General features: G+C 36.2%; 5 protein-coding genes and 1 pseudogene across 5 annotated transcripts; 3 read left to right on the forward strand and 3 right to left on the reverse strand.

Annotated features, from left to right (window-relative positions):
• Positions 1–1,838: 1,838 nt before the first annotated feature.
• Positions 1,839–2,307, forward strand: LOC139881033 (SKP1-like protein 1B; annotated as a pseudogene).
• A 6,092-nt stretch (positions 2,308–8,399) lies between these two features.
• Positions 8,400–12,132, forward strand: LOC139881032 (actin-related protein 2/3 complex subunit 4-like). The gene is made up of 8 exons (XM_071865569.1): positions 8,400–8,528; positions 10,113–10,178; positions 10,481–10,533; positions 10,629–10,656; positions 11,085–11,159; positions 11,368–11,472; positions 11,878–11,967; positions 12,043–12,132. The coding sequence occupies exons 1-8, from the start codon at positions 8,400–8,402 to the stop codon at positions 12,130–12,132; spliced, it is 636 nt and encodes a 211-aa protein (XP_071721670.1).
• Positions 12,133–13,014: 882 nt separating this feature from the next.
• On the forward strand, positions 13,015–25,587 carry LOC139881035 (protein NO VEIN-like). Its single transcript, XM_071865572.1, is given in 21 exon segments — positions 13,015–13,542; positions 14,181–14,518; positions 14,566–14,748; positions 14,904–15,654; positions 16,512–16,631; positions 16,722–16,890; positions 17,292–18,898; positions 18,900–19,031; positions 19,695–19,907; positions 20,350–20,721; positions 20,723–22,633; positions 22,913–22,975; positions 22,977–23,026; positions 23,124–23,526; positions 23,617–23,934; positions 24,143–24,400; positions 24,549–24,587; positions 24,589–24,978; positions 25,043–25,390; positions 25,392–25,499; positions 25,501–25,587. Coding segments are annotated over 21 exon segments (8,388 nt in total).
• A 478-nt stretch (positions 25,588–26,065) lies between these two features.
• On the reverse strand, positions 26,066–27,145 carry LOC139881039 (alkaline ceramidase-like). The gene is made up of 2 exons (XM_071865575.1): positions 26,895–27,145; positions 26,066–26,579 (listed from the first exon to the last, which is right to left on the reverse strand). Exons 1-2 carry the CDS (start codon positions 27,143–27,145, stop codon positions 26,066–26,068), a joined length of 765 nt encoding a protein of 254 aa, XP_071721676.1.
• A 3,011-nt stretch (positions 27,146–30,156) lies between these two features.
• LOC139881034 (methionine--tRNA ligase, cytoplasmic-like) lies at positions 30,157–36,063 on the reverse strand. Its single transcript, XM_071865570.1, has 17 exons — positions 35,949–36,063; positions 35,644–35,788; positions 34,958–35,111; positions 34,596–34,751; positions 33,809–34,039; positions 33,514–33,657; positions 33,035–33,125; positions 32,821–32,927; positions 32,611–32,725; positions 32,156–32,274; positions 31,995–32,060; positions 31,753–31,881; positions 31,521–31,661; positions 31,296–31,419; positions 30,712–30,965; positions 30,542–30,637; positions 30,157–30,387 (listed from the first exon to the last, which is right to left on the reverse strand). Exons 1-17 carry the CDS (start codon positions 36,061–36,063, stop codon positions 30,157–30,159), a joined length of 2,418 nt encoding a protein of 805 aa, XP_071721671.1.
• Positions 36,064–45,913: 9,850 nt separating this feature from the next.
• LOC139881030 (probable sucrose-phosphate synthase 3) lies at positions 45,914–50,332 on the reverse strand. Its single transcript, XM_071865568.1, is given in 12 exon segments — positions 45,914–46,190; positions 46,315–46,442; positions 46,543–47,484; positions 47,564–47,680; positions 47,763–47,939; positions 48,040–48,171; positions 48,298–48,432; positions 48,694–49,386; positions 49,491–49,554; positions 49,714–49,946; positions 50,041–50,080; positions 50,082–50,332. Coding segments are annotated over 12 exon segments (3,189 nt in total).
• Between the last annotated feature and the right edge of the window lie 21,757 nt (positions 50,333–72,089).

Consider the following 72,089-nt stretch of genomic DNA (forward strand, 5'->3'; position numbering starts at 1 on the left):
AATTGCCTTTTGTGTGAGCAAGTTTGGTCCCTCCATTGGAGGCGAACTGGAAAACATATCGTTGTAGCATTCATCCTAATCGTGTTTCGATTTTTCCAGAAAGTATATCAAGTAAAATCTTATTTTATTTTTTAAATGTAGTAAAAAGTTAATAAACATGTATAAATTTGACTGGACAACAAAATGTACAGTTAGAATAACTATTTATGTTCTTATGTAATCCGTATACAAATAGGACGTTTTTAGAGATCTCTTTTATCTTTAAACCATTTTTTCCATTTTTATTCTTTTATTAATTTTATACACATACAATTAATATTTTAATAGAGAAAGAGAAAAAATAAAATTTTACACGCATATACAATTAATATTTTAATAGAAAAATAGAAATGTTAAAATTATAAAATAATGATAATATATGTATTGAAATTAATAATATTAGTACGCGTATAAAATATGAAAGTGTTATCTATTCAAATACAGAAATAGTATTGTCTATAAGATTATTATCAAAATATATATATATATATTGTCTATAAAATTGTGTATAAGATATCACGTAAGACGAAACTTCCCAAATAATTACCGTGGTAATTAAGCTAAAGATACTTTGATTTAAACTTCCCAAGTAATAACCAGCGGTAAACATAAAATAGGGATAGTATATTAACCAGATTAAAAACGATTTACTGTAATCTTGCGCGGCAAGGAAAGTACAAATACACAATACAATTCGAAAAGGGAAAAATTTTCCAAAACCTTTCAGCAATAGGTTTAGGGTTTGGGGTGTATAAATTGTTGTAGAAAGTTTGGGTTTGACCCAACTTTGACCAAATATTTAGAAGGGACCCACTAGCTAGAAAGTTTCGGAGATAGTCCGAACTTGTTCGTCTTCGTGAGGAGATGAAGTTCGTATATTCATAAGCCATATTTGGTGGTGATATGAATATGAAATAGCTAGCCAAAGTTGTTATGTTGAAACCAAGTGGAATGTGAAGATTCACAAACCCACATTGATCATGTAATAAAAGCACAAGCTATTTATATAGTATAATGTGTTAGAGGAGTGTAACTTGACTTGTCACTCTACTGGTTGGGCCTTAGTTTGGGCTTGGGTCGTGGACAAAATTATTTTCGATTTTGGTCCATTGTTTGGTCCGATTCAATTGATTTGGTTCGATTGAGTCAATTGAATAATTCCCATGATTGTGCTGTTAGATATAACAGTTGGATATGTATATATATATATATGTATATACATTGGTCAGAATCTCTCTAAAGTTTTCCAGAACTTGTTTTTTGAGTTTTTTCCAAAACAAATCACATGAGAGCTCCTGAACCAACTGGAAAATGGTTTTCTCTTCTTTTCTTGTCGTGTCAAGTCTAAGAGAGAGTTTAACGATGTTCCGTTCCGCCCTTACCTTCTCCACTAGCGCCCGGTGCTCGAAGGTAAACCCCACGCCGTTGTATCCTGGGAGACGGTTGCAGTAGCGTTGTGCGTCAGAGAGAACGTGGCAAATACGTCTTAAGGACAGCGATTCAAAATCGTGCCTCGGTTTCGTATCTCTATCCTTATTTACTTTGCAATTTTCATGTGTTGTTGTTTATATGAATTGCCATATGAATGAAATCCAGTAGTTTTATATTATTCAATATTCGTTTGCAATTGTTGTTTAATTTCGCACATATACATGAAATAATCTCAAGATAAATAAGAATCGACTCTACAGCCTCTCATCACACCACACTAAGTTCTCTATACTTCTAATCTCTCTTCTTCGATTCTCATATATAAATTGTTTTTGTTTTTAATCGCTCTACAAAGATATTCAATAATCATGTCAACTGACAAGAAGATTATTCTCAAGAGCTCCGATGGCGAGGTCGATGAGGTCATCGCCCTACAATCACAAACAGTTAAGTAGATGATCGAAGATGATTGCACGGAGAACGGGATCCCACTCCCTAACGTGACTGCCACGATCCTATCCAAGGTCATCCAGTTCTTGAAGAAGCATGTCGAAACCCCTAAGGAGGAAGAGAACGACGGCGACAAGGCCGCCGATCAACTCAAGGAGTGGGACAGGGACTTCCTGAAAGTCGATCAGTCGATTCTTTTCGATCTCATCCTGGCCGCTAACTATCTCGACATCAAAAGCTTGTTGGATGTGACTTGCCAGGCAGTTGCGGACATGATTAAGGTGAAAAACACCGGAAGAGATCCGCAAGACATTCAACATAAAAAACGATTTTACAAAGGAGGAGGAGGAAGAGGTTCGCAGGGAGAACCAATGGGCCTTCGAGTGAACGAAGAAACCAAGTGCTATCATAATTTTTCCCTTTTAAATTTTTATCAATTTTTTTTTTTATGTTGATCTACACGCAGTTTTTCTATTGTTGTTTTAATTAGTTTTTTATTTAGCTTTGCATTACTAATAAAACAATTATTTTGATTCTGTGAGGGTTTTTTTTCTTTAAAAAAAAATTAGTACTTGCATTGTCGTGGTTTATAGTGGAATATTGGCCTTCAATCTTGTTTGCCTTCAATTGGGATAGAAATCGTTGAACAAAGCGCCGATTGCGGAGTTAGGATCCGAACTTTTTGAAGGGTTCAAATATAACTTTTAAATTGGTTTAATTAAAAAATAATTATATAAAATATAAAAAAAATTAAAATTAAATAGATTCGTTGAACTTGTTAGATTGTACGTGACTCTACCACTAACTTTAGAATTTTGTAAGCGTTTTCCAACTCAGAGAATCGGTAGAATGTACGACAAGGAAGAATTGCCTCAATTGAGAAATCAGGGACGTAAGAATGCATTTGACTTGCATGCTTTACTTTAGGCAGAGAATATGCGGTGATTTTCTAATTTTGACATGTTAAAATTATTTTTCAATCTCATCATCATCGACTAATTAAATTTTAATTATCCACAATCACTAGTTGACCTTAAAACAACACCACCATTTCCATCACCATGACCTACCACCTTCACAACCACTGCCACCGCTGACCACCACCTCCGGCAACAATCCCACCACTTACCACCACCATCGTTAATTTAAAAAATTATGGTCTGTTTCTAAAAATAGAAAATGAGCTATCAGAAAATATTGTAAATACGAATAAAGCACTAGGGTATATATTTGCCGTATGATCGAATAAAACATGTATAAATTGTTAGTATAGTTTATAATTGAATAAAGATATGTATAAATTATCAAAAATAAACCGTAGTTTATGAATGAAGCACTTAGAAAGTTTAAATATTCAAAAGAATTAGGGTGTGCATTATATACTTTAAATCGAAAAACCAAATCAAACCGAATAGTTTGGTTTGATTTAGTTTGATTTTAAAGAAAAAAATTAGTATTTCGGTTTGGACCAAACCGAACCATTTTAATAATAGTTTAATTTGACTTTAAATTTTTTAGTTTGGTTCAAATTAATCGATTAAAACCGGAATAGACAATTAAAATTTCTAACCCATTAATTAATCTATATCATTTTTATTATTCTAAAACAATAAAAGATCATTATGTTGTGTATCCAAATTTTTTTATTATGCTTATTAATTTTATCTTTTTATTGAAAAGATTGAATAATTATTTATTTCGTAAGTTATTTATTTAGATGTTATGTTAGTTTCACTTCACATTATATAAATGTATGGATGTTAACTCCGCATTAATAGTTTATTTTGTTAATTTTATTTTATTAATAGAGAAAATTAGATTTTATATTTTAAAATTTAGTTTGAACCGAATCAAACCGAATTAAACCGTTTTATATTAATTTAGTTTGGAAAAGAAAAATAGTTCAACTTGGTTTGAAAAATCTCAAACCGTTTTGAATATAATTCTATTTGGTTTGATACTCAAACCGAACAGAACCAGAATGTCGAGAAACTGTCGTGAGTATCAAAATTAGACTTGTGCTGTAAGAAATCAAAATTAAAGAAGATTTGGACCGTGGTAATTCTGTCGTGAGTTTCACATGGATTGATGTGTTAATTTATGGACACAATTGAATTAAACAATCTACACTACGGCTGAAGAATAAGTTAGCACGATCAACATTGATAAAAGTCTCTTGTGCTAATCTAGTTGTTGAGTGCTTTACAAGAAAAATCTCAGATAACTTAACTCATCTAAGAACGCAATATTCTTATCAATCTTTAAACAACGGACGAATATTCTCCAAACAGAAAAGGATGGTTGGATTATGCTGATCGGCCTAAGTTGTTCACCTATAAATAGTTTTTCCTCTCATTTGCAATTAAACTGCTTTTTAATAGAGAGAACTCCTATTAAAAAGCTCACGAGAAAATCTCTTCACTTTGTTGCATAACCAAACTAATTCTCAATCGATTGATTATGATAGATAATCAATCGTTGTGAGCAACTACTTCCGAGCTGAAGAGTTGAGTGAAAAGAAGGTGTAAAATTGACTGTATCAATTATAGAGATATATTAGGGAAGATATTCAGAAAGCATCGTTAAAGTTAAGGGGGAGCTTTGCACTGAGAAGATAATTTGGTCTGAGACGGACGTTGTTGACACAATCTTGGATAGAGTATTGTATCCGCTTTTGCATATCACCGAACAGTTTTTCTGAGACTGTGGAGTTTAGAACGACTAAGAGTTGCTTATTTTGGCAAAATGACCTAACTGTGATATGAGAAACTATGTTGATGAACATGTTGTATCGAGACAGGTATCCACAATGTTACTGGATACACGACACGATACTGATTTTAGTACAGTACATAAGTATATGTAGGGGTGGACAAATTTTGCCGAACCGATCGGTTCCGACCGACATTATCGGTTTCGGTTCCGTTTCGGTTATAGATCGGTTCGGTGTCGGTTGCTGATATTTTATGAAATAACCGACCGACCATTTTCGGTTCGAAACTGATCAGTTCGGTTGAAAAACCGAAACCGACACAAATAATTAATTATACGTTTTAAGTATTTGTTCTCTATTGTATTTGTTTTAGATTAGATCTGAGACGAGAGACAACAGAAAATTTCTAGATCTGAGACAATCAACACAAGATTACTCAAACTCTCATCGTCTCTCCACTAAAAATCTCGATGATCTTCTCTGTTTCGGTGTTTCCTACCAGGAAACAATTCTCAAATCTCAATCTCAAAGAGAGGTGACGACATAGAACCTTATTCAGAATGAAGGTGAAAGATTGAAGCTGGAAGACGCCAGCTCTGCTTGTGAAGATATCGTAGCAATTGATGGTGACCTGTTGTCATCCACGTCGATGACCACGCAACGCAACCCATCGATTTGATTGTGAAGATGACACCGATAGATGAGTTTAGTCATAAACTGTTCTTTACTTTGCTAGTGTCGGTTCATTAACCAAAGCCAATTCCTTGAATAGATTATTCTAGAATAGACTTAACTCGATTCAAATAAATTATGTTGACGAGTTATTTTTGTTATTAAAAAAAAAAAAACACATCGACAGTCTCTCTCCCTCCATCTTCTTTCATCTTCCATCTCATCTCTCCCGCTTATGACTTATCTTCTTCGATATGCTCTGATGATTTCGCTGACCGATTCAATCTGAATCGACCATACCATATCAGAGTTTGCGGTCATATGGATTGCGTCAACTCGAGTACGTGTTACAGTTCATTACAAGGTTCCGATTCTACGTATATATGTTATAGATGCACGTTATATAATTAATCGTAAAATTTGAATTTAAAATAAATTAAAAATAATTTATTAAATTAAATTATTTAATATATATATGTAAAAATATATGTTTAATTTATAGTAGTAGATAAAATAGAAGAATATACGTTTTTTTTTTTAATTATTAAATTTATATTTATTTTAAGATAAAAAAAATATATTTAGATTTATACCACGTGAGTATCTTTAAATAAAATTGAATTTTAATTTCAAGTATTGTTAAAAAAAGTATCAATTTTTTTATGAAGATTCCTTCCAGAAATATCGGAAAATTTCTAGTAATGATATTTGCTACGACTCCTTAGATGAGTAATTGTGCTTCATTTAGTATAGTGATATACTATAGATCATTAAAACTAGCAAATTAAACTAGTTGAGCAGATTGCTGAAAGACAGAGTTGTGAATTGAATTCATGTCGTTTGTATGGATATGTCAGTTGATTTGAGAGTAAATCATAACAAGTCTTCACCGCCAACGATGAAGTCGGGCCAAGAATGAACCAACAATCAATTCAAATCATGACCGTGGCAATCAGAATGAGCATAGTCGTCGATCCAAAGATGGTGGGATGATAAATGGGAAATGGTCTGTTTTTAATCTGGCACAACTTCTGTTTTGTTACGGGTTTAGCAAGAGTTGGCTAGCAACTAAATGATGGGCGTTTATTTGGTAAATCGGATATTAGCTGTGGATTGAGTGTTTGGGTAGTGTAGTACACGTTAGATGACATGTCGTCTGACATGTATTATGTTCTGATTGGCTTGTTTTGCCACATAGTTTTCATGTCGGAATAAACTAACTTCTTAGACCATTTTCAATGCATGAATCTTTTAATTTAGCCAAATAAACAATAATTAGATAAGAAGTGAAAAATAAGGGACTTTAAATTTTGTATTTCAATGCTAGTCTCTAAGAAATAAAATATAAGAATGTCTCCGTTGCTAAATGTAAAAATTGGATTTTGATTTTGGACCGTAATACATGACATGATATGAAAAATTCAAATATTTTTTTCTTCCAATTTTTTTTATAAGCTTTCTCTTTCCACAATTCAAATGTCATTTTATAATATTTTATCATTAAATATGTAGGGATACATAATTTATAAATTAATCAAATTTTTTTATAATTTTAATTTATAAATATTTAATTTAAATTGAAATTTAAAGGTTGGATTTATAGAATAAAGTAAATCAATTTTTATTTTTTTTCAATTTATGTATTATTTATATGGCACAAATTAAGTTTTAAAGTTGGGTTTTCTAATCCGGATGCTTTAATATTCTGACATTGAAATTTAAAGCTAACAATTAAATGAAAAGTAATAAGGAAATGAAAGAAAATGAGTGTTGTGTCATATTTAGAGACGGTCTCTTATTTTTTAGACTCAAATGTACAATCAGCAAAATTGGAGACTAAACATATTTCTCCAATACTTGATCAGACTCTTATATTTTACAACTAGATTTTGGAGGTGCTCTTCGAGATTTATTTATGGGAGTATATTATCTATCGTTCTCTCTTACACATTGACGACATAAATAAAAAAAAAATAACATTACCATAAAATAATATACATGTCAGATGACATGTCGACTGACATTTGTTAGACAATCTTCGATGCAAGCCTTTTAAATCTATGTGGACATTAAATTAGAGATCAAAATATCTTTGGAGTAAAATATAGAAGGTCTCTTATTTTAGCTGATATACATTGAGCATCTTAATGTGAGACAACACAATTTTTTTATTTCTCTCTCCTATACCTTTGAATTTATTGCGACTTTTTTCTTGTCTTTTGTGTGCTTTATCGATTTGGATAGAATTTAGGTGAAGAGTTATAGGTGTGTTAGGCATATTTGTCTTTTCTTTTAAATAATTTACACATGGAAAATTTATCCAACTCAACACTTAACCTTAAAAATATAATTAACTTTCCATTAAATTTACCATCATATTAAGTTAATAATTAAATAATTAAAAATGCAAAATTAGTTGGGTCCACATCTCTTTCCTTCTCCTCCGGCTCTAATTTGGAGCATCTGCAGCGGAAAATTCAAATGATTTTTAGGTTCGAATTTAAACCCAATTTGCGGTGGAAAATAAATTAAGATTCTAATTTGGAAGGAAAAAATCCAAAATTTTCACACTCAAATTCTTTTTTTAAAATTTTATTTTTTCTAATCTAAATTATATTTTAACTAAAAAATAAGATCATAATATCTATTTATCAATAAATTAATTTAAGTATTTTTAATTTATAAAAAAATAATTAATTTATGATTTGAGTTGGGATATACGATGGAAAAAATTGATCCCAAATTTTTATATATCCAAATTTTTTATCTTTTTAACTATGCATCTCCTATATGGTAAAACTTGACTATTAAAGTTGGTCTTGCCACTAAAGATGCTCGTATCTCCTCCTTTCCTTTCGCTCTCTTTATCTCTCCCCCTGATTTAACTAAATGGTTGCTATTAAAAATAGAAAACAACTGTTCATTAAAATTCGAAGTATGTGAACTCTAAGCGATCGGAGTTTGCGATAGAGATGATGACTTGGGTTTCGAGGTGAGAGGCGGAAAGTTGGGTGGTGGGAGTGGTGACGACTGGTTGGGCGATGGAATCTGAGTTGGGTAATCCGGGTTTAGATGTCAGGACGAAAACATAGCGATGGATGGTGGCTGGAGAGGCGACGATTTGGTCGAAATCATGATTTTTGGTGGTGGTTATGAGGGTGGCAGATTGGGAAGGGGAAACATCTCTCTCTCTCTCCCATTCTCATGTTTAGTGTTTCATCTCGTATGTTATGTTCATAACAATATTGCAAATTCCTAGTGTTTGTAATTTGATCGTGGTTTCTTCAAAATCGTTGATTTTTGTTTGATGTTGGATTTCTCATAAAAGAGATCAATCACGGCGGTGACGGTTTCATGGTATCACCAAGCTGTCGCTAATTAAATCGAAACATGTACTTAGGTTGACGACGTTGGTCGGAAAAAAGAATTCGACATAAGAGATGGTGGAGGGTCATAGTGACGAAATTAGGATCTGAATTTATCGAATTAAATTTTAAATATAATGGTTGAATTTATAAATATATGAGATTAAATTATTTTAAAATAAATTTAAATTAATTTTGAAATATATTTAAATTAATTTTAAAATGAATATATAGTAAATTTTTTAAATTATAATGAATTCAATGAAAGTGAACTCATTGTACAAAAGAAAAGATAGCTCCGTCGATACATTTGTGGGGTGACAAATGGGTTGAGAGTTGAGACCGTGCGAGGCGTTAAAGAGTTTGACTGATGTTAATGTTTTATTTAACTGCCATTAATTTGTTTGTGAATGTAAACTCTTATGTGGTAATTAATTTTCGAAATGTAATTTGTTTTAATTAAAAAAACAAACATGTAAACTCTTATTCTATGGATTTTGGTGTCAGAAAAATATAAATAAAAAGTTAAATACACGATATTTGTATTGGAGAAAAACATAAGTCTATTATTTTTTCCTTCCTTGACTTGGCTGACTGAAGAGAGTCTTGCATCGCGGATGTTCTTATTCTCTAATTGGCTTGTTATGACACATAGGACCATGTCGAAGAAAACTGAGGTGAAGGACTAAAATTCATCTTAAATAGTAAACGTTGAGGTTTTCGTTTCTCAATCAAACAGATAGGAGTTTTTGAGACGAAAAACTGAAACTTTAGGGACCGTAAATATAGTTTGGTTTGGCCAATGACAAATGCGTCGGCCCTTTCACGTTACGTCGTGTTTTCCATTTTGTTGCCCACTTCCTCCTCTGCGTCAGCCACCACTGACGACGGTTCATACTCCGTCCAAACTACTCTATCGTCGCCATTGTGCCTCTACACGTACGGAGGTCTCTCTCTCGATCTCGATTCAGTGTAGTTTTGTGTTTCTGCTTTTAAATCGCTTGTTTGAGCAGTTGTGAATTTCCCAGTATTTTGTTGTTCACGTTAATGAGGTGTGCAATTAGTTTTTGGTAATTGGATTTCTGTTGCCTTCGATTTCTCATTCAACAATCAACTGTGTTATCTTCTCTCTCGCTCAGGCTGCATTGTGGATCCTTTAAGCTCTAAGCTTCGGTGGAAAGAAGAAACAAGAGAATAAATCATAATTACGACTCACTCAAAGTAAATTAGCAAATGGTGAGTCTTTGGACGGTAGCAAAATGCATCCTTTGTGTTTCATATTTGCTAGTATGTTTAATTTTTCATTTTCCTTTACTCTTTTTTGGCAAATTGAAACCTACTGTTTCTGATCAATTGAAGGGCTGTTACATGCTTTTGTAGATGTATGACTTGAATCTGATAATCGGTTTAATCTGTCTCGAAATGTTATTAAAAACTTTCAGGCAAGCACATTGCGGTTGTATTTGACTTGTATAAGGAACACACTTGACGCTGCTATGTGTCTGCAGGTAACATCTCAGTTTTCACTTTCATAATCCAGAGAATTTACTTGCTTAAATGAAATACCTCAGAGTTTAGTATCATGGCTAAGTTAAATCAAGTTATGCATCCTTCGTACTTAAATGTTTGTTCAGACCTTTCGATAGCTTGGTGTTTTTTCTCCTTAAATTACCACACGATGGTTTTCTTTGCATTAGGACACATGGTATTTAGGAATCCTTTATTTCTTCTTCTTTCTTGTCATTGGATCTTTCATTTTAGTGAAGCTGCTCCTGATTGATTTTAACTCTTGTGTATTTGCTGGTTGCAGAACTTTCCTTGTCAAGAAGTCGAAAGACACAATAAGCCAGAAGTCGAACTAAAGTATGCTTGATTTTAGGTCGTCCTGGAATCTGGATTGTGTATTCTGTTAAATAGCTGTGTATTGTAAGTTGTAACTTCTCATTTGTATTTTGCAGGACCAGCCCTGAACTTTTGCTGAATCCTGTAAGACTTTATCTTTCACCCTAAATAAAACAATAGCTCTAATAGGTCATTGTAATTGATAATGTGGTATATATGGCATCTATTAGCATCATAAAATTTTCCTTTGTTTAGCTGCATAAAGTCTTGGTTATGAATTAAGCTGAAAATTCATAAGCTTTGAGCTCTTTGGGCTCGGTGGAATGTTGGAGAGTTTAACGTACATGTCAGCCCAAGATACTCCTTTTCCTATAAGTTCTCATTATTATCTTATAAACCTGCGTTTCTGGGGGATCGATATGGGTTATGCTACCCGTGAATTTTTAATTGATTGCTTATAGCATTAGTGTTATTTAAGTTATTACTGTAGGCATGTGCCACAAGTAGCTCATTAGTTTGTACATTTCCATTCTATTGCAATTTGGATCTTATAATTGTATATTGAATTGCAGGTTTTGATATGTCGAAATGAGGCTGAGAAATGCTTGATAGAGACATCTATCAATTCATTACGCATAAGCCTCAAGGTGAATTTAAAATTTACCCCTGTACCGTGATACTGTTTACAAACAAATTGCTGCTAGTCATCCAAGCAAGAACTTGCAAACTATGTTATACTGTTGTCCGAAATGAATAGTTGAAAGTGGTAGTTGCATATCATAATATACTAGGCTTGTTTCCCTTTGAAGTTACAGTCATTTTGTCCTTACCAGCTTCTTCTTTGTGTTATTGTAGGTTAAGCAGGCGGATGAACTTGAAAACATACTAACCAAAAAATTTCTTAGATTTTTGTCAATGAGAGCAGAAGCCTTTCAAGTTTTGAGGAGGAAGCCAGTGCAGGTAAGCCTTGTATGACGTACCACCTAAACCGAAATGAGATGTTACATGCTGAAAACCTGAAGTGATTGCAAATTTACTTTTCACTAAGAATTGCCATTTTCATGATCAAATATATGTCTGGGGTTGTACTCTAATACATAATGATATGCTTTCAAGGTATAATGTTGGCACAAAGAAGCTTATGACTCGTAATGTTTGGCACAAGAAAGCTATGGCCAAATTTCAGCTGGTTTTTTTTTTTCTCACATTAGGTCTCTTGACTGGCACAAATGCACATTGTTTTGTTCTGGCCTGTTTTTTTTTTTTTTTTTTTTAAAATAAATCATCCACTTTGTTGACTTTAATTTATAAATGTACTTCTTTGTTGACATTCTCCTTTTCATTATTTTTTTTCTTCTTTTGCAGGGTTATGACATAAGCTTTCTTATTACCAACTACCATTGTGAGGATATGCAAAAACACAAACTCATTGATTTTATCGTCCAATTCATGGAGGTAACCTAGTATGTTATGTGGTACATAATTTCTGTAATTTTTAGGCTTTGTTAACCCATTACCCTCAAACTGCAGGACATTGATAAAGAGATCAGCGAATTAAAAATGTCGGTTAACACTCGTGGGAGGCTGGTGGCAACGGAGTTTCTGAAGCAATTCATTTAGTGTAAAACTATGAATTTTGTTTACAACAGCTTCACTGTTAGTGAACTCTCGATAGAAATTTGTTTAATATTAAATGTGTGATTGATTTTGGCAAGTACAATGGTAATGTATAAGGGTTAAATGATAATACAATGAAAGTAGTCTGAATCGAATCCGTCGTCGACATTCTGTTTTCTCATTCAGTGTCCAAGGAGAGTAATTTGTTCTTCATGTTTTGTTTAAGCCACTTCTAAATGGCTACTTTCTCATCCTACTCATCACTTGTGTATCAGCTTCGATCTAAATGAACAATTTAAATCATCATATCTAAAGAAAAGAAAAGAAAAGCCATTGAAATCCAAAGATATGGCTATTAGTAGTAATCTATGTAGCACCGGGACTCCTTGAATGTTAAAGTTCCCATCCGGGGGATGTCCCAGCAAAACACGATCGGGACTTCCCAACGCAATTTCAAAAAACGCGAGACATCCCGAATAATATTCTATCTATCCAATTTTCTTATAAGAAAATAGGAACGGACTAAAAAGTTCTTTAAAGAAAAACTTTATCTTTCCATCATTCGGATAATTTTAGCCCAGTTCCAATTTAATCGCCGTCCCGTTCCCGACATAATTTTTTCATTTTGGCATTTCTGATCCCGATCCTGTCCTGAATCGGAACGTGTCCCATCCTTGTGCTACTTAGGTAGGCAGTAAGTAACTACTAACTACAATATCAACAAATTCAAATGGCCCGTTAAGTGATTTTAAGCCCAAAATGTAATCGAACCAAAACTAAAGTACAAAAACCGCCAAAAAGAAAAAAGAAAAAAATCCACCGTGCGGCTATACCTATAAATTCACTTTAATCTCAACTCTCAGCTTTTCACCATAATCGCCTCCGATGAACAGACGCAACCATAATAATAACAAGAACCACCGCCCTACCGGCAGCGGAGGCCGTGGTGGTGGCCACCATAGACCGCCCCAACAAGAATCGCACCACCATCCTAACTATGCATACAACCAGAATCCCAACTTTCAATTTCAAAACCAACTCCTACAGAACATAGCGGCTCTAGCTTCCTCTAACAATTTTCAATTCCAAAACCCTAACTTCCAGTTTCAGAACCCAAACTTTTCTCTACAACAACAACATTATTATACGGGGCATATTGCCAATCATCAGCAGCTACCGGCAAAGGAAACTCAGGTTTTTTCTTCCTCTAAAAGACCAGCATTATCACTCCAGAGAGTTGAGGATTCTGTCGCAAAGGCGAAACATACACTTATTGCAGCAGGGGAGCATGTCTCTGCTTGGAAGGTTGCGCAGAGTACCCTTCTAGACCTCAAAATGGATTCTTGGAGCTCATTGGGTTTTGCAATGCAGGAAGTTCCATCTCTTGGCAGACTCATCATCACTGAAGCTAGGGTACGTTAACACAGCTCAACTCATTATTCATAGTTCTTTACAATGTGTAATGTCCGACGTAGAATTGATAATTATATGTAGACATAGTGTGACTGACTATTATGGTTCCGGGGATGCTTATGAAATGATGAATCTGAGATTACTAGGATGTTTTTGTATTTTGTTGTTATGATTATGCTATTGAGTTTATATATATATATATTTTATTCATAATGAGATACTGAATTGAGAGTTCTGTTTTCATTAGCTCGAGTTGTTTAAGTATACATGGCCTAACATGTCCCAACACTAATCCTACTTTCAGTGCCAATTGGCCTTTAAAACTAGGTTTGCAGTACGACAATTGCTGAAAATATTAACATTAGATTCGGAAATTAAATGGAAAGCGAGAGTCGATAACCATCACTTTTATCTGAAGGTGTAGTACTTGATGAAGTTTCTCTCTCCTTTATGTGAATATGTAGCTGAACTTCTAGTTGGTTAGGAAATATTGTCTTGGCAGTTAGAAGTTTTCCTTTTTTGTGGGTATTGTTTATGATAATAAGGAAATGGAAGTTAAATCATTGTTTGTTTTTATTTTACTTGGGCACTTCTGATCCATAGTCCTTTTCTTTTCTTTTTTCTGTTTGCCTTCGTAGATAAATGCATTTATACACTGTTTTATTGCGGTCCAAAGCATCACATCATTGTTTGATTTGGAAGAGGCCATTCGCAAAAATGAGGGTGCTAAGCACTATCACGAGCTGGAATTGGGACCTTTCTTACGACACCCACTTGTCTTGCACTATTTTCCACTGAATTCAGACGACACTGATGTGATTAAAATAACCTCCGAGGAGATCATTACTTACCTTTGTGAGTTCATGGATACACGGGAAAAGAGAGAAATTAAAACAGATGAGTTTCTGGATTTCATTGCTAAAAAGAAATGTGTCATGGGCAAGGAAAAGCTTGGCATTCGCATTCAAACTTTGGGGTATGTGATGTCTTTTTTTCTTGAACTTTCTAGTTTTGGCTACATAGGAAGTTGAATGGACTGTTATTTAACTGCATTACTTCGGGTGGGGTTCGTTTAGAAGCGCTTCTTGGGGGGGCCAGCTTGCTCTTTGATTTCCTTAATTGCCACGTTGATAAAGGCGTTCTCTTTTCTGAGTGGCAAAAGATCGGCCTGAATTTTAGAATTGCTTCCTCAACATGCATCATTAGGTTGTTTATAGTTTTTTCCCCTTAGGAGTTGAAACTTGAAACAATTTCAGTTTTTCTTTTTTTTTACATGTTTACTAAAACTATCATATCTCTGTTCAGATTTCAACTTCGTTGACTATATGTTGCTAATTAAATATGTTTGTGCTTTGGTGTAGGATGCATATTTCTTTTATCTCAGAAGCAAGGAGAATGCATGATTCCCCATTAAAGAAATATTTGAAGAAGTCAACTGGAAGTGGCAAACGACAGAGGCGACCTCTTTTTAATTCAGACAAACAGTCGCAAGATGAACGCTTCAATACCATACGTGAGCGTTTCAAAACATTTTCTTCTGAACACCCTGATTTTCGTGGTAAGCACATAAGGTTTGCCTCCTCAAGCTCAGAGGATGAAGACAGCCAGGAGGAATCTCCAGTTCAAAATATAAATGGTTCTGGCCGAGTGAGTAGCTGTCGTTATCCATCAACAGGGGAGGAGATGGCGAGGCATGGGATGAAAGGTGAAATGGATACCCACCTTTCTCCAATTGAGTCCTCTGTTCAAAATGTCAGCAGTACCAATTGGGTGAGTAGCTGTCCTTACCCATCTGTGAGAGAGGAGATCTCAAGGCTTGGGTTGAAAGATGAAATGGACGGCCAAGTTTCTTCTGTTTCTGGGCATCAAAACGTGAAGTCAGCATCTTTGAAAAAGAAAAGAAAGTATCAAAATATCTCCAACTCTGGCTCCGAACCCACTAAAATCCTTAAAAAAGAGTGTGTGGAGCAAGATGTCTGTTCCCTTGAGAATGGCAGTGACATGAAGAAAGATAGAATTTTTAATGAAGCTGATGTTTCACTTTCTGATAGTTCTATGAAGATGTTTATTGCGACTTGGAAGGAGACATGCATTCAGCACAATGTCACTGAGGTAAGTTTTTACTTTTTGGCAAAAAGCAATCCCTTTATTGTCTATACCGAACAGTTGCGACTTCTCTCTTTGTATTCTCATTTTTGTAAAGCAAACATTTCCTTTGTTGACTGCATTGAACTGCGTTACCTTCCCATTCTGTTTTCACATTTATATTTCTGTTAAAGATTTCTTTCTGATGAGTTCTTCATTTCTATGATTTTGATTTTTGTCTTCATGTTCCATTTGCCTTTTCTTAACAATTGTACGACATTTGTATGCCTATGGGAGGTTTTTCTGATGCGTTAGTATTTTATTGAAGGAGAGAGCTTTTGTTGATGCATAAACATATCATTGAAGGAGAGCCGCGTGATAAAAATTTCACAACTATTTGACATAATATGGAATTGTAAATTAGCTTTTGGCTCTAATTATTAGTCGAAAATGCGCCCATGTGCATATTTTTTCCATTCACCTGGCAGGCTGCATTTTAGCAGTAAACCATGGTTCTAGCATGTTGTACTGCTACATTTCAAAACTGAATCAGTTGTTATCAACTTTTTTACTTTCGGTTCTGCACCAAATAGACCATAAAACAACTTTCTGGTTATATAGTAAAACACTCGTTCTTGTTGTCCGTTAAGTATAGCACTAAAGAAATCTGAAAAGTACCGTGGCTTATGACTGGATCCTTTTAGAACACTTTTGTTTTGTTTGTTATTTGAACAATGATCATTTCTGTATCTTTCTCGTACTGTTTCCCTTCTTTGCATTGCCAACCAGTTCCTCTAGTTTCGTTTTATCTTACTCTGTTATGACTAACTACATATAGTATTCATGTTCCATCTGATCTCGTTTTGTCTATGTCTCTGTGTTAGGTTCTCGAAAGAATGCTTCAGATCTCTGAACCAAAAGATAGCAAGAAAGCATCACGCCGAAGAAAGAAAGTTAATTTTTTGATTTCTTCATATCCGTTGATTGCATTACTAAATGTTGCGGTGAGTTAATGATTAATTCTCTCAAATGTGTCGTTCTTTTGTTTTATGAAAAAAAAAAGAATTTTATTTATCATGCATTTTTAAATTTAGGTCGCGTCAATCAAACTTGGGATGTGGGATAGTATTTACGACACTATCCAAGCCATTGGCCAACATGGATCAGTTGACTCGCCTCCTCACATGCACCCAAAATACGAAACCATAGATGTTGAACCAAGTGGAAAGAATGTGCCAGTTGTAGTTGGGATGCAGACACCATGTGAGTAATTGTTCACCTGTTCTAATAGTAAAGCATTGATGGTTAAGGATGTGCCAATTATATGTTGCTAGACAAAGTGGGCATGAAAGGGGGAAAAGAGAGAGAGAGAGTTTCCAATGACATTGAATCCTTCTGGTGTTGCATGCATTAGAAATATTAAGCGATGCTGTGATTTATACCACTTTGTCATGTTTTTTTTTCATTTACCTTCAACAATGTTTAAACAGCAATAATGAGTTATGTACGATAGTTCTCCCAGAAATTGGAAAACTTCTAAATGTGTCTCATTCACCCTCCTCACTGTTGTCTCCACTAACAGGCTCGCTCATGCCTGAGTCAGTTTTCTTTAGTTACCAAGTGTCTCTTTCACAACTTAACTGAGTAGTGAGTGTATTGCACAGGTGTGACAGTTGAAGAAGTCATCAACAAAGTCAAAACTCATTTTGAGCTGGATGATGGAATGCAGAGTACTGGTACATCGCACATAGAAAAAAGTTACTTTATCTTGAAAAAACTTTACAAATGTGAATGTTGGTTGGCTGAGGAATTTTGTGTCAAGGAATTCAACTCTCTTGGTTTTGGCGAGTTCTTGTTTTTTGTGGAAAAGCATGCCTCACAATTACCAATTGCATTGCAGAACTTCTTGACTGGTTCCGATAAAGTATCACTAGTAGCTTGCATGGCTGAACATATCTTGTTTAGCTTGATATGTCAAGCATCTAGTAGTTTGTGGGAAAGGGAAAAGGTTACAAAGCAAATGATTGCTACGCTGCTAATGAGGCAATTCCCATTGCTTAGTTTCAAAATTGTGGAAAGTCGGCCCATTAAGAGCTTTTTAGATGCAGTGGAAATTTTGAGGAACAATACTGTTTCAAAATGCGTCTTGTTTTCCGCAACATTGTTAGAAACTTCTTTTTCTGAAGAGACATTACCTCGTGAGAACTATTTATCAGAAACCATCAAGGTAAAAACCAACACAGGCCACAAAATGAGGGTATCTCAATCTGTTACATCCAAGGATGCAATCGAAGTTATGTGTAGGGCGCCTATGCTGTCAGATTTGGTCTCATGGTCGCATTGGGACCTTTTATTTGCTCCCTCACTTGGTTCTCTTATAGGATGGTTGTTAAATGATGTTCATGACAACGACCTGCTCTGTGTGGCGACAAAAGAGGGCCAAGTGATCCGTATCGATCATTCAGCCACTGTGGAGTCATTTCTGGAAGTTGCACTTCAGGGATTACCTTTCCAAACGGCTGTGAAATTGCTTTCTGTGTTCTCATTATCAGGCGGGAAGAATCATGTGCCTTTGTCCCTTCTGAAATGCCATGCACGGCATGCATTTGAAGTTATGTTTAAGAATCATCTAGGTGATTTAGATGTCCATTGTGGTGAAGATTCTCTTGTGTGTGGAGAAGCATTTTACCAAGGAGAAACGCACAATGAACATGCTACTGATATTTTTAGTGGCGGGATGCAGAATTTGGTCAATATTAAAAATGTTTCGTCTGTTGCTGCGAGGTTCATCCTTGAGTGTCTTTCTTACCTACCATCAGAATTCCGTGGATTTGCAGCCGATGTTTTGCTTTCAGGAATGCGTTCGGTAATAAAAAATGCGCCATTAGCCATTTTGCAGAATTGTAATCAAAAGGAGGGGCGTCTCATGCTTCACGATATTGGATTGTCTATTGGTATAGTAGAGTGGATTGATGATTATCATGTATTTTGTGAGACTGCTAGCCATAATGACTTGCTCCAGCCGTCTGAAGCAGCATGCATGGGGGCTGCTGGGTCTGAGGTTATCACGAGGCAAAAGTGCATGGAGGTCACATTGGATAAGTATTCTGGTACTGAAAAGGATTCGAATATCCCTGCCAGGACTTTTCAAGCAACTAAGGATTTGGAGGTGCCTAGCGACAGAAGAGTCACTGGCTGCACCAGAGAAGAAAATGAAGTTGCTGAAGACCTGGATGCAACCTTGGTCATTGAATCCATCAGGCGGGAGGAATTTTGGTCTAGATCAAAATATTTCAGACATGGAGTGTAGGATGTTGAAGAAGCAGCATGCTCGCTTAGGGAGAGCACTTCATTGTCTTTCTCAAGAATTGTACTCTCAGGATTCACATTTTCTCCTGGAGCTAGTAAGTAATGCTGTCCTTTTATGTTTCTATAGCCATTAAACTTCCACATGCAGTATGCTTATAATAAAAATTTCTACCTTGAAGTTGTGGATTTTTCAATCATAGATGTTTTTTAGGATTTTTGTCTTTCAACTTAAACTAGACGTATTATCTTAGTCTTGTCATAATTCAGGACATTAGTTCACTCCTATGTGTTACAGTCCACTGAGACTCACACATAATCCTTTGTTTTTTTTTTTGGTAGTCAAAAGAAATGCATGCATATGTAATATTAGATGGTAAAGAGAAATATCTTGTACGAGCAGCAGGGGACATCTTAAAAACACTCCCTACAAACAGCCAACAACAGTATAAAGCTTTTAACCATCTTTCACAAAATTAGAACAAGGGGTTTCTTTCCTTAATAGTTAATGCACGTGTTTGATCTTCTCCTCCAATTTGAAATAGTCAGCTTTAATATATTCTTTTAAAAAGTATTGTACTCATTTTCTTATGTTCTAAATTTTATAAAGACAGTGGAGGTGAAGAGTGGATAAACGGTAATTTTACCACATGTCATTTATTTGCATAGCATGATTAGATGATACTTTATTTCTCTTAAATTTATATTAGTTTTCAGATTTTGAGTAAACCGCTGTTTATGTTTCTGTACTGCTGCATCAGGTTCAAAATGCTGATGACAATCTCTATCCTGAGAATGTGGAGCCAACACTCGCATTCATTCTTCAAGACTCACAAATTGTTGTATTAAATAATGAGGAAGGCTTTTCTGCTCAGAACATGAGAGCGCTTTGTGATGTTGGAAATTCCACAAAGAAAGGATCTGGTGCTGGATACATAGGGCAGAAAGGCATAGGCTTCAAATCTGTGTTTCGGGTATGTTGAATTATTGATGTTAATTTTTCATTAGTTATTGCTTGGTTTGTTTCTGACTTCTAAAATTAAAACCTGCAAACAAGTGAGAGTTGTATTGAATGAATATGTTGCATTACCTACTTTGCAAATTTCACTACCACTTTATTATATTTGGTAAGTAAATTACTTATTTCTCTTTCTTTGTTTTGTTGTTATTGAAATCTTTGACAGAATACAGATAATTATTCAGTCATTTAAATTCTGCATAAGTTCCTTTTCATCTGACATAGAATAGCTAAACTTGACCTGACAGAACACCTGCCAACTTATCACTTCTCCGAAATTATGATTTGAGTTTTTATGGCTGTTGACTGTGTTGTTGAAACTTGTAATTGAGATCTAACTTATTTTCGACGTAATCTTTCGTAATCAGTTTTCTCTAATCTTGTTACTCCTCTCACAGGTTACGGATGCCCCGCAGATCCATTCGAATGGGTTCCATGTCAAGTTTGACATAAGTGAGGGTCAAATTGGTTTTGTTTTACCTACAAAAGTACCTCCTTGTGATGTTGAGTCGTTCAGCAGGATGGCATATAGGGACACGGATCAACTTGGCTGCAAGTCCTGGAAAACTTGTGTAGTGCTTCCTTTCAGATCAAAGTTACCAGAAGGAAATTCCATCAACAGCATTGTGAAGATGTTTTCTGATCTCCATCCTTCTTTATTACTGTTTCTTCACCGCCTTCAGTGTATTGTATTCCGAAACATGATTGATGATTCACTTGCTGTCATGAGAAAGGATATATTAGGTGATGGTATCATAAAGGTTTCATGTGGGAAAAGATAAGATGACTTGGTTGGTTAGCTCTCAGAAGTTGCAGGCAGATACCATCCATCAAAAGTTGCGGACAGATGTTGTTCGTCGGTCTGTAGAGATTACAGAAGTTGCAGTAGCATTCACATTGAAAGAGTCAGGTGAAGGTGAGTATACACCTCAACTAGTCCAGCAGCCCGTTTTTGCCTTTCTACCTCTAAGAAATTATGGTCTAAAGTTCATTCTGCAAGGTGATTTTGTTCTTCCTTCATCTAGAGAAGAGGTTGATGGAGATAGTCCATGGAATCAGTGGTTGTTGAGTGAGATCCCTAATCTGTTTGTTGATGCAGAAAGATCTTTTTGTTCCCTTCCTTGTTTCAAGGAGACTCCAGGGAAGGCTGTGACAGCTTATATGAGTTTTGTTCCACTTGCTGGAGAAGTGCATGGTTTTTTCTCGTGTCTTCCTCATACTATCATTAGTAAATTAAGAATGTCAAATTGCTTACTTCTGGAAGGAGAACATAATCAATGGGTGCCTCCATGTAAGGTTCTAAGAGGATGGACTGAACAAGTGCGTCTTCTTCTACCTGATAGCTTGCTTCTTCAGCACCTTGGCCTTGGATTTTTGGAGAAGGATATAGTTTTGCCTGATTCGTTGGCGAGGGCATTAGGTATTGTACAGTATGGACCTAAGATTCTTATTCAATTTATGGGCTCTTTATGTAGTACGCAAAATGGCCTCAAGTTGATGGGCATGGAATGGTTATCTTCGTGGCTAAATGAATTATATAAAATGTTATGTGCTTCTGGGCAGTCTTTACAATACTCTGGATTAGAAACTGACGTAATGGAGACCCTGCGAAAACTAAGTTTTATTCCTCTCTTAGGCGGTACATATAGCTCGGTGGAGGAAGGTACAATTTGGTTGCATTCTGAGGCTTCAGGAACTGTCTTTGATGGTGCACATGGGCTTCGAACATTTCCCGAATTATGTGCCAAACTTCGAACTGTAGATCATGCTCTCCTGTCTGCAGCAACTCATGATATGTCAGTAGAAAACATTGATAACATTACCTGTATGCTTAATATGATTGGAGTCCAACAGCTATCTGGACATGAAATTGTCAAGGCACACATACTGCCAGCGATATCTGATGACACAGTTACAATTGAAAGCAAGAATTTGATGACGGATTACCTTTGTTTTGCAATGATCCACTTACAGTCTAGCTGCCCTCAATGTGGTATTGAAAGGGATTACCTTGTCTCAGAGTTGCGGAATAAAGCATTTATTTTGACAAATCATGGTTTCAAGCGACCTGCTGAGGTACCAATTCATTTTAGTCAGGAATTTGGTAATCCAATCAACATGAGTAAGTTGATTAATGTTCTGACCATTACATGGAACGAGGTTGATACAACATATTTGACACATCCATCAACCGGGCCACTCTCATCTGGATTGATGAACTGCAGGAAATTCCTCCAGGAAATTGGCATCACAGATTTTGTGCATGTAGTTCAAGTTGAAAAGAATCTCGCTGATATACTTGATACCATTTCCGATAATTCAATATTAGAGAGGGATTTGATTTCTCCGGGATTAGTTGCCCGAGACTGGGAATCCCATGAACTGGTTAATCTGTTATTTGCATTGTCCATGAATGGCGATAGAGAAAGTTGTAAATATATGCTAGAGGTTCTTGATATTATGTGGGATGATATTTTCTGTAACAAAGTTTTGGGATTTTGCAATTTCAGTTCTAGCGCTGATAGCAAAACTTTTATGTCTTCTTTTGTGAGAAGTATTTTGGGCGTTCAGTGGGTACCATCAAGCATGGATGAGAAGCTTCACTATCCTAATGATCTATTCCATGATTGCCAAGAAGTGCGCTTGATCCTGGGTACTTTTGCTCCATTTGCTGTCCCAAAGGTTGGTTTGTCAGAAATTGCCTTCAGCTGCTTTATCTTTATGAATACGTATTTCTTTCATTCCAAAAATATTTATTAATTCCGAGTTTTCCTTTCATTCTCGAATCAAATGCTAGTATATCTCGATATATTGCGCTTTTTATCACTTTAACGAATTAGTAAAATTTATACTGATGTAAAAAAAAAAAAGTATGAGTGAAGACTGTTTGCACTTAACTTTATTGTCTTTGATGTTTAAGGTAGTGGTTTACTAATACGTGTTCCCTTATTGTTGGAGCAGGTGAAAAGTGAAAAGTTACTAGATGTTATTGGATTTAAGACTAATGTTTCCCTTGATGATGCCTCTGGAAATTCTGAAGGTCTGGAGAAGTGCAGAGACCCCTTTCAAGGCCAGGTATGATGCATCTCCTGGAATTTTTCTTTTTATGTTCGTAATTTGCTTCTGTTGTGCATTCTTACATTGTTTCCATGTCTTCTATCTTGAACTTCAGCTTGGCGCAAATGACAAAATTTTACTCGTTCATTTGGGATAAAATGAGTACCTCGCAGCAAAAGGTCATCAATGAGTTTTTTTCAGGAGCTGTCATATTTGTGCCTTATGCATCCACCGCTGGGAGTGAGGAGATGCTGTCTGGCATATTTTTAACTCTCGAAGAAGTTTATTGGAGTGATCCCACTGGATCTGAGGAAAAAATTATAGAGATCCATATGCGGGGAAGTTCCAAAGACGTGAAAAAGTTCCCCCAAAGCAAGACATTATGCAACATTTATCCAGGACTTCATGACTTCTTTGTTAATGAGTGCGGAGTACGAGAGTCCCCTTCAACCAGTAGCTACCTCCAGATTCTGAAGCAGTTAGCAGTGGTTGCCTTGCCTTCACAAGCTGCTAAAACTGTAAGTATTAGCTCTTTAACATTTTGATCTCGTCATGGGGTTACTGTACTACAATCTTACTCTCTCCAAAACTCTTTCTTCATGTATTAGATTTTCAAAGTTTTTCTGAAATGGGCTGACGGACTGAAATCTGGGTTACTAAATAGTGAAGACATCATTCACTTGAAGGAATGCCTCACAAAGTCTGAATGTACTGTGCTTCCTACTGTTCAAGATAGATGGGTTTCTCTGCACGCTTCTTTGGGGCCGGTGTGCTGGTGTGACGATAACAAGTTGGGAAAGAGATTCAAGAATTTGGATAACATCGATTTTCTATATTTCGGCAATCTTAATGATAATGAACGAGGCATGCTTAAAACGAAGGTGTCCATTCTTTTTAAAGCGTTGGGGATTCCTGCTCTTTCAGAGGTAGGCAGTGTAAACTATGTAATCTTGCTGATATTGTTGAACTTTTTGTATGAAAATTGTTTTGGTTTTTTTTGGGAGACATGAAATTAAAGAATGTATTGGTGTATTACCATGTCAAAAGAGCCTAAAACTATTTTGGTCCTATCACGTTAGCAAGTTTTCTCTTTTAGTTTTCCTTTTTCCTGACAATTTGTTTGGTCTTATGCAGTTGGTATCACGACAGGTAACATATAGTGATCCTGTTGGTGATACTTCTAAAGCTTTACTGGTAAATTGGGCTCTACCTTATGCTCAACGGTACATGCATAGTGTACACTCTAATGAATATACTAAACTGAAGGAATCCGGATTTGACAGTGTGACAAATCTAGAAATTATCGTTGTTGAAAAGTTAAACTACAGGAATGTCATAAAGAATTATGGCATTGTTTCAAAGAAGCTGTATGGAAGTAGCTGCCTTCTTGAGGTAAGGGCTGCGTTCCTTAAACAATGCTTTTCAGATATTTGTCCCTCAATTAAGACTGTAAGTTGTATTAGACACCTACTGACTACTCTATTATCCAATTTATGCTTTTGGTATGATGGTGTCATAATTCCTCATCCTTCTTTTACAGGGAAACATCTTGTATACGACAAGCAATACGAGTTCACATGAAACTTTTCATGGAACTCTCTTCTTTATTTTTCGATGGAAAACCTGACCTATATTTGGCAAATTTTCTTCACATGATAAGAACTATGGCGGAATCAGGTTCAGCAAAGGATCAGACTGAAGCATTTATATTGAACAGCCAAAAGGTGTCGGTGCTTCCTGATGACGAATCTATTTGGTCCCTCTCCTGTCTACCTTCTTTGCTTGCACAAGTACAAGGTGCTACCGAGGAGCAGACTGATCTCCAACTTTCTTTGCTGGAGAATGATGAAAATATTTCTATTGATGGTAGTAAAAAACAAAGTACATCCGCTTCCAAATACTCAAGCTGGCCACTGTCAGATTGGAAAACTGCACCAGGTGTTAGGGATGTTGAAGAGAAAGGGGCTGATGTGGGACACACAGAAGATAATCCAGTGTCAACTCCAGCCGCTATACTAACAAATTACCAATTAGGCCAAGTCGGAAGTCTCAACATTGGCCAGTTTTAGCAATCGAGATGTTTCGTTTGACCCTGTTGATTTGAATTTGGTTTCTGATGGTTTCGAGACTGGTCCGTCAGGCTTTAGCATTAGAGACCGGCTCAACACTGGGGCCCCACATCCAAGCCAAGCATTACTGACGGGAAGACTGGGGGAACATATTGCTTTCAAGTACTTTTCTGAGAGCTTGGCCAAGAAGAATGTGAGGTGGGTAAATGAGGATAATGAAACTGGGCTTCCGTATGACATGGTGATCGGAGAAACGGAAGAGAGTCCAGAATACATTGAAGTTAAATCGACGAAATCTGCAAGGAAGGACTGGTTTCAAGATTACAATGAGAGAGTGGCAATTCGCTAATGAAAAAGGTGATTCTTTTAGTGTTGCTCATGTCGTGCTATTAGGTAATAATGTTGCTCGAGTCTCTGTATACAAAAAATCCAGTCAAGCTTTGTTATCAAGGAAAGCTTCAATTAGTTGTCATGATGCCAAAAGATCAAGACTTCTCTATAGTCTCATAGGGTATCTGAACAAAAAATTGCACATTGTCCAAGCTTTTGTGCGTATTATTTGCTACAAGGAAAGGTTTTGATTTTTTTCTTAGGACGAAACTGTACATATTTCACTCGGAGGGAGCAATTCCATATCATAATATTCATGACAAGGGATATATGGTGCATAATTGCTTCAAGCAGTAAAAATATTACAAGAGATCTCTAGAGCCAAAATAAATCAATAAAATCAAAACTCTCATGAAATTCATTCCTAATGTAATTGGATAAATGAACATTCATAAGAAACTTTTTTGTATCAATTTTGTATCTTCTTCCTTTTCCTGAGCCAAAAACTGGGACGGAAACAAAACTAGTCTTTACAGTTCAACATAACCACAAAGATTTTCCTCAAAGGAAAAAGGAGTTCCGAATGCTATTTTCTGTCAGTTTCCAAAACCAATGAGAAAGAGAGACAGTACAATGACTTTGTTTTTCCCAATTCCCATCACTGGGTCTTTGGTTTTTCAATCTTCACATACGGTAGAAATCCCATGAGGTAGACGACTTTGGGATTCCATCCTCGTTGCTGAGCTCGACAAAACATGAGGAATGTGTTTGCAAAGTAGGAATTCAACCCCATGAGAACATGCCATATTGCATGACCTTCAGGATTAAAGCGCCACAGCGAAATTTCTGGGCAGAATCTGCGATCGGCTAACCAACAAAGACTGGCGAGGGATATGGTTTCCAGATACAACTTTGCAAGCCTCTTAGCTTTGACATCATCAGTGTGGATGTAGTACTTATACATTCGTGGAATGCAGAGAAGGCAAAGTATGGCATAGTGTACCTTAAATCCGATTCCGAAACGAAACAGTGCATGACAAACAGCAAATGCAGCTCCATAAAGAAACAAGAATGTGGGCATTGTACTTCGGTAGTGCCAATCTGGTGAGTAGAGGATATAAATATATAAAAGCATTTCCCACACCATTGGTGTTTCATCACCTTGTTGTTGCCTGACAACACAGATGAGCATTGCCAATATATTAATTCGACATCCAAATCTATATATTTGAAATTATGCAAGTTGAGACCAAAATAAAAAGGGGCAGCATATCCATTCAATTAGCATAATGAAGGGATGCGGCTGATTTTTAACATAGAACCATCAGATATAAAAAATCCCTGTAAATATTTTAAGCAACCACACTATCTACAACAGCAACCAGCTGGACTGACACAATATCAACTATTAAGTTGAAAAGAAACTGAAATTTCACATTATTTAACTAGTTCGAGTCAATGGTAGTCGGTGGAAGAAGTATACGTACACACTTTGCAGGGTAGCATGGTAGAGCATACTCCCGATGGCAAGTATTATATTTGACATGTGGAGGACGCTGAACCTCTTTTCAAAACGCTGTCGCAAAGCATTTATAAGGCCGATAAGCGCTAAAATAATACATGGAACATTGGAGAGAGTGTTGAAAAACTCTGCAATATAAGCTGAGTGGACATAGTTTTTCTCACACCACTCGGGGGAAGTGACAGGACCCCAAAAGCTTGATAGACCTTCTGACATTCTTTAAATATTCCTTCAATGTCAATTGTTTTAACTGAGGCACTGTCTGCAACAACGCAGGAGAAATTCCAAAACCTGCAAACCATATACATAAACCATAAGATGCCTAATTCACAAAAAAAAGGATACCAGATTGAAAAGGTCAGCAGGTTGATCAAAAGATTTCTTAATTGACAAAATGCCAGCACCTTGACAAATGCCAATAACACAAAATTCAAGACCTATTTCAATAAATATTCACCACATACTACACAAACAAATTAGGAAAAAAGGATTTTATAACTAGTTCAAATAGTAAAGATCATAAATTTGCAATTGGCAATAATTTAAGAGACAACACAACTAACAAAACCATTGAGGATCGTTTCAACTTTCAACGAAGGATTGAATGGAGTGCCCAATTAACATTACGATGCTTTTTAAATCTTACATGCAGAAATGAAAAATAAAAAAGGCTATAATAAGATCTCAAATAGTAAAAAAATGTGCTACAGTCACCTTAATGGACGCATTTACACCATCATAATGGTTTTAATAGATATGCCAAAATGAGAAAAGCGGGCAATATATAAAATAATTTTAAATTTAAGCAGAAAAAAATGCCTTTTACTACTAAATCCATTAATATAGAAACGACCAAGGATTTTCCGATTATCTTTACTTAATATTAGGCCCATCAAATGTGCCACGGGTTATAAGTAACTTGTATAACTAGATTTGGAGGCTACACCACGTGCTAATCCTGAAGGAGCAAAAAATATCCATAATCCACAACCTATTTGAAACTCATATGAAACTGCAAACTTATGAAATATGGATTATGATGATTAAGATGGGTATGGGAATCAACGACTTGCTAACCTCTTGTAAGGAGTTTCCATACATGAACTACTTCACGCAGCATTCTGCTTAAACTACATGATATCTAAACAGTAGATTGCAGCTTTATAAATGCAGCATATTATGAATAGTGGAGACACACACAAACCAGAGATAATAAGACATATTCATAATCGACTATGAAATAAATACGAGCCATTTTGTGGGCAATGGCAGCATTTAACGCATCATATACACGAAAATCACATAACAAAGAGCTTCACAAATTCCAAATATTAGGGAATGACAGTGTTGGAAACGATCGTTATGTTCATCAGTATTTATTTATGACAAGATAAAGTAAATGAAACGAAGAGAGAATCCAATATATATATATATATATATGAAGAAAGAAACTAACCTTGGGTTGTCAGATCGATCTATCCTGCGAGTAGAATTCTCCGTTTGATTTTCTATCTCGACTTCTCCCCTAGGGAGGGGACTAGGGCTACCTCAGTGTTCTAAAATTATTCTCAGTAGAAGAAGAAAATACAATCGATTGAAAGAGGAAGAAGATGCCATTAAACAACGAGTTCTGAAATTTATACTAATTTCAATGCCCTTTAACTATTTACTTATTGACTAATAGGTCCCTATACTATCTATGTTTATGTGCCCCTACACTATTATCAGACGACAGAGACTGGTTTCATTGACAAGTGTTTCATTCATAAACCCTAACCGCCACCGGAAGTTTAAGAGATGATTTCCTTGGCTTGAAACTCTTCCAAACCCTCTCTTCCTCCTCTCCGGAGTTGGTTTTCCACAAGTATTTTATTTCCCGTTCACTACTAATATATCTGATTGTAGAATGGGATTGGCAGCTGTGGAAGAAATGGCAACCGTGATCTTGAAAGGAAAAGCTAGCACAGTCCGCTTTGTCGAGGTAACTTTTGCGTGTCATGTCAACGTTGTTAGAATCTATCTATCTATATAAATGTGATACATGTTTTGTTTGTAACAGTTGACTCATCTTTTCTAGTATTTCCTGTTGGTCTGGTCAGGATCGAAAAGAACTTGATGACTTGCGGGACAAGATTCAGCCTTAAGCCTTTGATGATTAATACAGAAAGGAGAGATCAGAAGAGATTTGAAGCAGAAGATGGAACAACTTTTTGTAATTTGCCTTGCAAGAAGCACATACTAGAAGCAGAAGATATGACTTAGGTAGGGCTGATTGAAAAGAATGGAGCTGACTTGTGGTATATATAAACCTTTTTATACACGCTTAATTAGTTTCATTTACTAACTTCCGGTCGACAAATCTGTCTTTAGACTCATCTGTGGTCTATTTCATCTTGGCCAAAAAGACAATGATACATAATAGAGCTAGAAGCTGTTTGTTTCTGTGGATAACTTATTGGAGTAGCATTTAATAGAATGTATAAATATAAAATTTATATATAGATAGGTAGATAGGATGGCTGGCTAGGAAATTTCTTCTTTGTTGAGTACTAGCTAGTGTCATTTTTCAGACTTGTAGGAGGAGTTGGCATGTTACATGTGTAGGTGCAAAGAAACTCGATCCTCCACTCCAATCCAATCCAAACCAATCCAATCCAATCCAACCCCTCGATAAGACAATGCCACATTCCTCGATGAAGCTTTATCGCCTTGTCAGTAATAGCTTAGTGCGAGTATGTGGACTCACCTATATAAATAGGTACTCTCTCCGTCCCTAATTAATTGTCATATTTTTTATATAAAATACATAAAAAATGTGACAATTAATTAGGAACGGAAGTATACCAAATTCAAGTTCTATCGACCAATTCATTTCTTGCTTTGCCATCTTATAAAATCTAACTTCAATGAGCAATTATTCAAAAAAAAAAAACCTTTAATGAGCAAGACTAATTCATCTACGTATCCAAGGAAAGAGGATGTGGTATTAATGCCTGGCTAAATTAATGTGGAAAATTCTTCCTAATGCCATAATCTAGTGAGCACCTTCACAAGAAAATTATCATGAAAATGAATAAATAAAGTACCCACTTTTTTTCCTCTTCAGTCAGTAACAGGTTTTGGAATCAAATCAAAAGACAGTTCATTGGAGTAAGTCGAATGTATGTGTTATTAAACTGAAATTATGCAAAAATCATGTGTTTTCTTTCTTCTTATTTTCCAATTACCTAACGGACGGTCCCATTGGCAATAGAAGCAACCTTGCAAATGCCAGCTGAGGTAGTTAAAGGGAGATCTTTAAAGCAAGCTATTAGCTCTGTGTTGGTGCGAAGATGAGGTTGCAAAGTCTCCCATACTTTCTTCTTCGGGTTCAAGACATCGTCTGGCTCACCTTCCAAACCAGGAAACTTTACTCGCTCCCCAACGTTTGCTGATTTCGGAGGCTCTACCAATTCAATCTGCAATCATCCAGCGTGTGTGACAAACAATAACACATTATTAATTAGTCACCTTGTTTTGTTCGTAGCAAAAAATAACAACATTGGTCAATTCTTTAGTTTTAAAATATTTTTCAATGTCGATGCGAGAGAAAAGCATCATGAGTTTACTAACCTTGTCCTCAGTCGCAGCACAGAGAACCATTGCATGGGATTTTATGCCCCTCATGGTTGCTGGTTTCAGATTGCAAAGCACACAAACCATCCTCTCCTGCAAATGAATACAATTGAGAATATTGCAACGTTTTTCAAACTGGAAAGACAAGTACAGAGTTATGAATTTACCTGCATTTCCTCGAGAGGTATGTACTTAACAAGTCCACTAACAACAGTTCGAGGTTGTGCTTCGCCCACGTCAATCTCTTCTACATACAGAGAATCAGCATCAGGATGTTTTTTTGCTTTTAGAATCTTTCCAACACGGATATCAAGTCTCGTAATCGTTATTTCCTGTTCAACATTGGATTTTGGTTTGGCAGTAGCTGCAGACTTTCCTTTCTTTCCACCGCCACCATCTGTTGCAACACGTTTCCTTCCATTAGTAAAGATGCAACTCAGAAACTAGAGGCTCGCTAGAATGAATATTCAGCAAACAAAAGCCACACAGTTTTTGTCCATTCTAACTACATGTTTCACCATCTCATAAATCCTCTTTAGTCGAACAAGGAAAAGCAAAAGAGATGGCAAAAAGAAAATTGAAGCAACAAAAGAAACTGAAATTTGAGAATGCACCAAGCGGATGTGGGAAATGAGGTCTTTCGAATTCACCACCGAAGCAGGGAAAATTAAAGTTGTTGTGGATGAATCGAAACACACAAACTTGACTGGCAGCATTTAACACTACAGAAAATTTAATAAATCAATTTAACCTGATGCTTTGGTTTTCTTGAGTTGCTCTGCGAGCTTTGTTGCTGCTGCTTCTGCTTCTGCTGCCTTTCTGTCGGCTTGACTTCCAGCAAATTTCTTCCGGTAAAGTTCTACTTCTTCATCTTTCTGTTCATTAGTTCATTAACCAGGAATTATAAGTCAGAAGAAAAGGCAGCCTAAATAAATACCTAGACAAGCCGAAATGAATAAGGATAAGCAGGAATTACCAGCTCCTTGAAAAGTGGCTCAGGAGTACCAATCTTATGAGAAGGAGGTAGGATCTCCCAAGGTCTTCTTGCCCTATCGATATCTCCATTTTCATCTGAAAATGAAAGTTTGGCTGGAGACAAATTAAGCTGCTTAAACACCTGAATAAACCACAAAAAAAAGCGTCTCAGACTGGGAAATGATGTAACAAGGTCTATGATCCAAAGAATAGTTCAAAGAAAACTGACTTACTTCAATAGAAAAGGATGGCATGAACGGTTCTAATAAACAAGCAAGAAGATGGACTATCCCTGTTGCAGTCCTCATGACAATGGAACAAGACGGCTTGTCTTCCTTGTAAAGTTTCCAGAATTGGCTATCCTGAGTTTCAAGCACGAGATTGGGTTTCACAGAACCATCCACGTTCAAAGGAAAGACATGCAACAGAACCCTTCAATAAAAAATTAAATGGGAAACAGATTTTCCACGGTTACCTGCAGGTATGCATTTCCATCACCGGAGATACTCATTGCCATTTTCAGTCCTTGCTTCAGTTTAACCTACATTGAGGGTATTAAAAAAAAACCATGACATACAAAAGAAAAAGTTGCAAAACAGTAGCTATATACCCATACATTTCATATATATCACTCACCTTTTCCATAGCTTCTACATACTGATCCACATTCCTTCCAACACTTTCAGAAAATTTCTGAGTTAGTGGATGTGACTCAGCACCTTGAGCATCCGGGACAATGGAACCATATCCCTGACCTATGGGACATAGCTCTCATCAATAGCTATTGGGAAACTTGTAATTAAACCTTTAGACATCAAACATATATGGAAAGGAAAACGATTGAAAATTTTGTTTCAAGAACTGTATTAGTGTAATACAGTTCAATTTTTTGGGACGAAAAATAATTTTATTAATAAACCGAAAAACATTTATAAGCTACCAAAAAGTATCAAGTGAAATCAGTAAAATGATCGGTTGAGGAATAAGCTTCACATAAAAAGAAGATTAACTTCTATGCATAAACTCATATATAAAGCTATCTCAAAATAACAGCTTCAGATTCAGCGCACAATATTCCACAGCTGACTAACCTGAAGGTTTAGCAATGAAACTCAAAACTCGATTTATAAAGTTGCCCAAATTGGCTAGCAACTCGCTATTCAGTTTTGCTTGTAAGTCAGCCCATGTGAATAATGTATCAGATACCTGATGCGTATAAACACAATGAAATTAGCAAAACCAACAACTATCTTGTCAGAAAGAATGTATCATGTCATAATAGATAATGTAACTGTAGTCACCTCAGGCCTATTCGTCAGCAAGTAATATCGCCATACTTCAACTGGAATATTGGTATCTTTTGCATCATTGCCGAAAACTCCTACCCCCTTGCTCTTGGAAAACTTCCCTGTAAAACATTTTTCAAACAATGACTTTATAAGTTCTCAATGTATAAAGGCTGGTATTTCATTCGTAACGAGAAAAAATCTATATTAAACAAGATAGTTTACTAACCAGCTTCATAATTCAAATATTCAGTAACACTGATTGTCTTCATTAAAGTCCAATCTTCACCAGTTCCAAGAAGTGTGGATGGAAACATCACCTGCAATACGAGAGATGAACAATTGAAAAAACTTAAGACTACAATAGGTTACTAGATGATACTCAATGTTTCACGTGCTTCAAAGTTCATGATGATAGAGGATGAGGATCAACACGACAAGGAATGCACTAAACAAATTACACACAACAGTTTGTTTTAGATGTCTGTCTACAAGTGATGTCAGCTTCCACCACCAAGGACAGAAGCAAAAATCACAAGGATGCTTGAAAAAAGGAAATTCAGCAAGTATTGAACTGATGCAATACAAATTGATGCACTCACAAAATCACTAGGAAAATTTAACAGCGAAGACCAATAAATGCGATCAGTACATGATGGATATTGAGAAAATGAAATGAGTGTGACTGTGTGAGCATATAATCATTACAGTGTGAAAAGGCACGTTATCCTTGCCCATAAATTGAAACAGCTCCACATTTTCAGGATTCTTCCACCACTTCTCCCATTCAGAAGTGTAGCACGCCGTGATTGAGACATAACCAATAGGTGCATCAAACCAAACATAAAAGACCTATTACAACAAGGCCATAAGTCAGGATAAGCATAATCAATAATGGCAGAAACTTTGTGCAAGACAACTAAATCTACTTTTGAATTAAAATCCGTATTAACCAGTAATTTAAACCATTGAAAGTAAAAGAGCCATTAAAATGTGGACTGACCTTGTCTTTGTATTTCTCATGAGGAACTGGAACCCCCCATTTCAAGTCCCTAGTAATACATCTTGCCCTTAGTCCTTCCTTAAGCCATGCCTCTGTTGCATGAACAGCATTTTGGCTCCAACCTCCAGCTACAGATGTTTTGTTGATATATTCTACCAATTTATCTTTTAGCATTGGGAGCTCAAGGAACAAGTGATCTGTTTCTCGAATGCGAGGAGTGTTCCCACAGACCTGAAAACAAATAATCTCTAGTATCAACACATACATACATTCATACATACATACGTACATACATACTGCAGGATAACAGAATATTAACATCTACTGTGCAATATTTATAAACAAACATCTTTTTTCTTTCTACGAAACACTCAACTAATGACCAATTATGAATGAGCAGCAGATGGTACCCTATAGCCTAAATGAAATCAATTGATGACATCTACACCCAAAAAGAAAACTAATCAAATGAAAACGAGCAATGATCTCAAATTTTCCATTGCACCCGACCAAATGTTTAGGACACTTTCCCAGAGATTGGAAGTGGTGATACAAGAGAAAGTAAGATACTAAACTAAACAAATCCCAGAACATACTAATAGTGACAAAAAGGAAGGTGAGAGCATTGCAGCTTTTACTAGGATAAGGATTACAAGACACATTTCAAGAGCATAATATCACTAACTACTGTTTTAGTGTAACTAACAATAGTTACAAGAAGATAGCAAGCTATTTACTTATAGTGGAGGAACAAATAGAAAGAGAAAAGGAAAAAATCATATAGCACCTTGCACCTAGGATCCTTTAGTTCTGTTGGGTTCAAAAGCTTCCCGCACTTTTCACACTGATCTCCTCGAGCAGAATCGTAATTACAATTTTCTTTCGGGCAGACTCCCTCAACAAACCGATCAGCCAAGAACTTCTTGCATGTATCGCAATAAAGCTGAATTACAGTTGGAATTCAAAGTCAGGGAGGGTAATGCAATTTCTTTTAAACAAGAAAAAGAGAAGAAACAGAATGCATGTCACAAGAAGAAGATCGGCATGTAATTTAACATTGCAGCAAGGATTAAGCAAAACTACTGCCACCAGTATAGCAAACATCAAAGAAGATACAGCAACAGAGCTAAGTCGAGTGGCTTTCAATACCTGGTTCATCGTGTTTTCCGATAGCCAGTTGTTCTCCAAAACTTTCTTGAAAATGGCTTGGCAAACATCAGTCTGCTGTGGAGATGATGTACGGCCAAATTTATCAAAGCTGATATTAAACCACTCATAAACTTCTTTATGGATAGCGTGGTATCTACACATCAAAAGATACACAAAAGTCAAACGCAGTCCAGTTAAAGAAACCTGTCCAATATAACTATCGCGATAACATCTTTAACAGTCTCTATACAGCCAACACTGTACAAATGTGAAAAATCAGATTATAAGGCAAAAAGTATGAAATTATTATTATATGTTCAATACTACCTAACAATACAGTTTTCCAAAACCGTTTCGATATACTCAGACTACCTTCAGTATTTAGGGAACAGATCAAGAAAAAGAGAAGCTTACAAGCAGAAACCTCGTTTCAAAAATATTTTTCCCCAACCAATCAGAAGTTGCAGCCAAGAATACAATATTTCTTTCAGTAGCTTACAATCAACATCCTTCTTCGTAGAATCAAATGAATAAACAACTGAATACATTTGTTTGCCTAAGACATTTGATATAAAATGACTCCAAGCCCATTACTGGCATTGTCATACATGGTAAACTAATCCACTTTCGGTACAAACAAGCAACATTCTAAAAAAAAAAAAAAGAAGAATGAAGAGAGTATTTACTTATCGCAAATCTGTTGAGGAGTGCAATTCTCTTCGATGGCCTTATTCTCTGTAGCAGTTCCGTACTCATCGGTACCGCACACATAAATGGCATTGTAATCCCGAAGACGGCAATACCGAGCAAACACATCGGCACTCAAAACACCTAAAAAAACCACAAAACAGCTTTAAAATACAAAAAGAATCTGCAAACAGTTTGCAAGTCCGTGCATGTGAATAAAAAAGTTCTGCGTCATCCACACGCCACTTTCAAATCCGAGCTAATCTAACAATCGCGAATACAGAAGATAGAGAGAATTACGTACAGCCAATGATGTTTCCGAGATGAGGAACGTTGTTGACGTAAGGCAAGGCGCTAGTGATAAGCACGTTTCTCTTGCCAGGAATTGGTAGCTTCGGCGGATTTGAATGATCTTCCATGGCTATGAAACTCACTTGGTTTGGCAAAGGAAAAGGACGATGAATAGATGATGTCTGTGTAACTGTATGTAGTTGAGAATTGAGAATGTCACAATAACAGAGACGAATGTGAGGCGCTTTGTTTTGCTATCTCTGAATTCTCTCTTTTTTAGGGTTCAGAGTTATAACTTCTTAATTCCCTCCTTTTGTTTAACTACACAAGATAAATCCCCGTAAGTTTTCAAAAGTCTATTAATGGTCCCTATACTCAAAAACTTAGTTTACCGATCCCTGTCGTTTTCGATTTATTTTTTGCTCAGGCCAGGTGTAGTGTCAGTGATGATGATGAAGATCTAAAATGGGGAAATCAATTCTCTGACGTCAGCAAATCAAGAGGGCAATGATTTTAGAAAAAGAATAAATCGAAATAATTACATCAAACTTTTTCTAATATCACAAATTTAGTTTAAATTAATCACAACAATCATCTTCGTTCTTCTCACAATTTTCCTTTAAATTAATCACAACAATCATCTTCGTTCTCCAAACCATTCAGGAAGTTCAACGAAATGCATGCTTGGAATACCAAACAATTCAGCCAGGGGTGAAAACAAGCGTAAAAAAGATAAATACAAGGTGTGAATAGGTTTGAATGCAAGTAATGCTTGGAGGAGTATGAACTTGTATTTAATCTGATCATGTACATAGATGGGCGAATTTGAATTTCTTTAGGCTGCCATGGAGATATCTTTATGATGTCTTGAATGTCCTTGGGTAGTCTCTCTAGCATTAATGATGTCTTGATCTTGAAATTCGTTTTTTCCTCGATTTTTTCCAAATAGCCTTTTGAGCTGAATTGAGCTTCATTCCTTCAATGTTGAATTGAGTTTCATCCTTTAAAGTTTCCATGAGCATTAAATGTGCTCTTGTGAAATAAAATTCCTTGTTTTCACCTAGAATGCGTCCGTGAGCTAAGTTGAGCTTGGAGAGCTTGTTGTGACCTGGTTCCGAATAGTCTTGAATTGGATTGAGGATCCCTGTCTTCCTTTGTTGAGCTAAAAACATCCACATCTTGAGAAGAGATTGTAATCTTCTTGACTTTATTTTTGTTATGATCATAGGATAAAAAGTAAGATGGAAAGAGGGATGATCCTCCATCACTACTTATATTCAAGACCAATTTCCACTCTTATCGAGCTTTCTTTCTTTCCGAATATCACTCTTACCAAGTTTGTGTGACATGCAGGGGCGGTAGATCTAAAACTTGAATGGGCTGGAATTGTCTATTTTACATTAAACTTAATTATTTTTAAGTCGCATGAAATTTTTTAAAAATAATATTGTAACAAATTAAAAAATATATATATTTATTAATAACTAATTATTCACCGGTCATTATAGTGATCAACTTCTATTTATTAATATGAAATCTTTTAAAAATATTAAATCATGCTATTACTTTTCCCATTTAAAAATAATTGATGTTTTGAATTTTAATGGTATGTGTAATTATTAAATATAATATGGATATTTTTTCTAATAAAAATATCTCCTAAAATATCAGTTTTGATTAATTTTAAGTTTAGTCGAGTGTTTGATAAAAAATATAAATAGAGCTTACAGCTACTCGAGACAAAAGCACTTTCAATAATTACATATATGGAAGAGAGAAACAGTGAAGCCAAAAATCATGGCTTCTCGCTTACTGAAATACGGAACTATAGTAGCTTCACAAATTTTTTGCCTCAATTTTCCATATTTATCCTCGTCTGTTATTTAAAATGCCAAATGTAACTTTCCTCCTTACCGCAAATCTCAGAACTCTAAATTTTTCATTGCTCATCTTCTCATTACAGCTGCAACCTCATATGCTTCTACTCAAATCAGGGTATGTTCCATTTGTTACTGCTTCTTTCACTCTTTATCTAACTCAGTTTTTTTTACAATGAATTAGACAAATAGATGATTTTTTTGTTGAAATTTGGTTATAATGATTCATTGTATTTTGCAGTTTTAGTCAATTTTTATTTTTGTTTCTGATAATTAAATAGAGCATTGCGATTTTGGGATATTAACATTTTTCCTACTTCAAACTTTTTTTTTTAATAAGTTGCTAGCTCAAAAAAAATCGCTAACAAAATCGTATCTCTATCGAAAAATTATTAACAAAATTATTCTTTTCGTCAAAAAATGCACATGTGGCAGCCATGTCATCGCCAAAAAAGCAATACGTCACCTGACGACTCAGCAAAAATGACACGTCAACATTCTCAACCTTCATAAAAAAACCCATATTCTAGCGACCACCAACGGTGGTCCGGCCGCCACTTTTGGCGGCGCTGCTAGTCTGTTGTCGACGGATTCCATATATTTTTATATGTCTGTACTCGTTTCGATGAGACAAATTTCGCGGTGGTGTCGGATTTTTCAAATTTCGAACCGTTTGGTGTAGATCTAAACTTAAAAGTGTTGTGGCCGAAACTTTAAGCTTAGATCTACACCAAACGATTCGAAATTTGAAAAATCTGACACCACCACGACGTTTCTCTTGGTTCTATTACATACACTTATTTGAAATATAATTAAGAGCTGGAATCTGAAATGTTATACTTAGTTAGCTAGTAACTGTAGATTAATTAGAGTTATGTTTCTTTGTTTCAACTGAGTTTTTTATTCTCTACTGGATGAAAAAAAGAGATCGACTACTCTTCAAATTAGAGCTAAGAGTCTCAGCTGCACCTTCAGCCATGGCTGCACAATTGTCCATTACTTGATCAGCAGCTAAATTCCGATATTGAACATATTTTTATGCAAATATGCTAGCCATTTTTTTTTATGTGCAAACTAATAACCTGTTATTCAATAACTATTGCTCAAAGTCTTTTTGATTGGATAGTTACCTCTCTTCCTAACAAATTTGACTTTTAGATATTATATTCATTTAGTTTTTATTCTATGGCCAAGCTCACAACCATAATCTTGATTTTAATTCAGAACATTCCATTCTATCCATTCAGTTTCACATATTGAGTTTTGGTTTTGTGGTTGATTACACGTGATCATTTAAGAATCTGGAGTTTGTTTACATTCATTATGCACAAGCTGCATATACTTCAGTTTCAAGTTACAAATTGGATTACAGCAAGAGTGACAGTTTGACAAAGAGTCTTTTCTTTCTTCTGTATATTTTTTTTAAACAGAGTGAATTTATTTTTATTGAATGTTTTATGTTTTAGTATGTGAAGCAATAGTTTTGCCTTACTTTTGCTTTACTCTAGATGTCAACAAACAAAAGAGCAGATATAGTAGTGAAAAATATAGTTCAATGGGATTGTAAATCAAGTGACATCACCATTGAAGAAATAGCAGCTAGAAATCGATCCGGAACTCATTTCTCAAAAATTGGATGGGATAATACAATTAAGAAGTTTTGGAAGAGGAGTGGGAAACCCTACGACAGAAAATAACTGAAAAATCGGGAATCTGCATTGTTTTTGTTGTGCTGGTTTTAGGAGTTCAAACAGCTACTTGCTTATATAGTTGTAGGAATTTGGTGAAGTTGGAGAGATACAATTGCTATTTGCAAGTTTTTGTGTAGTGTAGAAAGATGTTTTTTGTATTGCACAAGGCGCAAATGTGTGCTGAATATTGATACACTCTATAATAATATGATGATGAGTTCTAACTATGGAAGAATGATGATTTTCATTTATGGCTTTCGTAATTCGATTTGAGCTGGCTAGACACGTACATATTCTATAGCAATTAGAAACAATATATTCATTACTTTTTTCACTAATTCAGACAGCTTTTATACATTGACTATAGAGGATTTTGTAATTCCAGATTTTGATTTTTTTTAATTAGCCGCTTAGAAAGGAGTGCTTTGATCAGCTGCAAGCTGTAAGCTACAGCAATCCCAAACTCACCAAGATTTTCCAGTGAGAAAATCAGGCATCAGTCTTTCTCATATTCGAGGTCTCCCTACCATTCTTTCATCTCCGTGTCCCACGTAAGAGAAGGATCGTCTCTCTCCTTGTGAGAATTCGTATAGACTATTCAAGACCTTGTGCTGAAATGACGTAATTGACTCATGGAATCTTTTTTTCTTTATCAGTAAGGAGTAAACTTCTATAAAAACCTGACGGCCCCCCTCCACCCTAAGTAGCTTAACCGGTTAAGCCGGTCTGTCACATTCGCTCATCTACACACATATGAAATATTTATTTTTTATTAAAAAAATTTGGATAAATAAATATACACATATTCCTTTTTTCAAAACCAACATAAGTCGAGGCCTCCGTCCCTGATCACACAAGAATCACAATAGCAATATATTATAAGGAAAAGAAAGTTAGTGATCAAACTGCTTCCCTTTGCTCAACAATAAACACATTTATTTTGTCAAACAACTTCTATATATTGTCTCCTACAAATACCTAAATTTTAACAACAATAGCAAAGTCTTATAATCAAAGAGCCAAAATTCAAATGCCTGGGAGACAAGCCGAAAGCATTTAACATAAGCTTGGGAAATACATGACAATAATTCAATCTATGGTGAAAGAATATAAATAGTGAAATATTATAATTAGACTCGCCCAAATGATTGGGAAATATAAAAAACTGGAGTATTGATTTAGAGTAACCATGATGAATATTCAATACTTTGACTTGAATGTTGTATGTGGGGGGAGAAGCAAGGTGGTCCGAAAGTTGGGCTTCATCTTTAATCACTTTTCTCTTTGGAGAAACTTTGGGCCAAAATAGACTCCTTAGAAAATTCTGCTCCACTTTGTTTCTTGTCATTTATGTCCTCATGAAGAGATTTCAACTGAATTGGTCCAGGATCAACTAGACAAGGGAAGTCGACTTCATCCAAGCATAAGTGATCCGGAAAAGGCTTGATATTCTTCTTGCTTGGTTCCTTGGCGAGAGCGTGCTTAAAATGGAGGGATGGTCCCCCATCAGGATGCCATGAAACTTTAAAATGGGACACTCTTTGAGCAAAATATTTGGTCGAAACTATAGCCTGTAACCGAATGAGATAGAAAAAACATTTTGGTCAAATATTCACGCCAACCAGGATATGATCCAATAATTAATTATGGCATTTTCTCTTAGAGGTCATGTGTTCGACTTATGGGGAGCGTACTTTAGATGGATAGATTGTATTAGACATATAAAAAAAATGCACCTATTGATCAAATCGACCTCTACAAGTTCTTCGAAGTCAGAATAAAAGGCTTTGATGATCTTTTGCCTTGGTCACGGCTAGTTGCAACTTACTTTGTAAGATATCCAAAGTAGCCTTCTCCAGCTCCAAAACTGAAGGTTGGGTTCCAAGTTTTCTATACAATGCCATTTCTACGAAGGTTTGGGGGGGGGGGGGGGGGGATCAAAAAATTCATATCAGCTAGTTGTTCTTGCAAATGCTTGGGTTCCAATTTTTCTATGCAATGCCATTGTTACTAAGGTTTTTTTCCTACTAATGGAATCATGAGGTAGGAAAGGAGTATTATTAGATTTGGGTAGAATGTTTGAAAATGATTATTGAGGTTAATTTGGATGAGATTTTATAGGTTGAGGAGAGGCTTGGAAAGTTTAAATAATAGAATTAGGAGGCAGTTTAGGAGTGTAATAGTTTCAGATAGAATGTTTGAATACGTTAGAGAAGTTTGGATGAGACTTTATAAGTTCGGACAAATGGTTTGAAAACGTTACAAGTGTTTGGATGATATTTTTATAGGTTCGGAAGAGGTTTTGAAAAGTTTATAGACAGATTCTTAACGAGTAATAGAGGTTCGTAGATAATCTCGAGATTCAAACATGAAGAAAGCCAAAAAGAGGTTTCAATACTCTAACATGTGGATGACATAAGTAACAGCAAAATCATTTGCTCAACAGCTTTGTTATTGTATCATTATCTAAACAAAGTTGGGAGAAAATATGGAAATCATATTCCAATTACAGCTCTAGAAGTCGGCAATATAGCAGAATATGGAAATCATATTCCAATTAGACTCTTTCTTAAGTTTTGTTAACTTCCTGGACACGCTATCTACTTCTCTGGCCAAGGCTTAGATATCAAAGCTCGACTACCATCTTTTTTCCATCGAGACAGAAGCCAGTTCCTCTGGCAACTGCTGCCATTACCTTGCTCGCAATACGGATTGGCAAATGAAATGGAAATGAGATGGTCAATTTCTTCAGTTGTTTGGCATTATCCAGAAAATACTCCAATATATATCCCTTCCACAAACTCGCCTACGGCCAGGTTTATATCTATCTCCTCTGATCCTTCCGTGAATCACAAATTTTGTGATTCCCAAAATTTTGCATGATATCTATCACATGCATACTGCCAGAAGTAATTAAGTACCAATTAGTGGTTACATTGTACTAACATAAAAAAAAATCAATGCACAAATTAAGTTTTTTCTTCACAGGAAAGCTGATCAATGTGACCATATATATAAAGACTGTTGATAATGTGAGTAAATTAAAGTACGTACGTAGTATTCTGGTGGGGAAATGCTAATGTGCAACCTCTTTAAACTGCGTGGCAGTCTTTGAAGAAAGCTGGCTATGGCTAGCACTAGGATATCAGTCAACTGATCGGTAGATCCGGTTAGAAGCAGTTCCAGTGTATGTAAACTATTGAACATAATTAGGGAACAACCATCCTCATAGATTTCTGCAATGATATATATTATCGATTTTAATTATATTGTTCAAAATTTTATAGTCATGGGGCAGTAATTCCTACTCCCTCCGTCTCAAAATACATGAAGTTTTCTCTAAAAAAATCCATAGAAACAACATCATATATTTTGAGACGGAGGCAGTAGAAAACAAACAAATTTTAGCTGAGCATATACTACCTCACTTTTTCTATGCAAAGGGGTATATAGATTTTACCTTGATGGCATTCAGATTGATGGCTAAGGAGGATGCTTGAGCGATATCGACAAGTAAACTAGTTAATTTAATCTTTCTAGTTCCATACTGCTGCAGAGAGAGATTTGCAGTCTGCAACAAACTCAACTTGTCAACAAAGCAAGAGCGATGAGCTAGCATTCCTTCCAAGTTAAAATGCAAAAGGTTGGAGCACAAAGATTAAACAAAGATGCAGTACTATACGACGTATCATCGAAAGCCCAGTCGAGATGTAGAGTATGAAGTGAAGGCGTTGAGATATTTAGAACTTTAAGGTGACAGTCTCTAATGGTTATAGATAGAAGAGAAGTACTTGAGATTTTCAAATCTCTTGTCGGCCTACATGATAGGTGATCCAAACTCAAATTTTCTAGAAACTTGCAAACGAAAAAGATATATTTTCCGAGAGAGACGACATCTATCGAGAGCTGAGAAAAATAAAGGGATATAAGATGAGCAAAACCACGCGGGGAGGGTAACTCGAGTTCTCCATATTTTAGAAAATTGATTTTTAAACATCTCAAAGTCTCGCTACAAAAGACATCTAATGGAAATAAAAAGACATGGATCCCAAGATCCAGAGACAGATTGAGGTGTTCGACATGACATTCTATGGCATGATTCAACAACCAAGTAATCCAAAGCACCACATGATTCACACCATCACCATAATATAGCTCTTTATCAGCTGACCATCATATGCATAACGTTGTCATCTTTTCTGCATTCCTCCGGCGACCTTTCATGAAATGGACAAGAAAATCCATAAATTGAATTTGTCGAGCTGAACCTTTACGGAAACTTAATTCAGATTCATCGATGGTCAAAGATGGAATAGACAAACATGTTTCTTCACACTCATTGGAGGTCAAGCTTAGTTTAGCTATGTCTTCAAATGACAAAAATGACAAAATATGGTCCGCCAGATGATTTGGGAGAGAGCTCAGTCGACTATCCTCATTTTTCAAAACAATATCTTCTTTTATTAGACAAGGCGTTTGTGACTTTCCAGCCGATTTCATAGTATCCAGATTTAACAACACGATTGTTATTAGCTTCACAAAAGAAAAGAAAAGCAAAAACCTCCATTGAAGTTTGCTTAGACGTCTCTAAGTTGTACTACAGAATCCTATGTCTACCATGACACCTCATTTGATAATATAATTTTAAAAAATAAACTCACTAAATTTCTGTTTTAAATAATTAATTTAATTCAATTCATGACAGATATAAGAAAAATATAGGAAAGTAGATTTTGGTTAGGATTCAACATCGACTACCAAACATCAACCCACCATTACGATTTTCTTTCAAATGACACGCCATTAAGATTATATAAACTCAAATTGAATTCCCAAATTTTGTTGACATGACATCTGATGTCATGATATAGAACCCTAAACTCATAAATCCACAGATTCCAAGTTCCTCAATCGGCAGCATCGCACAAATGAAGTTTAGCCTGCATCTTCCTAAATCGATTTGAAAACTCACTAACGTGTTCCTCAAATGGCACGGACGACCTCAATTTTTTAGATCACCTCCTGTTTTAAAAGTGAACCTTACCCTCCAAGTCTTACAAAGCTTGAGTCCCAAGTCTTTTCATGGACTAAATACAAACAATATACTACTTCCGTATCACAATACATGCCAATACATGCAGTTTTGAGACTTATTTTTTGTATCATAATACATGACTATTTCCATATTTTTACTCATGTTGTACCCATTTTACCCTCCATCCTTAGAAGCCGACATGGCAAGTAACAGAATTATTTCTCAGTCGTCAGGAAGTATTTCACACCATCGACCGACATGGCAAGTAACAGAGATCCTTCTCCATCATACATATCATATCTTTCCTCTCTCTCTTAAACGTTTTTTTCTCCATTTCTTCAATTATTCAAAATCACCATCAAATTCTTTTCTATTTCTTAAACCATCGATCGACTGTTGAGATGTATAAAAACCCAATAGTATTCCTCAGATCTGGTATCTCTGCCTTCCTCGATCGACTTGTCTTCATCTATCTCAGACTTTCAGTCGATTGATTTGTAACATAAGTCTACATCAATCAATTGATTTGTTAACGAGCTTTTAGTGAAAGAGCTCGGATTTGTGGAGTTGTTGTCAATGGAGTGTGAAGCCGAGGAACGAAGGGTAGAGATGCCAGGATGGTGGTCTGATCTGGTGGCCGCCCGCCGTTGAGTCAAAGGGAGATCTGTAAATTCGTTGAATTTTGGTGGAGAAGATGATTGGTTTTTTTGTAATTAGTTTGTTGTTTTAGGGGTCTTTATGTCAACTAAATACAGTCTCCTTAATTTTTGTTAAATTTTCAAAAACTATATGTAGTTTGATACAGAAGAGTACGAACTTAGCTTTTGACACGTCGCAGACTTTTTTCAATTGTATTTATTCTAAAAATTAAGTAATGCGTTAGACTTTTGATGAATTTAAGTGATAGGAGAGTTTAACTTCTTTAAATTAATATTGTTAAAAAATTTATTATTTAAAAGATGTATTATTGATGATTTTTTAGAAAAAATATAAGTCCAGACTAATAGCGATGTTATTCTCAATTAGTTTTTGAATAATCGTATCTCAATTAGGTTTTATTTATTATTAATTAATTATTATTATGAATATTTTAATATCTAATCGGATATTTTTCATGTATATATGTCAATGACTCATGACTCTGACTAGTTGAAACAAAGACGAATGCTAAACAAATTTGTTAATTATTTCTAACAGCAAAATCATTTTCCCAACAGTTATTGTAGCATTATCTAAACAAAGTTGCGAGAAAATACGGAAGAATATGGAAAATCATATTCCAATTATATCACCAGATAGTCGGTAACAGTTATGCAGCAGAAGAGAAGAAAGGAAAAAAAATGAAATTTGTCCTTGTCTTGTCCTCCAAGTAACTTCAGAGTCTTGCTTTGGAAACTTTCTTCAAAGCACTGGCAATCTCATCAACCGAGGCGTCACCATTAACATGGGTGATAAGAGGGCTCTCACTCGGAACAATGTCTTCCCTAAGATCTGTAGCCCTTAGCAACTCCTCGGAGCCCTTACCCACCACTCCTTTTATGATTATTGTCTTGTGGGTTCCAGATATCATCTCTTCGGAGTCTGTATCGCCTGTCTCTCCGACGAACACATACATGTTCGCAACATTCAATCCCCAACGGACGAAAAGATACCTGCAATAATATCCAGACAGAAAAATGTAACTTCTACATAAAATGAAAAATAAAATCACACATGATAATTGTTCCAAACACAGCTAAAGCAAAACGGGGCATATATTTTTAAAAATACAATAACCTGAGAGCTTGAGCTCGAGATGCAAGTAGAGGAATTAAGTGAATCCTTGTTGAATTCCTGCAATACATCGGATGGCAACGAAGACCCCTCATCCTGAGCTTCTGCCTCAAAAAGTCGACTCTTTTTACCTGGAATACGGTCAAACAACAAAAACAAGTTAATTAATTTTATGGTTTCAAGTTATCTACTTTTACCTTTCCGATGTGCTTACTGCAATTTCCACATTACCTTACTAGGATCCTTGACTAAATATGCAACACAATGTGCGTTCCTAGATTTCATATCTTCCACGATGGGCAAGGGAGAATCACTGGCCTTCTCAGAGCCTTCAATTGTATTCATCAACTTCCATACTGTCTTCTTTAGACCTTCACAACCCCAACGATATTCAATATGTGATGCATAGTCTGGATCAGGGATATACTTTTTATCATCTTCTGCATATGTGCCTGGATAATACATTTCACTGCCACTGCTACAAATCAAAGCATCAAACTCGGTCACTTGAATTTTCGCCGAAGTCAAGAATTCAACTAATTCAGCCACCGGCATTGCTGTTGATATCGCGAACCCTGAGACCCTCGCAGTTTGCGGGTCAGACCGGACAGCTTTGATTATATTTTGTATGATCTGAATCATCTTATTGTCAGGGGCACCGTTGCTGTCATAGCAGTCGACAGCTATGACAATTAGTCTTTTCCGGCGCCTCAACATCGGATACTTGGTCGGCACGTTATTATTCTCAGGCAGTTTCTTGGAACCTTCAGCAGCTTTGGTCTGAGATTCCGGCTTCTTCATCTTGCTCAGGATTCTATTCACTTGATCCTCAGCAGTATTGTCAAGAGATTCATTTAATGAAGTTTTTTCTCCGTCAACAGAAAGCCTTAGCGACATATCTTGCACATCCTTAAGTGAATCATTCAGAGACGACTCCTCGGCTGCCATGTCATCGGCAGGCGTGTCGATTTGCCACTGCGGATGCCTCATCCGACAAGCTGCAACCCTTGTCAAGTAAGTACGGCAGTGCTCAGGCCATGAGAAGAGGTGTATGTTCTTCCAACCATTTTTCTGGCAATCATGCCACAAATTCTTCTCCGAGACCAACTTAAGTAGCGCATCAGCAATTTCTTGCTGATCATGTGGGTCCACCAACAATCCGTTGTTCAGTGCCTAAGAATCATAAAAGACTGTCAATTCACTGTGAAACAGACATTGGTGCATCACTATGCTTAAACAGACTTATCGTTACCCTGTGGATGTCAACTGGTCCCCCATTTTTAGTAGCCACCATTGGAAGTCCATGTGCTGCTGCCTCAATCAACGTAAGTCCGAAAGGCTCGACAAGAGCAGGATTTATGAAGACTCCCTGCCATTTTATAGTTTGAAAAGTTTGTAAGTAGCAGTGTACAAGAAAACCATATGAACTTATAGAAGTTGTTTTCTAGAACCTTGGTTTTTGCTGCAAGTCGGTAAATTTCAGGGACATCTGCTTGTTTGTGATGCTTTGGATATGCCACTTGGCCGTAGAGGTCATACTTGTCAATCATTTTCAGCACAGTTGTTAGAACACTAGCATTACCACCAGACATCTCTTCTATATCATCCCTGTTTCCCATAATCAGTGTCTGTAAAATAAAAGTGCAGCCATATTAACTTCACAAGACATTTGTAATTTTTTTAGGGTTAAAGTTAAATTTACTTAATTATATGGGTGTATATACTTACAAGATTAGCAAGTTCCCTAAGGAGACGACACTCTCCAAAGGCTTTCAAAAGGGTTGTGAGATTCTTTTTGGGATCAGGCCTTGATAAGGCTAAAATCATTGGCTCGTGGGGATTAGTTAGGAACCTCATGACCTGCAAAAAGTTATCAGTAGATTAAGTCACAAAACAAATACTCCCTCCATCATAGGAAAAATGGCAAGTATTTCTGGACAGAGGTAGTAGTAAATAACTAAAAAGCAAAAAAGGAAAGGCACTCACATCGGACCATATTGTTGGAAGAGCTTTTGGAGAACCTCCATCAACACCACCAATAAGTGATAAGAGGTCTCCATCAACATCGGGAGTATCTTCCTGAACAACAACATTGCTAAAGTCCATTCCAGGAGGGATGACCTGTAAAAGGAAACAAAATTCATTTTTCATCCTAAGAAAAAATATAAGCCATTTTATCAGAGTATATCACTGTTTATTCATGATATCTCAAACATAACTTGAATAAGCACGAATTCATCACCATATTCGATCCTAAACCACTCATTTACTTTGAAATTTGTTTGCATCCGCTATAAAAGAATATGCGATGCGGAACATAAGAATATATAACAGCATTGTTGATTGAAAAGTATCATGACAATAAAAGAGATATATCCTTACCACCATCCTAGGCATAAACCGACCATGGCAATTGACGCTACGTCTAGAACGTGCACGTAAAACTTTTTCTAGCTTGACATCAAAACCATCATAAAGGCCCCATTGCTCTTCAATCTCCTGTTTGGTACTGGTGATAACAAGTTCAGCAGCATCGAGGGAGAGCTCTTCTCCTTCAATCCTTCTCCAAATTTTATACGTCGAATTGATATCTTCTTTTGACTGCCTGCCCATCTTGAGAAGCTGTTCGAGCTTGTTCCTCCCAAGAGAATGTCCGGTTAGAACCATAGGGACATTCAGAGCACCTGAAAGAACAGCTGCGCTATCCCCAGCATCGGCGTAATGGCCGTGAATAACATATGGCCAAACGGGCTGGCCACCACCAATTTGCTCTCCCAAGACTTTTGACATGTTCAGGATATGAGCTAAGGCTCCATCAACAAATTCTTGAATGTAAGGCCAAAGAAGTTCTTTCCTGAGGTACTTGTCTCGTGGGCCGAATGGGATTCTAACAATGTAGGCTCCACTGCTCTCTCCGACTTCATCATCATCTTCCTGTCCCGAGGTCAACATCTCTGTCGGCTCGCCGTAGCTCCAATCAACTTCTGGTGAGGAAACTTGGCGAGTGAAAAGATCAACTCTGTAAACACCAGGCATCTTTGAAAGTGCCCGAGCTAGCTCTACGACATACTTGACCTGAGAATTGAAAAAAAATATATATACAGTATGATTATGCAACCAAATGAAATAAATAAATAAATAATAGTAATTGTTTAGTTACAGTACAGAACAATTCTTACCTGTCCACCAGTGTCAGAATCTCGACCGAGCTCCATGTTTTCGCCTCGTACCAAACCATGCAGACTGGTAAAAGTAGCCAAAAAAAAAGAAGAAAAGAGACTGAATCAGGAAAACACAACTGTAGTCATATGATTAATAATTAACTTCTAAAAGTTAAAACGGCTGGTTATTATGATGGCAATCATTATCAATTCTTCTAAACCAGAATTTACAAGTAAGTACCTGATAAGGACAATGTAAAGCTTCTTTTCCTTTTTGTCGTCTGACCAGACTTCCAAGTTGGAAAAATTTCTCTGGAATGTCTTTTTCTCATGAACACTGTGCACCATCTCTCCCAAACTATCTCCTTTCTCTCCTTCAGACAAGTCCTCAGACATGTCTTCCGTAGCATCTCTCCGTCCTTGTTCCCTCTCCCATCTCCGATGAGTCACTCTTTGGTGTTCCTCACATTCTAACTGATGACACACACGATCGATCACAAATTACTCATCAAACCAAAATAATCAAATTCCATAGAAATTTTATAAGAATTAATTCGATTTTCTGGACCTGTTTTTTCTTGCGGGTGAGGTGCCAAATCCGCCAGCACATTCTCGAGCCTAGAGGTACGCTCACGTGTGTTGCGTGTGTCGACAACCTTGATCCATGTCCTGTGAAGATCAGTCTCGTCGACACCAGAAACCACCTCCTCCACGAAATACTTGGTCGGGTTGAAATGAGAGCCGGTCTCTCTGGGATTCGCCACCGGAGTAGGCTTATGATCTTCAATGGAGGCCGTCCCAGCGCCGCCACTGTCTAAGATCGCTTCCAGATACCCATTGATCCATTCATTTCCAGCCATTGTCGTCGTTGTTTTTTTTTTTTTTTCCCGCTTCGGTAAGAGAACAGAGTCTGTTAACTTGCAGAGGAAAGTGTTTCTGTGCAATTAAATAAAATCAAGTAAAAAAAAAAAAAAAAAACTGTCGGAAACGAAACAAACGGTAGAAAAAATCTTTCTTTTTCTCTTATCGATTAGATTGTATTTGTAATTGTGTCAAAATTCCTGGATTTTAGTTAAAAGAAAAAAACTGCTTATAAGATTTGAATGCAATATAGAGGGGCTGGAGAATCGCAGAGTGAGTTTTGGTCTTGGTAGGATTTCGATAATGAAGGTGGAGGGTGACACGTGGCGAAATCAGATATTGAAACCTTCACACCTGTGATACACAATAAAGAATCAGTTATCAGTTACCAACTTTGCTTACTCATCACATCACAATCACAATCACAATCACAATCACAATTCAGGTAGTATTATTTATGACTTTTATGTAATTTAATGTACTAATGTAGTATGTGACTTGTGTGGGTGTGTGTGCGTGACAGAAAGATCAGCTTTTCCTCGGTCCTAAACAAGATTGTACCTTTACGTACAACTTTTCCTAGACCCTTGACAACTTTTCCCTAATGCTAAATCTATTTTCGTGGCAACTTTTTACTACTAGTATATACTTACATTTACAGCTATTCGATTCCCCTTCCGTATCTAAATAAAGGAAAATTATATTTTTAAATTCATCATATGAACATATATATAATCGATCTAAAGATATATCTTTAAAAATATAAATTTTTGAATATAAAATGACGTAAGATAATAGTGTTTCATAGTTTTATTAATCTCCAAAACCAAACATAAGTATATGTATATGATCTTCTCTCATTTTCTCTATACTTCTATTTTTGTGTCTATATGTTTCAATACGTTCCATTGACTAGATATCATATTTCTTTTTGTTTTTGTTTTTCTTTGAGGTAACAAGCTGTTTCATTAAGTAAAAGAGTCCAAACTTGCTACAAAAGAGGGATGGAAGTTAAGAGAGGCAATATGTGTTTATGTTCATTAAATCGTCCGTGTTTGTTGTTTCGCGAACGGTTCATTTTTAACTACGTTCGTATACCGACAAATAAATTATATTTATTTTTTTCATGAACGAAAATGAATATCAACGAATATAATAGTTTATTTTGGCTCATATTTTTTAAACTCATTTGATATCGAACTTATCATGTTTTTAGGTTCATTTCAATTTATTTGGTCAAATATGACTGATTTGTTTTTTTAAAAAAGTTTATTTAGGATATTTTAGTGAAAATAATTGTAACATAATTTGATTGATTCAAAATGTTAGTAAATATGAACATGAACGAAAAGAAACAAAAAATATATGTGAATAATAAATCATTTTTTGTTCGGTTCGTATTTGATCGTGTTCGTTCATTTCTCATCAAATTAATATTACCATATTACGATGATATTTATTTTAGGTATTAGAAAATGAAGGAATATTACAAGTCGGAAAGAGCTACGTGCTGATAGCGTATAATAAAATGACGAAAAGAAATGAAATTGTAAATGGAGAGAAAGAGACGAGATAATTGTTTGTATTAGAGTTGTATATAAATTGATACAAGATCATTTATATATAAGCTTTCAAATCATTCGACAAAATAATTGTTGCATTTCCAAAACCATATGGGACCGGATATGGTATGTACATATGCCTTGAGCAAAATCATACTTGAAAAAAATGTTTGCTACGAAGAATCGATGCGTCGAAGCACTACCAAGCAAACAAAGGTATTTCTCATTTACACTAATGTTGACAACTTCAAGTGTCAAATAAAAGTTTAGAAGTTAGTTATCGAAATAAAAAACTTCAAAATTAATCTTTACTACCACTTCAAGAATAGGAGATATTTTTCAATAAATCAAGATGATTAAATACATGTCAAAATAAATTGATTATATATAATATGTATAATGACAATTAATCAATGTTGCATGCATTTTTAAACTAAAATTACTAACACATTATAATATGAGTTAGAATACATACTATTACCATCAAATTAATATTACCATATTACCATAAATTTTAGATATTAGAAAATGAAGGAATATTACCAGTTGGAAAGAGCTACTTAATAACGTATAATGAAATGACGAAAAGAAATGAAATTGTAAATGGAGAGAAAGAGATATCTCTGCTTAAAACAGTATTTTGGTTTTTAAAAAGTCGAATAGAGTAGAAGAAGGTTTCCACAATTTTGTAATTTGACACTTAAAATTTTATTGTTTTTGCTTAAAGAGGGAGCCTGCATTTTGTTAATTTAGGATTTTAGGGTTCAACTTTGGTTTTCTGGTTAGTTATGATGGAAAATAGCTTAAATTCTCTCATAAATATTTTATTACATGTAACAAAGAGTATGGTTAACTTATTCTCATTGCATAAACTAAAAAATAGATCAAAAATATTTGATACTTGTACCAAAAGAAAACATGTTTATGATGTGCTCAACATATAACAAAAATGAACCATGTTCTCTCTAAAATCTCTCTGCCCTTCACCCTTTCCTCTCACCTTCTCGTAAAACCATTTCCTTTTCCTTCCATTAATATCCTCTAACAACTCAACACTTGCATCAATGACAAATCCTTTAATTCCCAACAACCTTTCCGCTAAAGAAAACAATCCCCTTATCATTGATGATTCACTCATTTCGAGCATCAAAGATAAAAATCTCTCTCTAGTTGGAAAACTTTTTTGTCCCAAAATTCAATCTCCTGCTTCTTTGAAGGCCGCTTATCAAAACAGCTGGCCGTTGGAGTTACGACAAATGCCTGCTGCTTATATATGATTTCGATCCCAATCTCAGTCCACAAGACATCTCTTTCTCTTTCTAAGCTTTTTGGATTTAATTACACAATCTGCCTTTGCATGCTTTAATCCTAATCTGGGCATTGCTATTGCAAACCGAATCGGTACCTTTGTTGAAAATGGTGCAAAATCGGAGGAAGATTCTTGGGAAAGATTCTTAAGGGTTAAAGTTCTCGTCAACATCTCTCAGCCTCTTATGCGTGGAGCTCCGATCAGCATCAACAAGCGTGAAGTCTTGATTCTGTTTCGTTACTAACACCTTCCCGACTTCTGCTATAGTTGTGGGATGCTCACACACAGAGAATCAGAGTGCAAGAGTACTCCCTCTGACGACCCCTCTGTTTTTGGTACATGGCTCAATGCCAATGACAAGCATGTCATTAAGCCTCAAAATGGGATTTTCATATCTGATTACCGAGATTAGACTCAGTTCCAACTAGAACAGAGACGAACTAATCCGAAAAAGAAAGATCCAGTGGATAAAAATTGGGCTACTCGCAGGGCTAATGAAGCAAAACTAAAAAAGGTGTATGCTCCTGGATTGTGCTTCCTACTCGGCAGTCATCGATTCCTATTTCGTTTCAGTTCAATTCCAATTATCTCTTTGGCGCTGACCAGACTAACAATCCAGTTAGTCAGGAAGATTCTCCAGCATCTAAAGATGAACCTCTCTGAGCCTCTAGCTCGACCGACTCACATTCTTAGCTTGGCCCATATCATCCTTCAACCTCATGTCCTCTAATATCAGGTATTAATTTATCTGATAAGAGTTTTCAGCCATTATTGGGTGCTCTCCAGTTGAGCCTTCTCTACGTCCTCCCAAGCCCAGATCAAAATCACACGACCGCAAAAGCTTTGGCAAGGTCCAACCCAGCACCTCTAACTCTCCAGTTTAGTCGAGCATTAAACGGAAGCGCTCTCTGTCTTCTCCCTCTATTCTATGTTCGTCCAAATGACCTCCTTCATCGGCGGTGAGAGGCCAATCGGCGCGCTATCGCTGTCCTCGATGAGTCTCTTGGCGTGGAACTTTAGGGGCTTGGGCAATCCTTGCGTAGTTCATGCTTTGCGTCATTTTCAAAGAAGGCTTTCAACCCCATTTGATTTTCCTGACAGAGATGAGGAGAACAAATGGGATGGATTTTATTAAAACTTGGCTCAATTTTCAGAATTGCTTTTCGGCTGATTGTGATCCTGTGGGTAGAGGTGGTGGTTGCTGTATTATGGACTGATGAACTGGAGGTACAATTTCTCTCTTTCTCCCCTAGTCACATTGATGCTGTCATTGATGATACGTGGAGGCTTACGAGCATTTATGGCTGGTCTAAAACGATTAACAAGTGGAAAACTAGTGCAATGATTGTTAAATTGGCTCGGAATAATATGATTATAGACAATTCAGAACATCTTGGCACTATTAGAAATCACTTCAGTACTAGCAAATGGTTGTGGGGAAACATTGCTGGAAGCTCGCCACTAAAATGATTTACCAGCAGCTTACTAGTAAATTTGTATGATTTACCAGCAGCTTACTAGTAAATTTGTGGCAAAATAGTCGTTGGTAAAAAGCTTGATGGAAAAACTTTTCCAGCGAATGAATTTGCCATTAAAATGTTTCCAGCAAGTTTACCAGCAACCCTTACGTCTGTTATCTCCCCAAAAATCATATAGCCACCTTCAAGCTAAATTACCAGCAGCTTTATTCGTTAGTAAATTTTCTTGCCACTTTCCAGCAGCTCCCTTCCCTTGTAAATGTTCTTGCTGCTCACCAGCGACGGTGTTTCCTAGTGTATTCTTAACAAACTTTTGTACCAAACTAGATTACCATTAAATTGCTAGCTATAACATTTCAAATACTCCTGTTGCACATAATAAAAATCAAAGTAACAAATGAAATACAATTAAACAAAATAAAAGTGATCATAGAAACACTTTTGATACATATTGTTAGACAGTTTTGCTAGATACAAAAAGGAACATTTGATGTCAGTGCCTAATACACAAAAGTGGAGCTCCAGTTTAATACATATTCTAAGTGGAGCTCTCAATGCCTACACACAGCTGTGCACATATACAAAAAGCATGGCACATTTCCTACACATACCAGTTCTAGCAAAACGCAGTAATAATTAAGCGTTTAAGTACCATCAACATTAGGATTTAGGAGAGGCATTAATGCCCATTGCTTGGATGACAAATTATCTGAGAGTGGATACCAACTATAGAAGGCACCAACTCTTTCAATGGCATGAGGCTCTTAAGCTGCTGCGGCATGTCATTAATCTTAGTCTGCATATCAGGATATTTTGATAAGGAAGAATGCATTTTGAAAGCATATGATGATGTCGAAGAAGTATAACCAGGCAGCCCATAAACACGATCATTTTTTTTGCTCTTTCCACGACTAACATCTATCCATATCTTTGTCTTCTCCTTTCCAGTTGGAGCTTTACCATTAGGCTGAGATGCAGCTAATTCCTCCACTTCTTGGAGCCTTTGTGTATAGTCAAGCTGTAAGAAAATTAAAATAGATCACATATTCTGACATTCCTTCACATATTCAGAAAATTTAAGCTGCAAGCTAATTCCTACTCAAATTACCAATGAAAACAATTCACCTAATTCTCTATCCAAACAGTTTACAGATTCATAGATCAAATGAAAATAAATCACAAATTTTCAATCAAATCAATTCACAAATCCCAACTTTTCTATACTACTTACAAATAAAAAGGACATAGTGGAATATGGGGAAAGTGAAACATGCTGGGAACAACTTAATTTGGTTATTATGTTTACCTCTTTCACTGCACTTGCATAAAATAAGATACAATGGGATATGGGGAACTAACAATTGAGTTAGCAAGTTTTTGAAGAAGATATAGAAATTTTGCATCTATAAAATCATCAACAATCAGCAGAAGGAAATGTAAACTAGATTTTTACTTGATCTACATTTATGGATATATATGGAGAAGGATAAACAAGCACCTAACAATCAATTTTAAAAAATAGCCATCTCAATTAAGAAGTTAATAAAGGGGGCATGTCAAGGTAAACAAACACAAAAATTGCATACCTCATCCTTCCAATTGACTTTTTTGATTATGAATGGATGTCACTGCGCGTCTTTCAGATTCTCTTGCCACAAACTACACAAGGCAGAAGCCTGGAATTTAGCATCCCCTAGTGGAAATCTCTGTTTGCAGGTAGATACAAATGCTTTTACATTGATTTCTCCCATTTTTTAATTCCAATGATATTATTGGCTCCCAACAAATCTGGCATGACCTGAAAGACGAGATCATATTACACGAATTCATGGACTACATACATTGGAAAGCATAAAACTATATCTATCTGATTTATACACCAACTAGTTGATGCACCCTTGCCTTTATTTAACAATTATTTTTGCAGCCTATTTCAGGATATATGGAGAAATCCAAAGCATTGATCAGTAGTTTGTAACTGTTCACTCCACCAACACATTTTGTTTTACGACATGCACTTTTAATGAATAAAATAAACCAAAAGAAAAATGACACATAATATTAGGGAAGGACTTTCTGAAAGCTTTAGACGTACAATTATACCTGAGCATATGCTACATAGCACATGGTAGTTTCTGAACAAGCGATGAAATACCATATATATTTACTGCGGCCATTTTCTTTCAATATAACGACTGTGAAACGTAAATTATTAACAAGACTAGAAGATATCGAATCAATCAAGTACACGGACAACCCACCTCTACACTAATACACTCAAAGATAAGAAAAGAATAATATTAAAAAAAAAAAAAAATACCTCCAGTAGCTCTTTTCGTGCTTCTTGGATCTATCCAGTAGCTCCAGAGGTCAAAGTTGAAAGGAATTAAGAAACGAAACGGTATTTCATGAGCTATAAACGTATTACAAGTCGAAATTAGCAAAAGCCCCAAATCTATTACAAACCCTAAGAATCAAGTTTCCCGAATTACATCAAATTGATGCTAGAAAAGAGTAGGACTTACCAATCTGAACAAATCCTTCAAAACCAGATCTCATAATCGTCGTCGCAAGTGTCGGAAATCGAGCCGAGAGTGAATAGGATTTGAGAGAGTTTGTGGAACAGGTGTGGTGACCGGTGAGTGTTTGTCGAGAGAGAATTGTGAGAGTGGAAGAAAAAATTTTCAGCTTTTATACTTAGATGAGGGTATTTTGTGTCAAATTTTCTCAATGATGATAATACCACTTACTGACGAAATTTGCCGCAAATAAGTTGTCGGAAAAATTATTGGCAAATTTTCTCGCGATTTTTGTGGCTGGTAAATTTATTGACGGCCTTCTCGACAAAGTTTCTGCCGGTAAATTTTTTTCACTTACCAGCTACTATCTTATTGAAAAGTTAGCTAATTTTATCGGCAAAAATTGTCCGCCACAAAACTATGCTAGTAATAGACGGATTTCTACTAGTATGGAGGAGTGGATCGTTCATTGTCTCAAATTCAGATTTTTCGTGATGTTCTCTTGACTGCTCGTCTTGTTGACCTTCCCTTCAGGGGAAATCCGTATACTTGGAGAAACAATACTAGCCAAACTCTCCTTGATTGTGCTATGGCCGATAGAGAATGGATGCGTTATTTCTAGTATGCTCTCACTGAAATTCGACAGCCCTAACTCTTTTCGACTAAATCACCTAATGTGACAACTCAACGAGTTACAACTGAAACTTATCTAATAATAACTTAAATATAATTTCATTTTTAGCAAAATGATTAATAAGATTTACAAATAGATCTACTTAAGAATAATTTAGACACAGATCTAACAACCTATTCTTAAATAAGATACTAAACAGTGCAGCGGATAATAAACTAGTACCATCGAAACAAATTACAACTGATAATCTAAAGACTAGACACAATGACTGTAATAAAGTAGTAGGGTATGAAGTAACACATCTTATAACTAATGATCTAATGGATTGATTCAGAGTACAATAAACTGTAAAAGATAATAAACAAGTACTTGGTCAGTGGTAACCGGACCGGTACTTACAAATCAGTTTACAACTTAAAGATAAACTAAGTGTAGTAAACTATAAAGGAATAGTTCAGTGGGAACTGAACTAGAATTTACAATATGAGTTATGATATGGAGATGCACCTTAGTCTAGTAAAATGTGATCTCTAAGTCTCTCTTCTAGATGATGATGGAAACTGAGAATTAGCGTGAAATGATAATGGAATAGTTTAGTTGAGTTAATACTGAACCAGTGTTGGCATAATTGATTTAGTTGAGTTGATACTGAACCAGTAACGCCAGCAACAGTTTGTGATATGAAAATCTATTGATTTGGTGATTCTATTGAGCTGATTGCGTGATAAACTGTTTGTGATGAAAGTTTCTTTGAGATACGTGAGTTTGTGCTTGAGAGTTTGAGAATGGATCAGTTATAGCTATAATGGAATTAAACTGATTTGACATACTGAAGTATAAGTAATAAGTCTCCCGTAAACTGGTTGCGAGGTTCTGAGACTTATGAAGAAATCAAATGAAGGATAGTACGTTGTGCGCTTTGGATTTGATTTGAATAACGAAAGTAACACCTCAACGAGTAATGACTCAACCAGTAGTTACAATGGTGGATAAAAAAACAATCCTGAGTTGAATGTGAATTCAATCAATATTGCAAAAACTTGATTTGATCTCAATAGATTGAACTGTTAGAGCTTATAAACGTTGTGATTAAGTTGGCACAATATAGATTTAACAACTTAAAGAATAACAAGAGCTTTACGAGAGAGATTTCAATGCAAACACTTTGCATCTTTCATTTATATCTCTCTTCGGTGTGTTAACAAACACCTAATCAGCGGGCGATTATGCCAAGTAGCAGTTTTATATAATGGTGGGAGATTGCCTCCTGAATTACCTAGAAGCCACACACAAGCCGTATGCTCAACTACTTCCAATATCTCGCTAATCTCCTATATAAATCTATACCTAGGTGACCCAACCTATTCTAGGACCCTACTCAACTTAGCCGAAACACAGGCTAGTACTCTCGACTCTCGTTCCTAACCCTTTAACTCTATAAAACCTATGACAACCACAGATGTCAGAGTGGAGTCCAACTCCCTCTCGAATATCCTCTCTCAGATAAGCTGTTTGTGCAAAAACTTTCTATAAGAAGTCGTCCTCTACTTATAGTTCACTTTTGCCTTAGTGTCACTCATATTCTTGATGATATAATCAGATACGATTTGGTATTGATCCTCTTTTGATTTATGATTTAGATTTTATTTTCTATCTATATCATGTCCTCTATATTACTTGAGACGCAAGGAATAGAATTTTATTTTGTTTCCTTTCATATGTGTTGATCCAATTTCCTTTTCTATCAATCACCTTTGAAACAAAAGAACAATATTCATGATCTTAGTTTCCTTTTATGCTGCACCCAAATTCTTGTCTTGGAAGAAACGTCTTCAATCTTCGACCTTTGATCTTCCCATGTCATTGATCATGTTTGTCTATTTTAAGTAGATCTTGTCCGTTGAATCATCTAGCTCGTCAATCCCCATGATATTCCCTTCTTGTTACTTCATTATCCAAATCATTTATTTATTTTTATCATACGTTAACATACTATAATGTTTTTATTTAACTATTAGTATACTCCTAACTTATTACTATGTCAAAAAGTGACAACCTCATAAATAATGTGTATATCAAAGAATCTAGACTTCTATATAACACATGTCTTAACACTCACTCTTCATGTGGTAGCTTATTTCTCAGATCATCACCATTGCAAGTGTCTCTAGATTGAGCACAAGCTTTTCCTAAGTCACGGCAGTTTCGCTTCGAGAATTCTTGTTCTCAAATGGAGGGGTGTAGAGAGGTTGTGGAGCAATCATCTAATGTTGAGCATTCAAGGAGCAATCTTCTTTCTTGTTAGAGCAAACTTATTAAATGTCATGAAGATTTGTCTACCTGAAAGAGTCAGCATCCAACGAACTTTGCAACTCATATCCCTAGGATTAACTCGATTACTCTTCAGTTGCAAGTCAGGCCATTCTCGATTTCAATCATGCAGGAAATAACTCTCTTAAAGCTAATATTCGAAATCTTAGCAAGCAGGAAGAAACCTTCTAGCGGCAGCGAGCCAAATGCTTATGGCTTAAGGAATAATTCATCATACTTCCACTCTTTTGCTTCTGCAAGGAGGATGAGGAATGAAATCTGTAGGGTTACAAATGAAGAGGGGGTTTGGTGCTCGGATTTGGCCAATGTTCAGCAGACAGCCTCTTCTTATTTCTCCAACATCTTCAAGTTAGATGCTCCTACAAATTTTTCTTTTATAACAAGCAGGATTTCTTCCATGATTTCGGTGGACAACAATCTTCTCCTTTTAGCCACCACTATCGTTGAAGAGGTATCTACTATGCTTAAGCAGATGCATCTAGGTAAGACACCAGGCTCACATGAATTCTTAGTAGGCTTTTTCCAGCATTATTGAGTTATGGTTAAGCATGATGTCACTGCTACGGTGATATTTCTTAGCGAGAGACTCCTCACCGCCATAATTCAATCATACTATCCTGGTACTCATTCCTAAATCGAGACTTTCTACGACTATGAAAGACTTTTGACCCATCAGCCTTTGCAACACAATATATAAGTTGGCAACCAAACTCTTGGCGACAAGGCTAATGAAAGATACTCCCAAAAAATAATCTCTTTATTACAATCGACCTACATGGTCGACAGAGCTATTTCCGATAATGTTCTTCTCGCAATTGAAATGATCCATAGAATGAAAAGTGTATCCGGACAAGTAGGTTTCTTTGCTCTTAAATCAGACATTTCCAAGACATTTGATAGAGTAGAATGGCGATCAATCATGCTTGCTCTTGGTTTTTGTTCATCATAGGTTCAATGATGATGTATTTTATTTCATCGGTGTCTTTCTTTGTATTGATAAATGGATGTCAAGGACAATCTTTCTTGCCGGAAAGAGGACTCCGTCAAGGAGACCTCTTAAGCCTTTCTTGTTCTGTTGTGGGCTGAAGGGCTTTCAGGTCTCCTCGCTGTTGCGTCTGACATAGTCTAAGTTGCATAATTTGAGTTTCAAGCACAAGTTAATATTAATAAAGTTCCTTTATTATTAAAAAAATAAAATTATATCCAACGTTAACCATTAGTACTTACTTTAGCATCCCAACTGAGCTCTCTTCTATGTCAATTTTTCCCCTTCAAGTTGTCTTTTCAATTATAAAATATATCAAATATCTAGCCACTAATTTTTTGTAATCTCATATTCTTATAGGAGATTTAAGATACGTTTGAACATTGAGAAAGAGTCTTAGATTGACTGATCCACATAATTAGAGGACTTTTCTTAACATTATGGAAGTGCGATGAACTAATTGTCTTCTTGTTTGGGGTACCCGGTCATTGTTTACATATATGGGTCACCTCCGCTAGGGACGGAGGCAAAGGTAAGTAAGGTAGGGCTTCAACACCCCCTAGAATTCTCAAAACAACCTGTAAGTATTAAATATTTATAAAAAGCTCCCTAAAAATTTATTTGTCCCCTGTTTAAAAGAAATTTGCTTTCTCACCTTGAATAAATATATATTTAGTCCCTATAAATTTTCTATTATTAATCTTTGGCCCTCTCATAAAAAATGCAAAACTAAATTAAAAGGTGCACAGTTCAATTCTCTTTCTTTTCATGAAAAAATAAAAATAAAAATAGAATCAAACAGTGAAATATACAATTATTAATAAACTCAATTAGAAATTCAGTCACGACTTTTAAAGGAAAAAAAAAAAAAAAAAACTCAGCCACAAATTTTCATAACAGAGTCAAAACTAGTACGGATAAAAATATAAGTTGACTACAAACCGATTTGTCCCCATAACCTCAAACACTTTATTGATCTTTGTTCCACATCTTATCCAGAGAAAGACATGGAAGTCTTACTACATATCCGGGACAATAAATTTCCTCCTATTATTTTTAACAATCATTCATGGGCCATTTGATTACTCATTTGGCTGGTCAATCACAGATTGTTGGTCCGTCCCCAAGTCATAATAATGGATTTTCTAGACTGGGAGGTAATTCATATTACAATTATACACATATATATATATTTTCTTAATTTAGTTTGAAGACATCGTTTCACTTTAGTAAGGTCTAGTTGTTTAGATAGGTGTCTTAAAACCCTCAAGTCTTATGCACGTATCAATTAAATCCTATCTAGAAGTTTGTATAGCTCAAGAATATTTAGCCAATGAATGAATTACCTTTTGCTCGAGGTATTTGGTTGGAGTCGAGACCAACCTTAATCCAGTTTCACATAATGACTAAGGGCATTCATAAAATGAAGATGAGGAAATTTAGAGTTTATTTCCAATACTAGGATGACCACTTGGGAGCAGAAGAGGTCCAAACAATTTAATATCAACAACCGAACATGTCAGAAAATTCATTTTTTAGAAAAACCATCATATACACAGGCACATCGATTTGAGTCGTTTAATTGTTACGAGTTGAATGGAGAGTGGGAGTAAGCATCTAGTTTTCTTTCATTTATCATATAATTAGATTTTACGGTGCATATTGTATTATAACATTTTTATTGCATTAGTCAAGATAAACAGTTAATTAATTTATTTACAGTGAGTATAAACAATTATTATGTGGTTGCTGGTGTGGAGTTAAAAAGTCTAAGCGAGAGTACCTCGCTGAGAAGACGCATTGCCATGTATTTAGCAAATGGCTGAGCGAAAAGGTTTTGTTTAGAGTAAATATTCATAAATTGTAATTACAGATTTCTTACTCCTTTCGTCTCTAATTACTTGCCACATTTTTTATATATTGTGACAAGTAATTAGGGACGAACGTAGTATTTTTTAGTTAATATGTATTTGTAATTGTCAATTTTCCAGGTCATGAACTCAAAGATGGATGAAAACATTGTCGCGATTACCCGTAGGCAATATATTGTTAAGAAACTATCAGGTTATATTGTAAATGGTATACGATTTTACACCATGAAACATTATATTTGCCATCCATTATTGGTTTGAGTAAATGACTAGTAAAAATTGATATTAAAATAGAATATATACTAGCATTAGCAAATGAGAGTGCATAAACATCAAAGGCTGAATAAATGTTTGATTCTTAAATCATTGTCTAGATACATGGAGGCTAAACTTTGAGTTCTCACCGATATTGTTAGCCTTGTACTGGAGTCCTTGATTTACTTAACATTGGTGATATCGCACATCTAGCGATCTTGGGAATAATGATTAGCAATCCTCTCTCCTTTCATGCATACAAGTACATGGGTACACGATTGCAGACAATGCATAATTACCATGACTTGACAACTTTTTGCTGAGAATTAGTGTCAATATTCAAGTATTCTCAAATATCATGTGAGTTTTAATGTTTACAATTTGCATACTTCCGGAGTAAAGAAACTCACTCTCAAAGGAGGTAAGATTTCAATAGTGGTAGACCATGGTTGCAGCTAAGTGATATAATTCTGAATTTTGATGCTTCCTCTTAAAGAGCTTTATTTGCCCGTCATTTATAGCTAATGAGAGTTTATAGAGTGCTAATGTGGTACTAGGAAAAGTTTTAAATACTAGCTTATAGCTGCTAAGTTTAACTCCATGATAATTATAGTTGCAATTATATATGTTTTTTTTTTTCATAATAAGTTATGATTTCATTTATTAAGCAAGGAGAGAATACAACAGTTGGCCATTGATTGCATTATACAATAAAGTCTAAGTGGGAGAACTAAAATTGTAACTGAGGGAAAGATGAAAACACAAAAGCCTCTACTAAAACCCCAAAGTCCTCCGAAAAGGACAAAAATCATGGCAGTGAATACATTAACTGAATTTATTGCAATATTAAATGTTGAATAGTTGCAAACTGTCACTGGCTATAAACCTAAAGCAACAAGGCGTTAACTAGACGATAAGAATACGATTCATTTTGAAAGCTTTACTGCTAAAAGGATGACACTAAAATATTCTCACCATCACAGATGATAGACCAAGGACAACAAGGTTTTCACCGATTAGCGTCATAACTTAAAGCAGTAAAATAAACAAAATGAAAAGGAAACAAACACAGCCCAAAGCCCAACCAGATAAATCTAGAAACAACCCAAATAATTGACAACATGGCCCAAACAACAAATCTCACAAAATCAAAAAAGGGAAACCCTATGTCACTAGAGCACAGCGACGCTGGCCAGCACAATTGTTGCAGAGGGAGGCGCTGGCAGAAAAAGTTCCGCGGAGCAAGAGGAGAGAGACTAGCACAACAAGGCTAAAGATCCAGAGAGAGGAGACAACCCAATGACAATAGAAGGAGGAGGGACAGCGGGTAGCGAAAAAAAGAGGGACGACACTGGATCAAAAGAGAGATAGGGAGAGGAGACCACGACAACCAAGGAGTTTGAGAGGAGAAGACACGGCAGGAGATCAGGCTGACGATGATGATGACATGTAGCTGAGAGAGGAGGTGCACCTACAAACGGAATGGCCGACGAACGGCAGAGAAGAAGAGAATGTTTGTTGCAAGCAGAGGGAGGAGACACCAAACAGGACTAGATCCCCACCTAACGACCACCACGACTTAGCGGGCCATCAAAGACGAAGCGTCGAGGGAGGAGGAGCGAGAGAAGCCGCAAGAACCAGTCTATAATGGCGGATGAAGGAGCATAGCACAAACGGACGTGGCACGGCGAGAGAAGAGAGAGCCGACGAGCAGCAAGAAGAAGACAGACGAGCTTGCTCCGCCTCTAGCCACCGGAGAAACACCTGAAAAACCGAGAGCCGACGAACACAGCCCGAAACACACACAGAGAGGATGAGATCTAGTAGGGAAGAGAGATTAGAGGCTAGAGAGAGGGATCTAGAACGGGAGGGAAAGAGAGCCTCCCTGTCGAGAAATTATAATTATACATTTTAACCCTAAAAGGTCGACATTCGTAAGAGTTTTTTGGTTTCGTAAACATATATACACTTCCCGGAAATGCCATATCCGGAACAATTAACTTAATTACGGGATTAACAATGTTTAAACTTGTCCCGGAAATGGCATTTCCGGGACAAGTATTCACATGTGTGTAGTTTGAGTGATTAATTAGGGTGACCTGGGAATGTGATTCCCGGAATGAGCTTTTTTTTTTTAATTAATCACAATTAACAATCTCGAAAACCTGATTTTTGGGAATAGTTATTCATGTTCACCTTTTAGGGCTCAGTTGTATAAAAGTAGCGCACCCGTCTCCTCGTCGCCAGAATTGAGGCGGTGGGGGAGGCCAAAGGAAAAGTAGGGTTTTTTCTTTTTTCAATGTTTTTTCTTTGTCTTGTAAGCTAATATGTTTTGTGTATGTTAATATCTAAGTTTGTTTCCTATAAAATTGTAAAATACCACATAACATTTCATAAAATTATGCAACAATATTTTCACTTGCAAAATAAAGGTTGCCAATTAATAGGGTCACAACCAATAAATTTTATTCAAAGTTAAAACAACCTGCATCATTTTGATTATTTAATGAGATAATAGCTTGTGAATCTTTCTTTCCATACGTACATTCTAGAGATTACCCTGTAAATATATTGATGCCCTCCGAAGGTGAAGATTATGTGAAGAGGAGCTTTATCATTTCTTTATATGGGCGAATGCCATAAAATTGGACTCGTAAATTTTTAAAATTTTGATTGTAAGGACATAGAAGACAAATCATTAATTAAATTGACAATTCATTAGTTCACACAAAATAAAAACAGATAAAGACACTTCATAAGGAGAAAATATCTTAAAGATGAACTACAATAAAGGTTTTTTACATACTTATTTATCAAACCATTGATACATGATATCAATCATATCTTAAATTTCAGTTCCATAATATTAACATATTCAGATCAAAAGGTAAACTTTTCCTTCTTCTTTAACATCAGCAAAGCTATGAAAATCAATGCCTTGAACACTTTTTGTTTCTCCTTCCTCTTCAACATCTAGAATCATATTCAAATCAAAAGTGTAGATGTGATTTTTACCATTTGTTTGAGACTTCAACATCCCTCATCAACATTCAATAATTCTTCAACATTCTCCATTCGTTCATATGAATATTGAACTATTGTATTTGTATAGTCATCAAGCATTTCTTGTGAATAGAAGTTTGCATTTTCAATTCAAGTTATTTCTCTCTCCGTCTCTCTCCAAGTTTGATATGTTCATACATAGTTTTTTCAATTACATACTTCTCTCCTCACTAATTATCCCTTGGTGTTGGTTTTCTTTTACCTCTAACCCAATCAAATGATAAGTATATTCCTATACCCAAATGTAGATTCTGATTTAGGGGATTGCTAAAATTTGTATCCATGCTATTCTTTTCTCTGATAGGTAAGCCCAAATAATTTTGAACATAAAATTTTTCGTTCAAATCTTAAAACACCTCTTAATTTTTAGTGTGAACGAAATTATTATTGGAATGCCAGACCTATGGTCTCTCATGGAAAATACTATGTCACGGAAATCAAGTTCCTTGAAAAATGACATTGACCAATATTCAAAAAGAAATCTCTGACTAAAACTACAACAAAAGAGAAGAAGGTCACATGTACTGGCTACAGAATGGATAGTGAATTAACAAGCAAGTATGAGGGTCTTTGACGAAGGCACGCCATGGGAAACTTACACTGCAGAGATCGATAATGAATATGTTCACAAGGCATAGACTTTGGCTTGGTAGTTTCAAGGAGGAGATGGATGATTCTCACGCTTATATGGCAAAGAAAAATGCGTTCCAAGAAAGATTTGTGTTGAGAAAGATGAAAGAAGCAGTCGAAGCTGAAACATCTTCAATTGCATTGTCTAAGGAAATACGAAGGGAGTGCATCATCAACAGTCTCGTCAGATGAAAGTCATAAGTTGTTCCTTTTTTTTTATAGAGTCCGAACATTACACATGATAATTAGTATATTAAAAGGTAACTTTATTACATCTAAAATTGTTAGAAGAAAAAAAATTGGCCAACGGAGGATTTTTCCGATTGTTTTTCATTTGCAGATTCAGGTCTGGACAAAAAACTTTTTTGTCAACCTTGTATTTAGTTTACTTACTTCGCTTCAACCCGTCCACATGCCAATACAAGGTTTTTTATGCAGGGATGACTTTTCCTTTTGGAGAAATTATTTACAATCATGGTAATTAAATGGAATATAGGGTTTGCACATTGGGTGAGACAATCCTCAAATGGAGATTACTTGAGGGAGGTCTGGTTTTCTGTATGAAACCATAGGCGTCAAGGGATATATATATGTTAGAGCCTTCAAATATGATGAGGGAGAATTTCATTGTAATTTGATAAACTTCATAGGGCGTACCCCTATTATACCTCCTGATGATGGCGCACCGGGGGTGGCCATGGCCGAAGTTTGGCCGGGAAGGAGAAATAATCTGAGTTTGTTGAAGATCCATATAAAAATCAGCTGCAGTTTGTGGGATTTTTAATAATTTATTGGCTACGAATCTGAGGATGGTGGAGAAGGATAAATGGTTTCCTATGAGTTTACTTTAAGGGAAAAATAATGATAAAATGGTCGGAGAGGGAATCAAATGAGAACTGAACGAAAAATAGAAATTGTGTAAGTTAGGGTTTCTAACGATCAGTATGGGGAAAAATAGATTTTTGGGTTTGTACGAAAGAGATGATCTGAGGTGTTTGATATGGTTGGAAAGAGGATTCGAACAGGGAGAGATGAGTAATAGAATGATCGAATTTGAATGAGTGGTTGAAGAGATACGAGCAAAATAAGATACAAGTAGCACACAACTCACTTTACACGAAAATGGCTCTAATACAAGAGTCTTTCTTCAATTTTCATTTCATTTTCTACCCATTTAGGGCAACCATCACATGCATTTATAGTAGCTTACAAGACTAGTAATATGACTCTTTTGTCCTTAACAAAATAACACAAATAAAAGGGAAATAACAACTAGACTATTACAAGTATTCAATTGGAAAAGTGACCGGATTGCATCATCTCTCCAATACCGTCGGATGGTGACCTGAAACTGGATTCTGGCAGACTTCCAACGACTGCCACATCATCAATGTTGACCAAGACCTTGACTTTTCCAACATTAAAACTACGCATTGCCACATGAATTCCTAACAAGCTCTCGGATTCCATTTCAATATTTGTAACTCTAGATGGTCTGCCATCATCCTCCCCCTCTAGAAGAGGTTCGTTCATCATCTCTAAACCTTGCAATTCGCTATCAATCATAGAATCATCAAGAAAAGGGGCTAGATCACTTACATTGAATGAGTTGGAGATATTATAATCCTCGGGCAAGTCTATCACATAGGCATTCGGATATCTTGTGTAGCACCTTGAAAGGACCCTCGACCTTGAGTTGTAACTTGGAAAACTTCTTGTTCGGTTGCCTCTCCTTCTTCACATGAATCCATACTAGATCTCCTACTTCATATTCCTTGTGGGAACGGTGCTTGTCGGATTGAAGCTTATAGGTGGCATTATGCTTTTCTATTTGCTCTTTAACTTGTTGGTGAAGCTTCTTCATCTCTTTTATTCCCCTCTCGGCATTGAGAATAGGAATCCATGAGTGTGCAATAGGTACGAGAGGGATGGGACTATGGGGATTCAATCTATAAACAACTTTAAAGGGAGAAGCTTGTGTAGTCTTACTCTTAGAAGAGTTATAAGCAAACTCGGCTTGTGGGAGGACAAGGTCCCAATTCTTAGTTTTTCCTTTTAACAAGCATCTTAGGAGAGAACCAAGACTTCTATTCACAACTTCGGTTTGGCCGTCGGTTTGTGGATGGTAACCGGTGCTAAAATTCAATCTTGTTCCAAGCTTACCCCAAAGTGTTTTCCGAAAGTAGCTCACAAATTTGACATCCCTATCCGATACGATGGACTTTTGAATTCCATGTAGTCGAACAATTTCTCGAAAGTAGAGCTCGACAACATGTGAAGCATCTAGAGATTTAGAACAAGGAACAAAATGTGCCATTTTAGAGAAACAACCTACTACCACCATAACCAAATCATATCCTCGACGGGATCTTGGAAGCCCTAGAATGAAGTCCATACTCACATCTTCCCATGGGTGGCTCGGAGTTGGGAGAGGAGTATATTTTCCCACATTTTGAGACCTCATCTTGGCAACTTGACAAGTATTGCAACTTCCACAACTTTGTTCACATCATGGACAAGTTTCGGCTAATAAAAGTTCCCTTGAACAAGTGCATAAGTCTTATCTCAACCAAAGTGGCCGGCTAGTCCACCTCCATGGACTTCCCTCAAAATACCATCCCTTAATGAACAACGAGGCACACAACAAGATCCACCCTTGTACAAGTACCCATTAGAAATGTGAAAACCCTCGTAGACTCCCTTTTGACGTGCTCCCCATATCTCTTTGAATTCTTCATCATTGGGATATAACTCTTTTAATGAATCAAAGCCAATTATATGAGTTTCAAAAGTTCCCAAAGCATGAGGTCGGCTAAGAGAGTCAGCCACAACATTAGAAGTACCTGCCTTATGCTTAAGCACAAAATCAAAGGATTGGAGAAACTCTGCCCAAGAAGCATGGCAACGGTCTAGGTTAGATTGGCTTTGTATGAACTTCAATGCTTGATGGTCGGTGTAGAGAACAAAAGAAGAAGGCCTTAAGTATGAACTCTAATGATGAAGGGCTCTTACAATAGCGTAGAACTCCTTATCATAGGTAGAATACTTCCTTGTAGCATCAATAAGCTTTTCACTAAAATAAGCAATGGGTTTACCTTCTTGAGACAAAATGGCTCCAATTCCTACTCCGCTTGCATCACACTCTAGCTCAAATGGTTTTTCAAAATTAGGTAATGCTAGTAAAGGGGATTCGGTAAGTACCTTCTTAAGAGCATTGAAGGCATCTTGAGCTTGTGGAGTCCACCTAAAGTCTCCTTCCTTCATGCAATCCGTTATGGGAGCAGCGATAGTACTAAAATCCTTCACAAACTGTCAGTAAAAAGAGCATAATCCATGAAAACTTCTCACTTCATGGATGTTGGTAGGGGTAGGCCAATTCATAATAGCTTCAACTTTAGAGGGATCCATTCTAATCCCTTGGTTAGAGACAATATAACCAAGGAAAGAAAGTGAAGACGTACAAAACTCGCACTTCTCTAGGTTAGCATATAGGACTTCTCGTTGCAAAGTCTCTAGGATGGCTCTCAAGTGCTCCTTATGTTCCATGATACTCTTGCTATAGATAAGAATGTCATTGAAATAAACGACCACGCATTTGTTGAGAAAAGGCCTCATAACTTCATTCATAAGCCTCATGAAGGTAAAAGGAGAGTTTGACATTCCCATAGGCATTACAAGCCATTCATAATGTCCTCTCATTTTAAAAGCCATCTTCCATTCATCTCCTTCAAACATTCGAACTTGGTGAAAACTGCTAGCCAAATCCAATCTGGTGAAAACCCTAGCTTCATGCAACTGGTCTAACATGTCATCCAATCTAGGAATGGGATAACGGTTTTTGATAGTGATCTTGTTCACGGGTCTACTATCAATCACCATCCTCCATTTGCCTCCCTTCTTTGGAACCATAAAAGGCGGAACAACACATGGACTAGTACTCTCTCGGATAAGGCCCTTCTCTAGTAACTCACTAACTTGAGATTGAAGTTCTTTGTGCTCCTTGGGACTCATTCGGTATGCGGCCTTATTAGGCAAGATTGAGCCGAGAATAAACACCATAGAATGTTATGTTGACCGCAATGGAGGGAGAACGCTAGGCAACGTCAAAGGGAATACATCCTTGAATTCTTCAATTAGGGGCCAAACCACACTAGGTATCTCTAGTGATTCCTTTTCTCTATAGACATTTCACCACCACTTTTCACAATTTTCTTCTCGGGAACCATAGGAAACAACACATATTTCTTCCTATCCATCACAAGACTATAAACATTTTTAGCCTCCTCATGAGTTACATTCCTATCCACCATCCAAGACATACCCAACAACAAATGACAAGCATCATAGATACAACATCAAACCACATTCAATCGTTATAACGCCCAATAAAGAAGGAAATCATGCATCTATGCTTTACCTTGATGCGATAGCGAGATTTGAGCCATGTGAGAGTGTATGGGCGTGGGTGTGGCTCCTTGGCAAGACATAACTTCTTCACCATTGATTTAGAGATAAGACTAGAGGCTTTCCATCCATCAATAACCAACTCACAACATTTACCACTCGACGTACACATCGTCCGAAAAGAGCTTATCAGAGAGGAGTGGCCAAAAAACCTTGCACCGTCATTAGGGGGCTGAGCAATGGAGGGGCTGGACTCACTGTGACCCAAGAGAGGTGGTGGTGGCTCTAATACCACTCTGATGGTGCACCGGGGGTGGCCATGGCCGGAGTTTGGCTAGGAACGAGAAATAACCTGAGTTTGTTGAATATCCATGTAAAAATTAGCTGCAGTTTGTGGGATTTTTAATAATTTATTGGCTACGAATCTGAGGATGGTGGAGAAGGATAAAATGGTTTCCTATGAGTTTACTTTAAGGGAAAAATAATAATAAAATGGTCGGAGAGGGAATCAAATGAGAACTGAATGAACAATAGAAACTGTGTAAGTTAGGGTTTCTAGCGAGCAGTATGGAGAAAAACGGATTTCTGGGTTTGTAGGAAAGAGATGAGCTGGGGTGTTTGATATGGTTGGAAAGAGGATTCAAAGAGGGAGAGATGAGTGGTAGAATGATCGAATTTGAATGAGTGGTTGAAGAGATACAAGCAAAATAAGATA

Source organism: Rutidosis leptorrhynchoides, unplaced genomic scaffold (assembly GCF_046630445.1).
Source record: "Rutidosis leptorrhynchoides isolate AG116_Rl617_1_P2 unplaced genomic scaffold, CSIRO_AGI_Rlap_v1 contig106, whole genome shotgun sequence".
Lineage (NCBI taxonomy): Eukaryota > Viridiplantae > Streptophyta > Magnoliopsida > Asterales > Asteraceae > Rutidosis > Rutidosis leptorrhynchoides.

Coding starts and splice junctions, on each gene's coding strand:
- LOC139881032 (XM_071865569.1), top strand. CDS start 8,400: ATGGATGGTGGCTGGAGAGGCGACGATTTGGTCGAAATCATGATTTTT. Junction 10,179..10,480: donor ACGCTGCTATGTGTCTGCAG/GTAACATCTCAG, acceptor TGCTGGTTGCAG/AACTTTCCTTGTCAAGAAGT. Junction 11,473..11,877: donor TGAGGAGGAAGCCAGTGCAG/GTAAGCCTTGTA, acceptor CTTCTTTTGCAG/GGTTATGACATAAGCTTTCT.
- LOC139881039 (XM_071865575.1), bottom strand. CDS start 27,145: ATGTCAGAAGGTCTATCAAGCTTTTGGGGTCCTGTCACTTCCCCCGAG. Junction 26,580..26,894: donor CATGCTACCCTGCAAAGTGT/GTACGTATACTT, acceptor CTGTGTTGTCAG/GCAACAACAAGGTGATGAAA.
- LOC139881034 (XM_071865570.1), bottom strand. CDS start 36,063: ATGGAAGATCATTCAAATCCGCCGAAGCTACCAATTCCTGGCAAGAGA. Junction 33,658..33,808: donor ATGAGAAATACAAAGACAAG/GTCAGTCCACAT, acceptor TTGTTGTAATAG/GTCTTTTATGTTTGGTTTGA. Junction 30,388..30,541: donor GTGCTGCGACTGAGGACAAG/GTTAGTAAACTC, acceptor GGATGATTGCAG/ATTGAATTGGTAGAGCCTCC.